Below are 72,089 nucleotides of genomic sequence, written 5' to 3' on the forward strand. Positions count from 1 at the left end.
ATATTTAATGCAATTATATGTTAATTATATAACAATGAATTATAATTTATAATGTCCTCTAAATAAATATTGCATAATATATACATATAAACTGTTATATAACAGAAATATAACTTTTATATTACAGGTAATATATTATGTATAGTAAAATATTAAATATATTTAAATATCTATACTAGTTTTTATTTATAACCATGTAATTTATATTACATATAAATAGAAATTTAAAAATATGATACAGATGAAATAAACATTTTAAGTGCTTTGCTAATCATGATGATTTAACATAATCATTAATAAACATCTACAAGGACATAATAGTCACAATGAGTTTCTCTGTTTACAACAAGTGGATGTAAAGCTATCATTTCAACCACTCTTGTTACTTTCTGAGTTTTTGGTTTTTGTCAACTTTTGGTCACTTGTAATTAGACTGACAATGTTTCTTCCTCTTCATGTCTCTGACAGAGAGCCTACATGTGTGTATGCCTGTGTGTGGGGCTGTGTACGTATGTGTGGAAGGTATTGTCAGCTATGCTGTTTTCTTATTTGCTTAAGCTGTTCTTATTAGAATTCTCTTCATTCTGCTTCTATGCAGAAAAACTTTGAAGTTACTTGTCCAATCACAAAATTTATATTAGATAAAACGAGTTAATATAAACCATAAATCTGCTCATCTGAGCGTATCTGAACCCAAAAGGTGGCAAATCACAGAAAGCGACTGGCCTTCCCTCCTTTCTACCTAGCCATCTTTATACAGAGCGGGGCAACATAGCCGCATCTCACCCAAGGACCAGAAGAGGGCGCCAGAAGCTGCCCTATAGTCTACACCGTCCTAGTAGGCTTTAGTAGGCTTAATAGGCCAATTTGTATGTAAAATAACTACCTCTGTGAGTCAGCCTGCAAGGTCATTTCTGGATTCAATCCTTACCTGTTTCTAAATCCATGCTCCTTCCCACTCAGCCTTCTCTGATCACCGAAGCTGAGATTCTCCCTTTACAGACATGTGGTGGCGGTTAGACTCTCTTGAGGGACGTTCCTACTCAGGGCTTCATATATCTGCATGGGGATTTTCAGGTTTCGTAACCCTGTCACATACATTACACCTCATTTGCTTTTTACAGTAATCCTCTCAGACTGCCAGATGTGAATTATGTCCATTTGATATACACGGACACTGAAACTCAGGGAACTTATTGACTTGCTGACCCCAGGCACATAACCACTCAGTAACAGAGGCTGAAAAAACCCCCAGAACCCTGGCCTCCCAATTAAGGAGATTTCACAAAACCCTACCACCCAACTTCCATATGCATGCACCTTGAAGACACAGCTCTCTCATCATGTCCAAAGTGCTTTGATCAGCATTCCGTCAGCACTTTCTGTGCCTACATTCCTTTAGCAAGTAAATTACCAGATAGTTTAGCTGTTTCACATTTTGAAGTTATTATGATAACCTTAGTAAATATATATTTGTATATATTTTGCAATTAACATTCCAGTACGAAGAGGACCAGATACTCATAAGGTCCACAAACATTTCTAAGCACTGACAACAGATTGCTTAGTTTACTTGGCATGCCTCTCTTCTGAAAATAAAACTTTTAGGTTTTATCACGTTTCTTCACTTGACAGGTTACTTTACGATGTCTAAGGAAATAAAATACTAATAACAACTCTTTAAAAAAGATTATTCCATCTATTCACTTGACAGAGCTCGATCCCAGGACCCTGGGATCAGGACCCGAGCCGAAGGCAAGTCGAAGGCAGCCGCTTAACTGACTGAGCCACCGAGGCACCCCAACAACCGCTTTTTAAAAAAGATTTTACTTATTTACTTGCCAGGGAGAGGAAGAGAGAGAGAGAGACTGAGCAAGCGGGGGGAGTGGCAGGAAGAAGGAGAAGCAGGCTCCCTGCTAAACAAGGAGTTTGATGTTGAAATCATGACCTGAGCCAAGGGCAGAGGCTTAACGGACTGAGCCACCCAGGCGTCCCTAATAACAACTTTTGTGGAAACTTGGTTTTACCTTGTTCCTTCCTCTCTTAGAAGAGAAGGCACAATCAGTAATGAATGTGTAATGTCTAGTGACAGTGGAGAACAAAATCTGTCGCCAAGAAGAGGCTGGACAAAAGCAATCAAGACTCTCATTTCAACTAAGATGTTGTCAGGGAGTCCAAGCAAACTAAGACGACTTCTCAGAAGACCAAAAATAAGAGAAGGATTCTAAATGAAGGTGTTTACCTATTCAAAGGGAAGGAAGGACAGGAAGATGCCTCCACAAACTTTCCAAATAGTTATAACAGGTTTATTTTTTACTAACCGCATGACTAAAATACCACACTGTGTAAACCTCTCACATTTCCCTTCTGTCTGCAGCTTGTGACAGCTAGGGCCCTGGAGCTTCCCAGGAGCTCGCCTTTCTAACCCCAAGTGCTGCCATGGGATTTGTGCAAACGAAGGCTCTCTGTGAGTGTCTGTGGTGGGTTGGGGGCGCGGGCGGGTGAATGCAGTCTGATGCAGGGCAGTGTAAGGTGAGAACTTCACCCCCAGGACTGCTTGTCCAAACACCCTGGTGAACGAAGGGCAGAAGTAACGGCTGGGGGATAGAATATGAATAAGTAGCAGGCTCTGTGCTAGACCCCGACACGCTTTATGCCGTTCAAGTAACACTACCATGAGGTGGAGATCAGTGTTTGCCACCGCACAGAAGAGGAAATCCTTTCGGACAGGTGTAGTAACTTTCCTCACACTTAAGAACTTGCTAAAATTAGAACCCAGGTTAGTCACATTTCCCACCACCCTTTCCTTCGCTGAGGTCAGCCTCCACTCTGCTCCCGCGGGGCTTCGTTAACACACCAAAGCAGGTAATTACCCGCGGCAGGTCGTTAACACACCAAAGCAGGTAATTACCCGCGGCACCTGCCCAGCACCTGCGCGCTACCGGCTGGCACCACACCAGCGCCCCCAGCAGGAGGCAACTCCTCGTTCACCCGGAGGCCACCAGGGTCCCCGCACAAACGGGGACCCCAGAGCCCACCCGCCTTTGCGCGCCACCCCGAGGACCAGAAAGCCCAGCCCCGCGTCTCACCCCAGGCGTCCCGCAGCGCGAGCAGCACCAGAACCGCCAGGAGGGCTCCTCGCGAGCCGGAGAGAGGGGGCTCCGGCGGCCCGAGAGGCTGCAGGCTGCTCCGAGAAGACGCTGCCATCCTCCGCAGGACCTCGAGTAAGTAGGTGCGACCTCGAAGGCAAGCGCAGGGAGCGAGGCGAAGAGGTGAGACAACGCACTCTGCTCCCAGAGTCTAGGGAGCGCAGCGGGGAGGCCGGACGGAAGCCTTTGACCGCAGCTTCCCCTTAATGGGCGAGGTCTTGTTTACTCCTCATTTGCATTGTTTCCAGCGAATCTGGCTCTCACCGACCACCTTAGGGACGCATCTACAGGAGAAAACTTGGCGATGCTTCAGCTCCTTGATGCAGTCCGCGCCGAGGATGGGCGGCCCCCGCTAAATGCGGTGATTCTCCCAGCCCGGCTTTCACACGCCCCTGCGTGGCTTTTCCCCTTTGCAAGAATCCGCGTGGTTAGGTCAGCGAACGAAATGCCAGCTCTCTGTGTTAGAGCCACAATTTTGGACAAATATGTTCAGTGTATGGGAAAGATGAAGAACCATTTCCTTTATGTTGAATTGAGATATACCAAGCCATTGAAAAACAATTTTTAAGCAATGACTTAATCAGATTTGTATTTTTAAAATACAGTTGTCTATACTGCGGAGAGACTGGATTGGAATAAGGCAACAGGGAATGGGGCTGACCAGCAAGGAGGTTTTGCTATCATCCAAGTGAAATATGACCGTGGCCTTGACCAGAGATTAAGTGGGCAATTAAGACATCAGAGACAGAATCCACAAAACTTATTCATGCGTTGGATTTTGGTTACTCCCTTTCTTAACGTGAGTGCTGAGGAAAAGAAAGGAAGCAGCAGTGAGCCTCAGCATTCAAAATGAATGATGGTGCGATTTATTGATATAAAATGTGGGGGACAAATTTGGAGCAGGGAGTTAAGCATTCAAAGACCAGAGAAATGAGAGTGTGTGGTAGGCTGAATAATGGCCCCCGAACTCGTCCAGCTCCTAATTCCCAGCCCAGTGACTACATCATCTTCCGTTGCAAGAGTAGTTTTGCAGTTGTGATTGAATTAGGATTTTTAAAAGAGATTTTATTTATTTATTTGACAGAGATCACAGGTAGGCAGAGAAGCAGGCAGAGAGAGAGGAGGAAGCAGGCTCCCGTCTGAGCATAGAGCCTGATGTGGGGCTCCATCCCATGCGGGGCTCGATCCCAGGACCCTAGGATCATGACCGGAACCAAACGAAGGCAGAGGCTTTAAGCCACTGAGCCACCCAGGCGCCCCTAGAATTTTGAGATGGGAGATGATCCTGGATTATCCCAGTAGGCAGTGTAATCACAGGGGGCCTTATGGAGGAGACAATAGATAGAGCAGGAGAAGGTCGTAACTGAAGGAGAATTTAGGAACTCGCTGCCATAAGCCAAGGAATTATATCCACCTTTACAAGCTAGAAGAGGCAAGGGACAGATTCTCCCCTAGAGCTTTCAGAATGAACCAGACCTGCCAAAACCTGTTTTAGCCTTGTAAGATTCATTTTGGACTTGTGACCTCCAGGCTTGTAACAGAATAAATCTGAATAATATTCCATTGTGTAAATGTACCACATGAATGGATATTCTTTATCCATTCATCTGTTGAAGGGCTAACTGACAATAATAATAATAATAATAATAATAATAATAAAAAGAATAAACCTGCATCGTTTTTGGCTACAAGGTAACTTGCTACAGTAGGAAACATATGAAAGAGAGAAGGTAACCTGACCAAGGGAGAGTGTCAAAGGCTCTTTTTTTCTTTTTTAACTGAGAAAGACTTGGGCTTGAGACAGATGGAGTTTTAGTGGAGCTAGGGAGGCATAGGAACATTCTAGGAAAAGATTGGGAATATAGTTTGTGGATTATGGAACTGGACTTCCAGAAAAGCCAAAAAATAAGGCCCTTTGGAAATGGGTGGAAGAGAGTCAAAATCTCAGGAACTGACGGTACTATTAAGTGACAACATGTAGAATAAATGATTAAAAAATCAGGACAGAAGCATTTGCATGTGGTTCATGGTTTTTAATATTTTTGTGTATGGTGGACCCCTCTGCTTCTTTGGTCAAGCCTATGGACCCCTTCTCAGAATTAATTTTTCAATGTGTAAAATAGAGTACCTAGGATTACAAAGGAAACTGGTTATACTGAAGTTTAGTTCTAGCCATGAGCCTTTGGAGGTCTGCAGCCTCTAAGATAAGGACCCCAGTTTTAAAAGTTAGATAAAACAAGAGTCAGTTGTTTGTAAAGTAAGAGTTGGAATGAGTTGTGTGGAGAGTGGAGTAATTGCAAATGTCACGTGCTGTATTGAGCGGAGGAAGGGAAGGAGTGGGAAAGTATAATAGCAGATATTTTGGTAAACATGTTAGCCCTTTAGCTAACATGCATAGCTATGATTCATGGCATAGCTATGATTCATGGTGGGGAAAAGATGCTCAAGGTAGAGAACTACTCTCCCTCTTCTCAGTGCGGCTTCCCTAGTGGAGACCCACATACACATAGTCCAGCAAATGTATACCACTGAGTGTGAATAGCCCAGCTCACACATTCTAGAATACGGTTTTACTTCATTTATCCCTTGTACTCAAGTCTCAGCTCCTATCCTCACCAGTTGAATAAGGGGAATGCCCTAAAAGCTAGGTATGTTTCTCATTTTCCAGCAGTTTCCATGGGGCTCTCTCCCAACACTCTATTGCAAGAAATATTTATTTTGATCCTTGTCACATCTCCTCTTTAATTTATCCAATACCAAGCTCTCAAGAATCTGATACCATCCTTTTAAATGAGTCTCCACAGAGCAATGGAAGGAGATGCCAGAGCATAGTAGGCTGAGCAAAAGGGAATAGAAGATCCAACTCCCAGCCTCACATCACAGGCTATCAGAACACACACTCATTATCACTTTTTGCACGGATGCTTTCTCCCCTCATTCCTTGAAGTTCTAGTTTCCACCTCACAACAACCTTCTCTGCTCTTACCCCTGTCACAGTCCCTAGACTCACAGAAGTTAAGGAAATTATACAGGCTGGAGGTGGGTATTTGGGTGAGTGACAGTGGGGGGGAGAGTGGAGGTTGAGTTAAGTTACCCGATGATGTTTTCATCATCTGCTAAGAGAAGGAAGGAGAACAGAGATGAATGTAAGATGGAGTAGATGGCTTGAGGTGAACAAACAGATTAATTTAGAGGAATGAAAACAGTACTGATTATGAATGAATAAAAGATACTGAACAGCATCCCAGTTCTGGGTATGTATCCAAAAGGATTGAAAGCAATGTCATGAAGAGCTATTTGCACAACACTGTTCATAGCAGCATTCTGCACAAAAGCTGGAAAGTGCAAACAGTCCACATATCCATTGATAGATGAGTGAACTGAATGTGGTCTATACATGCAGTGGAGTATTATCCAGCCTGAAAAAAAAAAAAAATTCTTCCACAGGCTTCAGTATGGAGAAACCTTGAGGACATTAGGCTAAGTGGTATAAACCAGTCACAGAAGGACACTGTATGATTCCACATATATGAGCTATTTAAAGTAGTCAAGTTCATAGAGACAGGAAGTAGAATGGCGGCTGCTGGTTGACGGCTGGAGGGAGTGGGGAATGTAGAGTTAGTGTTTAATGGATATAGCATTTCAACTTTTTAAGATGAAAAAGTTCTGGAAATCTGTTGGACAACAATGTGAATATACCTAACGCTTCTGAACTGTACACTTAAAAAATGGTTAAGATGGTAAATTTTATGTTCTGTATATATTTTAAAAACTCAAAGATGCCAAACAGAATAGTCTAGGAGAAGATGGTGAGAGAAATTTATAGTAGCCAGTGAGCAAGATTTTATTTTCTCAATAGTATAAATGGTAGACCAAGGAAAATTGGCATTCGGATTTTGACAGTGGTGGAGAAGGGCTGGGGAAAGGTGTTGGGTGGACAGATAGAAAAGAAAAACTTGATGATGAGGGAACTGAGTTTGTGGGTTGAGAACTGGCTGAAACAATGAAGTGGTGAGATCCAGAATGCATAAATGTTAAATGAGGAACTCTAAAAACCCTCACTAAATGGAACTGAAATAAAAACATAGAAGTTAAAACCCTAAGAATTCATGCACTGTAGCAGAAAAAAATCACATAAGGCAAGTGTTTTGTTAAGAGATAAAATTTATTTGAGTCACTGCTATACAGATTTTTAAAGGAACCAAAGCTCTGATAGAACTGCCAAAGAAGTCTCCAAAGCCTGCATCTGTACACCAAAACTGTACAATTAAAACTTGACTCTCATAATGGAAAAAATTGTGCAAATTATAATTACTGATTAGAGAAAAGGCAATGTATATATTGTGGGGGGAAAAAACCTGTCAAACCAAGTGGAAATGAAAGAGAAATATTCAGCCATATGAGAGCAAGATGCTATGATTAAAATAAAATTAGACTTCTCAACAAAAGTATTTCATAACAACATGAAATATTCTCTACTTGGCTTAAATGATGAAAACCACACTACAACCCGAAGAGTGTGATAACAGTAAGTATACTGATTGCATAAGAAGAGTGGAGACAGAGGACAGCTTTCTAGCGCCTTCCTTAAAATGGTGTTATTTTGGAGTTACGGGTTTATAGCTATAGCCTGATGTCAGGCATATTGTGGGTGAGGCTTCAGAAAGTCCTTGAAGAGCATGTGGTGGTGAAACTGGGCTCCCATCTTTACTATCAAGTGAACTTTCTTCATTCTGCTTGAGAATAACTGCATTTGGGAAATTATAGTTATGAAGTCATTTCACTGATGCTGAGGCCATACGCCTAGACTTGCTGAGATGAAAATGGTTTCTTCCCAACCAATGTTCCAAACAAGAAGGCACACTGAAAGAGGGAGTTTCTGTTCAGGAGGCAGCACGAAGGGCAGGGGTGTAACTCAAAGTTTAAATAATGACAGCGTTCACCTTTTCTATGTACCAACTCTAAGCGCCATAACCAATAGAGCATTGAGCCTCTTAGAAGATATATTTTTTTAAAGAGGCCCCTTTCTTCAGGTAACATGATCTGAAGCAAATAATAAAGTTTATATTGATAAATACAAAGAATAATAAATGAGGGAGAAATCGAAGCAAGAGTTGCATTCTAACTCATGCATTCATTCAACAAGTATTTAAGTACTAGCATTATTTTGGACGCCCCCGTGGTTTGGGTTTATACATCACTCTGGCCTGGTCTCCCCTGTTCTCTTTTGTTTTTCTATAACTCCCCAGCACCAGGCGATCTTTTCTTCCTCAGCAACCACAGCAGTTTTTCTGTATCTTGTTTGTGGTAATTATTCTTACACTATGACATGTAGTTTTTTTTTTTTTTTTTCTGTATCAAAATAAGTTCCAGGAGGACAGAGGTGGTATCTTTATACTCTATAGACTATGTAAGAGAAAGCAGTTTGAAGACAGATTTGAGCTTGAATTCAAACCTTTGACTATTACTGATTCTGAGACTGTGGCCAATAGGTTAGCTTTGGTTCTCATCTTGGATGTTATATGCTCACCTTGGGCTAATACCTTTCACTGCGGTAATGAGGGCCGACGCAAGGCAGGAGGGAGGCTCAGCACAATGCCTGGGCATGGCAGACCTCCAAACGCTCACCCCCACTCCTCCTGGGGACATCAGGGGACCCTTCATGTTGTCAGTCCTATTTTCTATACTCCTCATCATTCAGTCTTCAACCCCCATGGTGACTCTTTAGTGCCCTCTCCTTTCTCCTTAAATCCCTACCATCTCCTTTCCCAATCTTCCTTTCAGGTGACTGTTTTGCTTTCTAGACACTGAGCAAACAGGGTGGTCAGAAGAGAACCTTCCTCACATGCATTTGCCATCACGGCTTCCCCCTGCCTTTGTCTATGCCCGCATCTTCTGCCTTCTCTCCTGTTAGGGAGGCCACACTCTGATCTAAGCTCTGCCTCTCCAGCTGGAGCATTTGATCCCCTCCCTTCTTGCCTACCCAGATGTTGCTCCAGCAATTCTTCCTTTTCCTTCCTGTCATCATTCCTCACTTCCTAGTAGATCATTCTCATCAGCATATGGAAATAGTGGCCTGACTGCCGATTCTCCATTTTTAATGGATAGTTCTTTTGATCTTACTTGTTAGTCTTGCCATCTGTTCCCTTTTCCATGCCTCTTTGTAGAAAGCCTCCTTGAAAGAGGAGTCTATAGTTGAGATCACTAATTTATCTCCTTTCATTCTCTCTTAAGCTGACTTCAATCAGGAGTTTGCCTCCTTACCCTTCACCGGAATCATTCTTGTCAAGTTCACCAACAAATCCTGAGCTGTTAAACACAGTGGTCAGTGTTCACTACTGCTCTTGGTCCATCAGCAGCATTTGACAGAGTTGATCACTCCCACCTCCTTAAACGTCATCCTTCACATGACTTCTACCACACCATGCTCTTGGATGCTTCCCCTATATCAGAGGCTGCTTCTTCACCCCTTGGTTGGTTCCTTCTCAGACTTCATGTCTTCTGATGTAGAAGGACCCAAGGCCTGGCACATGGACCTTTTCCCTAACCCTTCTCATCCCCTTGTTCATCTTATTTGATCTCATTATTACATGCATCCATATGCTGACAAAGCCCATATCTATGTCCTAAGATCCATTCTCTGAAATAGACTTGTATACCCAACTACCTCTTGATACTTCTCCTTGGATAGCTATTAGATATCTCATTTCTAACATCTCCAAAGTGAAACTGCTTTTTTTCTCCCTAATCTTGCCTTTTCACATTGTCAGTCATCATAATTAATCATGATTCCATCCTTCCGGTTAGCAGACCAAAAAACCCTGCCATCATTACTGCTTCCTGCCTTACGACTGTCAGCAAACCTCCTGTCACTACCTTAAAGACACATGCAGAAACTGACCTCTTCTCATCAGCCTACTTGTGGCTACTCACAACTTCTTACCTAGATTATTGTGATCAAGTCTTCATTGGCTCCTGAGGTTCCACCTTGGGTTTCCTACACTCAGTTCTTTACACAGCAGTTAAGGTGATCATCCTCCTCTCTGCCTAAAACCATCCTTTGGTTTCCATCTCAGAATACACACCAAGCTCATTATAATGACCTAGCATACTCTATATGATGAACCTTGTTCTCCTCCTCCCTTTACCTCTCTGCCTTTATCCCTGCCCCTCTCTCCCTTGGTCAGTCCATACTAGGCCATACTGGTCTCCTTGCTGTGCCTCCAACACAACAGGTGCACACCACCTTATGGTCTCTGCACCTGCTGTTCTTTCTTTCTGGGCTGTTCTTCCACTACCAGTAAGGCTAACTCCTTCCTTCATCCTAGTCTTTGCTCAAATGCCATTTTATTAGTGAAGGCTTCTCTCCCAACTTCTCTAGCTCCTTCTCCTGCTTTATTTCTCTTCAAAACACGTATCATCTTTTTAATTTTATTCTTAATTATTATGATAGGTATTTAGTATTTGCTGAATGGATGAATGAATTAAAAAAACAGGGGCATTAATTGGCACTATGAAGTAGGTAAGTTAATAATCTCTGTGCATGATTACCAAAGATGTGTGGAACAGAACCATATATATTTAACACTATGAAAATTAGTAAATATAAATTGGAGACATTTTGACATAAAAATGAATAAAAATACTTCAACTTCATTAGATACCAATTTGTCTTCTGATTAGCTTGCTGGGTTGTATGGATCAATAGAGTATACTTCCCGTGTTTCTAAATGAAGATCTCCTTCTTTAGGGATTCGATTTGTATAATAATTGCTGGATGGAAAAAGGAAAAAAGTAAACTCTTTACTTATTGGCCATGATCACTACAAATAGGTCACAGTTGTTTGTTTTCCATAATTCCTATCACATGATAACTAAATACTTCTCATGAATAATTCATTTTGTTATCATGTAAGATAATTACTATAACCCCTATTATTTGGAAAGGCCCATAAAAATAATTTACTAGGATGCCAAGTGTCCAAGTCAGAAGCTGATACTAGGTAGCTTTACCTCAGATCCAAGACCTTCAGGGATTTAGAACCATGAGCCTCAGCTTGAAAAATAAATCAAAAAGAAGCTTTTATTTTAGGATATGACTACAAACTTACCTTTTGGGGGACATAGTCTTCCAATCTGATTTAAAGGGAAGTTTTTATATTTGATGTTAAATTCAGAATCCTTACTTAGACTGATAGCACTAAAAGCTTGAAATAGTTTTTAAGAGGACAATTTTACTTTCACTCCTTGAAAGCCCACAAGCTTTACTGTGCTTCTAAAACCACTTAGCCAAAATGAGCAAGAGAAAATAAAATGCAATTACACTATCATGTAGAACTCTGAAATAAGGTATTACAAAATTACTGAAGAAGAAAGATTTCTGCTAAGGGTACTTAGAGTATGTTGCTCATATATATTTAAAAGGTCAGCTTATAGGTAGGTTATAAGCAGTGTGCATTAAGAGTGGTGTCTCCCCAATGTTTGGGTGGCTTTTAAACATATCTTGTTACTTAGACAAATTTCTCAGTGACTCTCATCTCATTTATAGAGAGTATTTAAGGCGGCTCAAGTATCTATATCAACTATCAGAAAACCAATTGAAATCAGTTACGAACTGGAAATAAAATGAGTAAGTAAAGCTTAGGAATGTACCTTAACATACATGTTTAGTTTGTATCAATGGAGGCAATTAAATATAGTACTTGATATAATCCTATTTGTAAACTTAATAATCTGCCAAGAACATCAAATTATTTGAGCTCATAGGCATTCCTAAAGTTTGCCAGTTTCCTACATGTGTATGCCTTTGACAACAAACTTAGTAGCATAAAGGAAAGAGATAGAGACCGCATTTTCTATTTATTTAAATTTTTAGTAACTTAGCTAAAATTATCTTCTGACTTCCTGTGAGGAAACCCATGTAAATGGCATCCCTTTTTTCTTAAGACCCTCTTCTTCCTTGAATTCTATGAAAATCCTCCTTCCGCATTCTCCTCCTACCTCTGACTATTCCTTCCCTCGCCTCTCTTTTAAGCATTACTGTCCTTCTGACAACTGTTCTCATCCCTATTTTCACCTTTTTTGTGTTTCTTGGTCCCAAGGCTTCAAATGTGAGTTAAATATTGCCTACCTGAGCCCAGGCTCCCCTCCTGAGTCCTACATCGTGGGTGCCCCAAAGTAAGAGGGCAGAACTGAACTCATCTTTCTCTACAAAACTGTCCCTCTCCTCTTTTTGGTGTACCACCGGCTCCACTCCACACAAGTCATTCCACTCTTCTTAATAGGGACGATACCTCTTGATCCCCATCACTGCTGCTTTGTTGAAAGCGCAGTCCTGCCCCTCCTCTTGAAAATACCTATCTAGACATATTATTACTTTGCTTAAGATCCTACAGGACAAACACCAACTCCTTGTCATGGCATACAAGGTTTTGATGATCTAGCTCCTACCCATCTTTCTAGATTCCCCAGTGACTGTTAAATGAAACATTATTTCCATGGGATGTGAATGCATAGGAGAAAAAGAGTTCTGTAGTCCAATTAGCTTGGGGAACTCTGGTTTAAAAATAAAACCAAACATCTTTCTTTATTGTAGGACTTTAAATACAGTCTTGGTCACTGTGAATCTTCATGAGAAAAATACTGCATGTAGTACTTCCCAATCTTATTTGCTCACAAAACACCCTTTTTTCCTGAAGTCTTTCACAAAATGAGGGTTATATGTTACATCACAAAACGAGGGTTATATGGTACATCTTTTTGTCAACACTACAGTCTAAAGCATATCATGAGTGTAGACCCTTCTAAGACCATTGTATTACAAGAACTACATAAGCAATCTGATGTAACTGTGATGGCCCCTGTGAATTGAGGGGCCCAGGTCTGGCGGGCTTAGAACAAACCCCTCAGGTTCACAGGTGTCATCATTACATAGTTTCAATGTAACCCCTTCCTGTATAATGTCTACACCAGGTGTTTTACAACCGTGAACAATGTGCCAGATGGCACTGATAGCACAAGCCAGGTGACCTGGCATGTTAAAGTAATTTTGCTGGCATTTATGGGTGACCTGTTTGGGGTGAGATGACTTGGTCACCTCCCACTGGAAGTTACCTGAGACTTGGTAAAACTTCATCTAATCATCTCCCTAACACTAGCTTGTATAGAGAGATTCAAGAACCTGCGCATACAGAAAATTCCCAGGTTGATTCCTGATGGTCTCATTTGCTAAAATGGCATCCTTTGCACTTATCAGAATGTTCTGACACAGGATTTATGGGTCAGAAGGGTCTTTTATGCCATCCCTACACCCAAATCTCTACCACCCTCTCCTACAGTCACCATCACATACAATTACATCAAATTGCTTACATAGTTCCTATAATACCTGATGGAAAGACAAGCCTTTGGGTCTTCACTAAAACTGCTCCTTCCACTTGGAATACTTTTTTCTCCTTGTCCACAGTATCTTGAAGCTTGCTTGAGATATTTCCTTCACTACAGAATTATTTTTCTGATCAAAATTCCCCATTACTTGAGCACTTGCTTTGTGTACCCACCAAATACCACATGACCTACTATGGCAATATTACTTTGTAGATTAAAATGTTTAAAAAATTAATGTTTGGGGCACCTGGGTGGCTCAGTCTTTAAGTGTCTGCCTTTGGCTTGGGTCATGATCCCGAGGTCCTGGGATCGAGCCCCATGTCAGGGTTCCTGCTCAGTGAGGAGCCTGTGTCTCTCTCTTCCTCTGCCCCTCCCCTCCTTGTGGGGTGTGTGTGTGTGTGTGTAAAATAAGTAAATAAAATAAAATAAAATAAAATAAATAACTTTAAAAATGAATGTTAAAAAATGGGAAATATATATCTTATTTCTGCATAATAAAACACAATATAACAAAGCATAGAAACCTAGTAATATACTTAAGTAGTCACGAAAACAACAACCAAGTGAGAGAAAAGATTATTTCAAAAATAGAAAGGCCTCAGATGTTTCTGAATGGAACACATTACAGAAAAGATGTCAGTTTTTGCACAGACTAATCATAGACTTAAATGCAATCACAACATATGTTTTTTGGAAATGCCAAATGATTTTAAAAGATCACCTGGTTAGAACAAACAGAAGAGAATAGAAAGGAAAATCCTAAACAATTACAGCAAAGGAATTCTTGACCTACTATATAGTATGACTGTAGAAAGCTATATTAATTGAACATAAAGTAATTTGTGATGAAAGGAGAAATCAGTACAGCAGGAAGAGAAGTCCAGAAACACAACATATCAAAATATATTGATTATTTGACATATGGTCAAATTAGGACAAACTTCTTAGAAAGTCATTTGGCAATATTGATTAGGCATCTTAAATGCTCATACTCTTACCCTTAGTAATTCTAGAAATGGTACAGAAATAAGTAGATATAGAAAAAAAGTTTATTCAATGGTGTTTCTTGTACCTTTATTATCAAAATAAATGTGGAAGCAACCCATAATTTTTATGATACAGAAATACATAGAACAATATACTATTATATAACTAAAAAGAAAACATAAAGATATAAGAGATGAAGCCAAATTTTAAAAAATTAAAGCAGGGACTGTCATTTCAAAAATTCCAGTCAAAAAGAGAAAAAAGATAAAGAATATTTAAGATCAGATAAGAATATGCCAAAACACTTGCAGTTGTTACCACTGGGATTTTTAAGTTTTCAATTTTCTAGATTTTTAAAATATATGTCATCCAAATAAACATCATTCAAATAAAATAAGTGCTTAATACTCTACACTATAACGTTCATGTTATATGACTTGTACTTCTGAGTTTAGTTTCAGGCAAGTAACCAAACCTTTTGTGCCCTTTGGTCAAGCATGCATTGAACTTACCGTTCTCTGTGTTTTAATATTGTGCATAAGGTGACACCAATCAAGAATACAAGAAGTACTGAACCTGCAGAAAGACCTAGAAATCAAAACAGCAAGAATCAAATGCCAGAAAATTGGGCCCTATATTCCTTTGAAGTGATTGTGGGGCTATTCCCAATGGTGGGGAAATTGTTATGGGACTTTATCCTTATCCTTTGTTAGCCATATAAATGTTACATTCCTAAATAATCATACTTGGGCTTAAGTTTTTTCTGATTCAGTCCAGTCCACATTTAATCTAAAGCACCAAGCATTTGATCACAGGGGCTGCAGTCAAATTTCTCTTGAGCTTTTCTTTCCCTTTCAGTTTTATTAATAATATTCTCATTACTGGGGTGATATTAGGAGCTCAGGACACAAGGATCCCACGACTTGGCATAACAACATTTAACTGTCAGTTGGAAAATATATTTTGTTGCAGAATAAGATAGCTTATTTGATAGTACCAAATCATGCAAAAGACCAAAAGTTAACATAAACTCAACTTTCAATTGAAAAACTAGAAGTAAAAAAGAAAAAAAAAAACCTGGAAGTAGCTGGCTTTTTTAATAAATTATTCAACTCTATCCAAAAGTGTCTGTCTGTAATATGAAGAGAGCCTTAGATATAAATATTAAAAGAGCCTTCATATTAAAAGAGCCTTGAGATAACAAAATGATAATTTCCTAGGAGTTAAGTGAAAAGGAAAATATGAGACAGGATATAAGGCCTCAAATTTGATATATATATTTTTTATAAAACATCATTAGAAAATTAATTCAAATATTTAAGAAAACTTACCACTAAGAAGAGGAGCAAGTGAGGCTAAGGAGAACACAAAATCACAAAAATATTAGTCTAGTTGCATATTTCAGTGCAGCCCAAAATCCCACGGTAATATCCCTAAAGACAACACTCAGCTTCTTTCTCTCAGAATCTCCTTAAAAAGATGTATTGAGGCCCTGGATTGCATGCACTCTTCCTTCATTTTATTGTGTAACAATTCACTGGACATTTAAAAAAATAACACTGTTAAGTTGGGGTAGTTCAGGAATGAAAAAAGCCAATACACTCAACTTTACAATCAGAGATTTCTCAGGTTAGAATGCAAGTAGTAACTGTTACAGCAGGTTGTTCACCATATTTTTTGGAGGTCCCTGTCAAATTGGTAAGTACTTATAAATAATCAAGTTTCAGCAATGGAAATCTCAGCAATGACCCCCTTCCAAATGTAAGATTAATAGCGCGGCACCTTGTGAGTTAGTACTCCTCTCTATTTTTTTTTTTTTATTTCCCCAATCTTCAGAAAGTTTTGCTTTTTCTAGAATAAACCACTAACTTCAAATGAGTCCATTACTGTAGCACTGGTCACAGACCCACATCAGTTTAAAACCTAACACTGACAGATACTCCTAGCTCTCTTCTCTCCGGGGAGACAAGTATGAGCAGGGAAGACTTTCGCAGTTACCTGGTGATCTGCAGACAGCCAGGGGTGGGTTCCATCCCTGATCGTCCTGACACTGGCTCTGGGGACTGCCTTCAGGGTATACCCCTCTTCACACTCCAGAGTGACGACATGCACCATACTGATACATTTTCCCAGGCTCCAGACCCTTCTGGATTCCATTCATATACTCTGGGGAGCTACAGTTTACCTCTGAAATGAAAGGAAGCAAATTGAAGCGGGCCATATTTTAGCCTTTTCTCAAGGAAGTAGATACTTCCCTGAATGGAAAGGTTTAGGAAACCAATTTGGTTTATTCTCAGTAAGGAAAGCCTCACTGATAACACAAAAGGACATTCTAGGCAGATTCCTTCTGTGACAACCGTCCGTCTCAATTAGCTCTAGGTAATTTAAGCCAGACTTTCCTTCTCTGTGCTTTAGTTTCTAAACTAACAGTGTTGGATAATTTTAACAGCCTCTTAGAGAGTGGGTTATATTAAGAATTCTGAATGACTGTCTCATCTGCTCTACTATAACTATCCATAGATGAACGTACTTCCTCATTTATCTCTTTCGTCTCGAAGCACAGGAGGCAATAGTGGGAGGTTTTTAGATTTGAATCATGACTCTAGGACGTCCCCCACTGTGTGACTTTGGGTAGGTTACGGATCTCTCCGTGCTACAGAGACCTCATCTGTCATATAGGAATAATAATGGCACCAACTTCATCTGGTTCTCAAGAAGATTAATGAGACAATGCATGTAAAATATGTACCATTTTTGGCTTTTGGTAAAAAGTGCTTGATGAATATTGGATATTAACTCGCTACCCCTATTTCATAGGCACTATGTTAAAGAAAATGAAATTCTGAAGCCTTTATTTAAAAAATATCCATAATTCTACCACCACTTAGAGAAAATACACTGACAAGATCATTGTGCTTTTTATCAGTATTTTGTCAAATGCACACTTAATGTAACTACAGCCACAGGTAAATTTAACCTGCATTTTAGTTGTTTAATTTGTATAAGTACTTCATTTTTCTATATTTAAAGGGCTATATAAGTGATCACTCCTCAGATAAGTTACACCCTAAGTCATTTTTTCTTATTTTGTGGTAGACTAATTAATGTATTCATCTAATTGAATCAATCCAATTAAATGCATTTAATTAAAGGATCCAAATAGTACATTTATTTGGCTCTTTTAAGTTGAAAGTACCTAACTCACTATCTATTTGGGAGAAATTCGATTTAAAAACAGGAGAATAATAGACACCACACCTTTACAATAAGGGGCAGATTGGCTCCAGGTTCCCTCATGTGTGCAAAGAAGGAGTGCCTCTCCCACAAGCAGGTAGCCTTGGTCACAGCTGTACAGGACTGACATTCCAGGAGAGAATCGAGCTATATCTCCACCAGTATGATTTCCATTGGGTATCTTAAGTGGAGGCTGACATCCTAAGAAAGCTTAGACATCAATAAAAAAGGATCTTTAATTTAGCACAGAGGAACATATAACCAACACTGTCTGTGGGTGATAGCAATACTGAAAGAAGGTAGGAAACAAGCTAACTAATTGGTATCCAGAAATATTCATTCCACACAAATTTGCATTGCCTCCATATTTCGTATGGGAGCTGAAGAACAATGTCAAAAGTAACATAATGAAACGTCAATGGTCGTGGCCCACGATTGTAATCTATCAGCTAATAGTATTTTTTTCTTTTCTCTTAAGATAGCAAAGAGTCTGTAGTTTAAGGGTCTCACACTCCAATGCCTTCAAGAACCAGAAAGTGAAGCCACCAAATATGACAAACCAGAGACCATCCATCCTAAAAATGGCTGTCATTGCCTGATTCAAGATATAGGTGTCTTGCAGGAAAACAAAGGGGGTCCCTTGCTGTATTACATATTCACTGTTTATCTTGAGCTGTGCAGATTCACTTCAGATGGGTTTCACTTAGGGTGAGATGGGTTTGACTTAGGATGAGACTACTGTGCCAGCCAAAGAAAGCCATTCTGGTAAGCTGAATTCAGTTCTTGGGGCATCAGTTGGCAACCTCTGTTATAGATAGTTACCAACAAGAATAAAACTGCCAAATGATAAGTAAAATGACAAGAAAGACAAATCGATGGGTTTGAAGGCCAACATTACCCTCCGAAAACCCAAAGTTCTCTTTTTGACTGGTTTCACAGCCTTAAATATCCAATTATCAAGCAATATTATTGCCAAACACTTGCCCTCCCAAAAGTATGTGTGTGTTTTTTTTTACTTCTAAATTAGTGAAAAGAATAAATATTAGTGACTCCATAAATTTGGAAGTTAACCACTATCTTCTCAAGTACTTTTGCTCAACACTCCTAGAAAGGGAAAGAAAAAAAAATCAGATGAGTGGACAGGGAAGGTATCTTATAAAACAATGTGATTGCCTTTTACATGTTTTCTGTAGTTTGAATGGTCAATGCAGATTCAAAGCCCTTTTTCTTCATTCTGGGCAACACCCCATATTATATTCCTTAGAGTATCTTACCTTTTTTGTTTTTTTTTAAGATTTATTTATTTATTTATTTGACAGAGAGAGGGAGAGAGCACAAGCAGGGGGAGTGGCAGGCAGAGGGAGAAGGAGAAGCAGGCTCCCCGCAGAACAGGAGAAACCCAATGTGGGACTTGAACCCAGGACCCTGGGATCATGACCTGAGCCGAAGGCAGTTGCTTAACCAACTGAGCCACCCAGATGCCTTATCTTACCCTTTTTGATACAAGTCGGTACACCTGGCACCCATTTGTTATTGGTATGACATTTAATCACGTGACTGCCGTTCATGATGAAGCCAGGATTGCAGGCGACATATATTGTATCATTGTGGGAATATGAAGAACGAGTTTTGTTGAGCTGGTACCCATGTTTGACTTCTGGGCTAGGGCAGTGAATTATAGGAGGAGATTTTAAGCACTTTGGGAGAGGTTCAGTCCAAGATCCATGTCCATCAGAATCACTTAGGCATCGTATATTTTTCTCTCCCAAAAGAGAGAATCCTTGGTCACATTCATAAGAGACTTCATTTCCATATAGAAAGGGTTCTGCCATCATGCCGCTGGGCCTTCCATTGTCAATCGTGGGTGGAGGCTGACAGTGAATTACTGCAGAAGAGATTTAGGAAATTCTGCTTCAGCTAGCACACCAAGGTGGACAGTCTTCAGTCAGGCAAAAAAGAAACTAGGCAACTGCACGTATAACACGTAACCATACAATAATTTAGATTTTTTGAACCCAGATGATGCTTCATTTAAAACAGTGTTATTAAATTCTCTATGTGAGTAATACATATTCATTTCAAACAAATTCAGAAAACAAAGTATTAAGAAAGGAATAAATGTAGCTATGTTCCCATAAACTAGAAATATAGGCCATATATATAATTTTTTTTTCTTAAATCTTGAGCAGATGTATGGCAAATACTCCGTTCCTATTGGCGACTTTTTTCCCCCAATGCCAGTGCTGACCAAACACAGAAAAATTTTTCTTATCTTTTGTACAATGAAATAGAACACATACATTATTGAGGTAGTTATAAGGCTAGTTCTTCAGTGATCTTCCCTCTCTAACTCCCTACTGTCCCACCAATAATTTTTTTCTAACTTACCTTTACAAAGTGGAATCTTTTGGAACCAAACCCTATTCTCAGCATCTTGACACTTCTGATAAGTATGTCCAGTCAACTGGTACCTAGAGAGAGATTATAATGCATTTCTTCTTCCCAGCATCACATCTCTATAACCTAGCTTCCTCAAACCACAGATACAGGGGCTCTTCTAAATAAGAGCTTTGGCAGACAAGAGCTAAAACTCTTGATCCTCCAAGTAAGAAGACTACTTTAGGCACAGAGTTTTCCACAGCAAAGCCATTTCCACATCAAGAAAGGACAGAAGAGAAAGATGTTAGTTAGACCTTTGGAATCCCACATTCTCTGTGAGTGTGATAATGAGGGATGTCTAGAGGGAGTCACCAAGACAAGTTGAGGACAGAATTAATGCGCGAAATGAGGTGGAGATCCCTTTTCAGAATGGACCATCTCATACTAACCCATCTTGACAGGATGTATTAACTGGTATCACATGTGAATGAATGGGAGGCTCTTGAAAATCTTCTCTCACAGGTTGACATGGTGCTTCTAGAACAGCGAAGTTTGAATTATTTATGCATGCCTGATATCACATAGAAAAACAACTCTGCAACTGAAAGTACCTTCACACCGAGGGGGAGAAGGACTCCAATTTCCTGAAGGCATACAGTGAATGGATTTGTTTCCCACAAGCAAGTAGCCAGGGTCACAGGTGTAGTCTACAGCCATCCCAGAGACAAAGAGGACCCTATTTCCACCTGTATGCCGACCATGATGGAGCCCAACAGGTGGCTGGCAGCCTGAAGAGAAAACTCCCCACGTAAATACCAACAACAGCAACAAAAAGAATTTATACTCAAGAACATTAAGTATACAACATCTGACAGCAGACAATCTGCAGCTTTTAAACCAAAGACTATGAAGTTACCAAATGTTTTCTGCTCTTTTGCAGGAACCAGGCACCTTTAAAAAGGTCCTCTCGAAAACCAAGAAACAGACTCTTAACTATAGAGAACAAACTGATGGTTGCCAGAGGAGAGGTGGGTGGGAGAATGGGTGAAATACATGATGGGGATTAAGGGCACTTGTGATGAGCACTGGGTGTCGTATGGAAATTTTGAGTCACTAATATTACACTATATGTTAACTAACTGGAATTTAAATAAAAACTTGAAATAATAATAATAATTTAAAAAAAGGTCCTCTCATTATCTACCCTGAATAGATCCCTGATCAAGGGGGCATTTACATGAAGAACATATAAAAACCACATAGGACATTGATCACAGAATGGAAGAAATGGTATAGTAATCTGTGTACCTTTGCCTTTTTCTATGACTCTAGTTTTGGGATGGAGCTAATAAATAAGAATAAAGGAGTAAATACCTCATTTTCCCCTTTGGGTCTTTACCTTTTTCACAAACTGGTATTTTAGGATCCCAGGTGCCATCAGCTTTGCAACGAATCTGACTGCTGCCCTTCAAAGTAAATCCATGATGACACTTGAATGTCACACTGTCATTATAGAAGTATGGGGCTTCCTTCCCAGAAGTCTTGTATCCATTTTCCACCTGGGCAGGTACACACTGAACAGCAGGGAGGGAAAGTTTGCAGACAGGAGCAGAGCCACTCCAGATGCCCCTCTCTTGGTCATTGCTTGTACAATGGATGGTACTCTCCCCAATGAGGTTGAATTCCACTCCGCTCTCTGGCCCAGGGTTGCATGTGTAGGTGACCGTGGTTCCGTATGGAACATATTCTGAGGAACTCCCTGTGTGTGTCCCATCAGAGATAGCAGGAGGCGGTGGGCAGGTGATTTCTGGAGAGATGAAAATTTACTGTAGAATTCTGCTCCAGTATTACACACCAACGAGAAGAGACAGAGACACCAAAGAAGAGAAATGGAGACACCAAAGAAGAGAAATAGAGACACCAAAGAAGAAAAATGAAGCTGGTTATGAACCTGTAGTTATCAGGTTTCCTGGAGGATATGGATGAGTTCTGATGATAGGAGTTACATCAAAGCTCATTATGTATATAAAACTTGAATTAAACAGATATCATAGCAAAGATTTTTATAATGGAAATCTTGTTACAAGTGAACACATGCCCAGCGATGGGTATGAAGGGGGGCATGGACTGCATGGCGCACTGCATGTTATATGCAAACAATGAATCATGGAACATTACATCAAAAACTAATGACGTACTGTATGGTGACTAATGTAACACAATAAGAAATAAATAAATAAATAATAAAGTGAAAAACCAAGTAGATAATAATTTCAAAAAAATAAAAGTTAACATGTTCATCAGTATCATATTGTGAGGCAGTGAAGTCCAGTAGTAAATTGGTAATTAAAATCATTGTTTTTAAAAGAACCAATAAGTGAATAAAAGGCATGGGGGGTGGTAGAATTAAGCTTTTCTGAGTACCGTCTTTGTGCTGAAGTGACATGATAGGTTAGCCAAGAATCGCTGTCAATTGAGCATCTACGTTTGACAGGTAATTTTCTCATCTATGAAGGGGAGATAATACCATTTAATTTTAATAACATTGAAGTCTTGAGTCTCAGATTAACTTTCCAGATAAGAGGCTGGAATTTCCAAGAAGTTACATAAATTGCCCCAGCTCAAATTAAGCAAATCTGAGTTCAGATCCAACACTAATCCTCTTTCTCTCCACTAAACTACAGCATTCCCCCAATTAAGGATGGTGGCTCATATACTCATTATCCTCCTTATTCTTAAACTCCCAAATCACAAGAGAGAATTGGAAATACATTTAAATTGATTGGCATGCTATGAAGTAGAAAGTGGTGACAGCAGAAAAACAACAAAACCGTGCGACTAGAACTGTTGACAAAGTTAATCGAACTGAATCTAATCTTCGTATTCCCATAACACGGCCTCAAACAGAAATCTCCCAGGAAACGTGTACATCTCACACTGCGTCAGGTTCTCTGTTACTTTTGCTACTCACCTTCACATAGACGATTCTCCATAAACCAAGGAATCGCACCTTGGCACTTCTGATAAACACTCCCACCTAACCGGTACCTAGAGACAAAGAGTCATGTCATTTTGCCATTTGGAGACTACTTAAAGCAGACTCACCACTTTTAGGACAAGAAAAAATAAGGACAAATATGTAGCCAGCATCAGCACCACCCATCCATCGTGTTTCCATACACACAACCATAGCGCAATCAACCCTTCTGCGAATAAGTGACAAGGATATCTTTGAGATAAATGCAGACAACAGAGCTTGTAGTGCACACTAATAACCCAGACCTGGTTCAGGCTGAGACAGCACTCACTCACCCTTTATCGCAAGAAGGGTTAACATCTGGTCTAATAAATTGATCCTGCGGTTTGTTAAAGACTGGCTCTTCTACAGGTTCACACTCTGCCACTAAGAAAAGAGACCTGGATGAGAAATCAGCTCAAGGCAAACTCAAAACCATAAAATGTCTATATTCAAAGCCTGGCACCTTTGCACTGGGGGGCAGTGGGTGTCCACACCCCCTCAGGGGTGCAGTGGATGGATTCTTTCCCCACGAGCACATAGCCAGGATCACAGCTGTACTTTATAGATGTTCCTGGGTCAAAGCGGACCATGTGTCCATCTTCCTTCTGCCCGTTGAGGATTTTAGGAGGGGCTTGGCACTCTGAAGGAAAAGAAAATTTTTCTTATATAAACAACAGAAAGAAACACGCAATTATCATTAATGTGTAGCTCAGTTTTGGATAATTTTAGATCAGCGGTTCATCTCTTTTTCATTTCTGCACTTAGGGTGCTGAAGACTTTGTTCAGTTCTAATTCTTCTCCTGTCTCCTCCTCTTCTTTCTCCTCCTCCTTCTTCTTCTTCTCCTTCTCCTTCTCTTCTTCTTCCTTCCTTCCTTCCTTCCTTCCTTCTTCTTCTTCTTCCTTCCTCCTCCTCCTCCTCCTCTTCCTCCTCCTTCTTCTTCTTTTCATCATCTTCTTCTTCTTTCTTCCTCTTCCTCTTCCTCCTCTTCCTCTTCTTCTTCTTTTTTTTAAAGGAATCATCTCCTGTGTGTTTAATGGGATACATCCCTGGGGTGGGGACTTTGCTTTCTTCCCTTAAAAAAAATTACTATTGAGGGGCACCTGAGTGGCTCAGTGGGTTAAGCTGCTGCCTTCGGCTCAGGTCATGATCTCAGGGTCCTGGGATCGAGTCCTGCATTGGGCTCTCTGCTCAGCAGGGAGCCTGCTTCCTCCTCTCTCTCTGCCTGCCTCTCTGCCTACTTGTGATCTCTCTCTCTGTCAAATAAATAAATAAATAAAATCTTTTTAAAAAAATGACTATTGAAACAAACAGTATTTTTTTCCCCTAAAGAAAGAGGCAACTCTGTGATCCCTAAAGCTTTTCTTCCAAGGATACTCTCACACCACAAAATGAAGTAATAGTGATGGGGTGATGTTAAGAAAAGCTATATAACTTATATTCACTATACGTAGTAGAATTGAGGGGACTAGAAACTGGGTAAGTCCTGCTTAAATCCATAACCCTATCCTCTAACACTTAAAAAAAAATCTGTAGCACCTTCTCTGAGTATTGGAATACACACCCTTTTCACAGACTGGTGCCAATGGCTCCCATGTGCCTCGGGCAGTACATCGGATTGCCTTGCTGCCTTTCAGGGTGAAGCCATATGAGCAAGAAAATACCACAGTGTCATTATAGGAATATTGTTCTTTCTGCCCAGATGATATTTGGCCTCTTAGGATCTGGGGAGGTGGACACCGAACTGCAGAACTAGAAAGTTCACAGCTTGGGGCAGGGTCACTCCAGATCCCAGTCTTCTGACTGTTGGTGATACAATGGATAGTCTTCTTCCCAATAAGGTTGTAGCTCACTCCTTTCTCTGGGTCTGGGTCACAGGTATAAGTGACTGTGCTTCCGTATGGAATATTCCCTGAAGAGCTTCCTGTAGGTCTTCCATTGAGAATAGAAGGAGGTGGCGGGCACAGAATTTCTAGAGAAATTAGAGAGAAATGACAAGACTGCAGTTATACTGCAAATGAAGAATGCCTCGAATATTGCTGTACCATGGTGCCCTCCTAGGCTCAGGGACAGTGATACTTGAATCTGTAATATACAGATCAAGACAGCTATAGCAATATAATGTTAAAATTATGATTTAGAACTTTTTTCTTGAGTATATCTACCAGGGTGATCCTCTGATTTCTTCTACTGAATATACAATCCCCTTTTTGTGCCCTGCCTGGCTGGCAAGTCTACAGAGCTTTCAGAGAAAGAAGAGCCTAAGAGCCCTTTTTCCCTTGAGTAACCAGGGAATAAGGAGGTGGCCGAAGGTTGCTTTAGTGAAAGACCATACTCTTCCAGATGTCTATGTGAGATCTCTGCTCTATCAAATTCTGTATAGTAATGACTGAAAAAAAGCTTTTAGTTAAGCCAAGAGTGAAGTGTTCTGTTCAAGGACCAGAGTAGTCATTGCAAACCACAGTTTTCTAACCTACCTTTGCATTCTGGCATCCTGGTCCAAGAAGCCTGCTGTCCAACAATTACACATTGACTGGAAGGTTGGCCTTGTAACCGATACCTGGAGACAGACGGGACTATTAAGCAGTAGCTGTTGCAGAGCAACGACCTCCACTTAAAATCCAAGGCAAATTCACATAACTGATGTGTATCAACCCCCTTCATAAGCATTCTCTCTACCAGCCTCACCGTAGGCTATCCCTGGATTCTCACAGAGGAGCCCTCGGCAGTTGTCACAGCTCACACTATGCACGCATAAACCAGATGAACTAAATCTCCAAGGCCCTCCTGAAACTCACCCTTCATTACAGTCAAAGTTCACAGTTGCACCGACCCGAAGACTTGGAGGGCTCTTTATCCGTCCATTGAGAAATGGTCCTGGGGGTTCACACTCTGCCTCTAAGGAAATAAGTCAAAGATGAGCAAAGTGTGGCAAATAACAGAATAGCCCAAATTCTGTTTTTAAAATTTATTTATTTATTTGAGAGAGAGCATGCATATGAGTTGGGGGGGAAGAGCCAAGAGGGAGAGAGAGAGAATCTTGAGCAGGCTCCACAATCAGCATGGAAACAAACTTGGGGCTCAATCTCACAACACTGAGATCATGACTGGAGCTGAAATCAAGAGTCTGGAGCTTACCTGGCTGAGTCTGGGGCTTACCTCTTCAGGTGCCCCAGAAAAGTCCAAATTCTTTTATTTATTTATTTATTTGACACACAGATAAAGAGTGAGATCACAAGTAGGCAGAGAGGCAGGCACAGAGCAGAGAGCCAAGCAGAGAGCCTGATGTGGGGCTCGATCCTAAGACCCTGAGATCATGACCTGAGCTGAAGGCAGAGGCTTAACCCACTAGCCACCCAAGTGCCCCAAGAGTCCAAATTCTTAAAATTGGTTATAAGTGTAGGTACCTTTACATGTGGGAATAACAGCATTCCACTTTCCTGAAGACAAACATCTAATGGTCTTTTCTCCAACAAGCAAGTAACCAGGTTCACAGCTATAAGTCACAGATAATCCTGGGGCAAAGGGGCCAAACCCCTCCCCTGTGTGAGATCCATTGGAGATGGCAGGAAGCGGTGGGCACTCCTGGGGGAAATCTTCATGCACACACATTAGGAAAAAGGCCATCAGATGATACATCCTTTTCAATCTAGTTTTTGACTTACACAGATCCAAATATATGACATATGATCTATGATAACCAGTCATCATTAATTTTCAACTCAGCTTTTTAAAGATCAGACAGGTGTGGCTTAAGTGTATATGTCTTATACCACAAATTGTACATTTTCATTTTTAGCTACATGAATTACATTTGCCTTTTAAAAAAATTTCAATTACCAAAAAAAGCTCATCTTCACCCATACTCTCCTCCTACTCATAGCCTATTCTCTGCACCAAAAGTAGCATATTACTATTTAGGGGGTCATTCTGCCAGACATTAGTAATATACCTTTTGGGGATCCTATATGTGATACATATATACACATATAGCATGTGTATGTACATGTACTTAATACATATTACTCTATGCCTTTTCTTTGCTTAATAATCGGTTTATATTTTTCCGTGTCAGTACATATAGATCTATCTAAATCTTTCTAAAGGTTTGTTTTCCATGGTCACCCCATTTTGTGACTCTCTTAAGACCTTCCCTACCTCTAATATTATAAACATGTTTATAGATAGATCCACATTTTTCTAATGATTTGACAGCCATTTCAAGTCAATTGATTTAGAACTGATCGATACTGTTTTTTATTACGAAAACAGCTAATTTTGTCAAGTATATATATTGCCTGGCATATATATACACATATATATACAAACATACACACATATATATATGTGTGTATATATATGCATGCCAGTCCCTGTAATTGAATAATTGAAATTCAGTTTTAGGTTTCAACAACAACATAAACCAAACCAAATGATAAGAAAATGGTTTTCTTTTGGGAAAATGAAAATGAGTGGCTCCTATTTTCAATGTTAATTGACCTGAAATGCTAGGACTTCCTAGGTGACTTGGACAATAGCGGACCACCTTACAAAATATTCATAGAGGCTGCAGATAACAGGGCATTGTTTCTGCCAGGATAGCCCAACAACTATTCAAACATGAGCTTTAAATCCATTGGGTGTATTTTGCTATTAGATCCCACATTTCTTCTCAATTTAGCAGTAACCCAGATATATAATTTAAAACCATCTGATTGCCACATCCCAAACAACTCCAACCCCCAACCCTGTGAGACTTATTCCATTCAATTATCAGGTATGTTCCATCACATTTTCCCATTATTTTTTATTCTACTGATGTTTGTTCAATGAACATTTACATCCTTCTAGGACTAAGTAAAAACAAGAAACCATAATTTTCACCTTTTCCCTCCTTTCCACTCCCACCATTCACATATCTACATTGTTCTTCCTTCAAAACAAAAACTTGATCTGCAAAGAAATGCAAGGTTCCAGCCTCCCCACTTAGCTTTATGTTTTGTTTTTACTTACCACTCTCACAGGTGGGTAGTGGTGTTGGCCCCCAGGTTTTATTTGCTTGGCACCAAACAGATTTGTTTCCTTTCATGGTGAAGTTGGTATTACAGGTAAATGTCACAGAATCACCATGTCTGTATGGTGGTCTAGATTTTTTATCTCTGTATCCTCCCGGTACTATGGGCTCAGAGCAGAAAGAATTTCTATTATACAATTCACATACAGGAGCAGCTTTATCCCAGATTCCTTTCACTTGGTCTTTACTTATACAAAAAAGGCTTCTTTCTCCAATGAGGCGGAAGGCACCTACACAAGAGTACCTTACCACAGTGTTAAGATATATGGGACCAGAAGAATAACTATTCCGACCATTTTTGATAGGAGGAGGAGGGCCACAAGAAATCCCTGAAAAGTAAACAAGGCAATATGTGGTCATACTAATTCTGACAATGAAAAGATTTAAATTTAGATGAAAGGTCCAAAAATAGGTCATGTCACTTTTTCAGAAACAGACTTAGAAATTTGTATGATTTATTTCTTACTCATAGTCTGTCCTTATCCCCAGCCTCTCAGGATCTCACCTCTCTCTCCCATCTGCAGCAAACAAATCAACTGGTCTCTAAACACCATGCTGACCAACAGTAACAATGAAACAGAATTTATCCAATAGTTTAGAGTCTCATCAATTTTTATAGTGAAACAAAAGGCAAAGAGCGCATAAGAAGAATCTTAATAGTATGTTAATCACATGTGGGGAAACACCATACACTAATGAAATTTGGTTTTAATAGACTTAGTTTTAAATCCCCACTGTCATTTAATAGCTGTGTGACTAGGCAAGTCTTACCCTCTCTAAGCCTCAATTTCTTTGTCCATAGTATAATCCAAGCTAGTTCATAAGGTTACAAGGAAAATCCAGTGAGATAAAAGTACTTGAAAATTACAAGAATGATAACTGGAACATGCTAACCATCCGATGCCTGTTTCAAACATACAACTGGGGCTACAAGTGGTGAGAATGCATTTTGTCTTACTACTGAAGATTCTGCAGCCTCTCTACCGATCTTTTGTTACCCTTTGATGTTGGACCCCTTTGAAAAAGCCCACAAGAAGTGATCAGAGGTTTTGGATAATGACATCATAGCCTTTATTTACTTGTCCTAATACACAGGAAGGATATTGCTACAGCTGTGTTGATGTATGCACATCTTTCCTGAATGAGTCTCAGAATAAAGGGAAAACTTCCAACATCCAGAACATCTGGTTGATTTCCAGTGAGCTCCACGAGTTGCTCATCAGTGGAGGAACTGGCATAAGAAGACACAGCCAAACCATTTCAGCACCTCAGTGCTACTCAGTTTCAGTAGGGAGAATGTTGAGAGCATTTATCTTTATATATATAGAATACTTGATATAATATGTAGTCAATTCAATGAATTGAGTTTTGGTCTGCATCCTAGATCATAGAGAAGACTGGCATACATCTATTCAAAGTACACATATGTATAAGATGTTATGCATGGGAATACACCAAAAATCAGAGGACAAGATCTGTACTTTATTATTTTTGTTTTCTACTCACGTTCACAGACAGGAAATGTATTATTCCAGAATACTCTCATTCCTTCTGAGACACACTGACTAGAAGATTGGCCACTTAATCGGTACCTTAAATAATAAGGGGTAGCAAATCATCACCAGAACAAATAAATTTTCAGCTGCATGGAATTAATCACTTCTCTCAAGTTTGCAGTATTAATGGCCTCTATTGATTTTTTGAATCATCTCTGGCTTAAGGAAAAAGTCAAAAGATTGTGAATCAGCTCAGCTATGTCATGACTTCAGACCAAGTTAAAAGAAACAAACAAACAAAAAATCCTAATGATAATATTATCTTTTTGAATTCTCCCTTTTCTCTTTGGTATCTAAATGTTAAAATACTCTTGACCATTTAGAAAGAAAAAAACCTCAGTTCCTACTGACAAAAACATCAAAGACCTTGTTACCTAAGATACACCACAAAGTACCCCCTCTTACTGAACCCTCATTTTTCTTCATAATAGGAGCCTTAATTTTTGACCCCCAATTTTGCTTTTTCATAGGACAAAAGGACAATTCCCAGCTCTCTCTGGCCATAAACAATACATACCGTTGGACAAAAATCAATAACATTTGCTTAATATTAGAATTATTAGTCATACAAGGTAAAGAAAATAAGAGGAAAAGTCATAAAGAGAAAAAAAATTAGCTATCTTTAAAGATCATTGTTTGCAGTGCTTAGCTATGAGTCGTAGGTCTCAGTTCAGGCCCTCTCCCCTCACACTCACCCCTTATCACAAACAAATGAAACCACTGCCCCAAGCTGGAGATTAGGAGGAGTCACCACATGGCCATTGAGAAGTTGGTTTGGAATGGCATCGCATGATTTTGCTAGGAAAAAAGAGACAAGGCTGGCACATGAGGAGTCAGGAAACAGTTGAGTTTCCTTAAGACGGAATAAAGTTTTAGGCACCTTCACATTCAGGGGCTGCATAGCTCCAGGCTCCCAAGGATGTACACTGGATAGGGTTAGTTCCAATGAGGGTATAGCCAGGGTCACAGCTGTAGGATACTTCCTGTCCAATTGGAAAGAATTCCTTATCCAAGATGTTATAACTACCATGGTTGATATGTGGAGGTGGTAGACACCCTGAGAAGAGAACAGGACCAGAGGTCTTTTATTTCTGAAATAAGAACTTTCTCTTCTACAACATAAGCCAAGTTGAGGTAGGCAGAGGTGGGATGAAAGTGGTTATGTCAACACTTCTAAGTGTAGGGCAGAGACTCCTTTGGCTGGGGTGGAGGTAAAATGGGACTAACATGTTACTTTTTTAGATATGATGAACCATGAAACTCTCTGCTTTCCCTATCTTGATCTATGCTGGGAAACATGACACCCACTCATCAATTTCCATTCCATTTAACTAAAAAAGGTCTTGGATATTCTCTCATTCATATTGTAGCCAAGGGAACCTAAATATTGTAATACATTTCACCATCAAAATGTACCTCTTTCTTCCTGCTGCCCCCAAACTAGATTGATAACATTTCTCGAGTCTTGTGGGAGGGCCTCCCAATGATGCCAGGTTTTTAGTAAGTCAGACATTTCTTAATAAGAGTAGGATAGAGAGGGAGAATGGGGAAATGACCCAGTCTTAATTCTAGCCTTATTCCATAAAGGCCACATTTTTCAATATGAGAATGTATAAGGTCTACAATATTTTTAATCAAATTCTGACATCAGCCAATTTCCAATAGGATTGAGAGTTATTTTATTCTTGTTTAAATAAAACTGAATCAAATATACATTTTGGGGGGGAAAAAACTCTCTTCATTGGTTCACTCTTTCTTTCTTTCTTTCAAACGTCTTCTAATTTGCCCTACATTAATGCAGATCTGGTACTGTCCCAGAATATAGTAAATCTCCTACTTCTTCAAAATTTAGTTATTACTTTCACAGTTTAGTTTAAAATTCTTTAATCAGCAGACCCAACTACCTATACTGTCTTTCTCCTTATCTTCTATTAAGTGCCATGCATCTATTTCTCTAAAAGTTTCCTTTTGTTTCTAGATCCTCAAATTTCAACACAACTCACCCTTAAAGCACTTTGGCAGTGGAGGATTCCATTTGCTGTTTGATTGGCACCATACTATGTGGCTGCCTTTCATGGTAAAGCCAGGCTTACACCTAAACATCACAGCATCATTTAAAGAAAATGAACGTCCAACTCCAGATTCCATAATTCCATTTTCAACTTCTGGAATTGGGCATTTGACTGGAAGAATACACTGAGGGGCAGGGCCACTCCAGATGCCAACTCGATTGTCTTTGCTGGTACAATATATTGACTTCTGACCCACAAGGTCAAACAGCTTTTTTCCATTTGGTCCAGTGTGGCACTTATAAGTCACCACCATTCCATAGAAAAAGTCCTCTCTACTGCTGCTGTAAAAGTCCCCATTGGAGATGGCTGGGGGTGGCCCACAAGGAATAGCTTTTGAGGGGTAGGTGGGAAAAAAGAGAAGGCATTTAAAGGTTATACCTTCTGGGAATTTTGTCTTCACTGTTGCAAACCAAACTTCAACTCAGCCAACAATTAACCCAGATTATTGAAATTCTGTATCCTCATCTTAAAGATGATTCTGAATAGGAAGTATCAAGGTAGAAAGATTCACGGACTGGCCTGATGAAAAGTCAAGAAACTATGATCTGATCACCATTCCTCCCACCCCTCACCCCAAAGTACAGAAAAACGGTTGTGGGAAACACCTAGGATGGCCAAACATTTTGGATAGAATAAAGATGCCAGTGTGTAATCTCATAACATATTTTAGATTTAAGCACTTATTCACTATGAAATAACTTATCATCAAAGAACAGTAGTCAAAGGAAAGTGTGGTGGGATTAAGAGATGCAGTAGAAGCGAAACCACAGCTCTGTGCCCAGAACGATCCAAACCAAGTATAACTCTCCTGGGTGCTCATTTTGATGTGTAGATGCCCAGTTTCCTTCTAGAAGGGGACAAGAGGAGGTACATAGGGTGCAATGAAGGAATCATCTTACTCACATTCACAAAAAGGCATGTCGTTATCCCAGGTTACAGTATTGTCTGAGATAATACATGTAGCAGATGAAACACCAAAAAGTCGATATCTAAAGACAAAGAGATGAGTGATAACCTCCCAGCGAGATGGATATTTTAGGAAAGCTTAGTTCTTTTTCTACTGAAATGGCAAAGGATAGAATATCATATATGGCAAGTAAAAAATAGAATATCATGTATGACAAGTAAGGACTCATACAAAAAGTTCAATAATCTAAAGCCAAATGAAATTTGGCTCCTGGTCAGGAAGGTTGGAGACTTAAAATCAGAAGAATAGCCCAAATTTCTTTCTCATTTATAGAAGTGGATAATCTTAAAGAGTTATCTCTAGATCAGATCAGGATGGTGATTCTGTTTTTGCTTATCTATTTTTGAGGGTGGGTGGCAATTACTTGGATTTCTTTTGAAGAACTGACAGTTTCTTGTTGAAACCACTGTTCTAATACTCATGTATTCTGGAGATGTCTCCTGCCAACTCACCCTTGATCACAAGAAAATGTAATTGTTGACCCAAGCATGACACCCGTGGGTATGAGGACAGAGCCATGGGGGAGTTCTCCAGGACTTGTACATGATTTACCTATAATGGAGAACAAAACAAAACAGAATTTGGGACTGGAATTTGGGGGATGTTCTGTGTTTTATATTAAAACCAACCTGATTGGACTTGCCAACTAGCCTACTTACACTTAATCAAAACCAATTTTGACATTTACAAAACTTCTATCTTCCAAAGGATCAATCAACTTCAGAACACTATTTGTTTAAAGCATACACTCTATTTCTGAGCATGGATGCAAACATTATTAGGGTCAATCATAGTTTACAATCTCTATTTCCCCTTTTTATAGTCTGTCAGTTGATGGCATCATTTACCAAGTCTGTGGCTTAAAAAAACCTCATTGTCATTACTTCCTTTCTATAACTAATCCTCTCCCCACCGCTCTTCATTCAAGTGGTAACCAAATTTTAGTGACTAGATTCCAGAAATCTCTCTCCAAATCAACTATTTAGTCATTGCTGAAATCTCTAATTGGATCATTGACTAACCAAATTTACCTTTCTAACTTTGGTCTCAGTTGGTCTAATACATCTTCTATACCACTGCACATAATATATTTCAGAAGCACAAACGTGACCACGCCTCTTCCTGCATTTAAAAATTTGCAGTGACTTAACCATTATTTATCAGAAGAAAAAATGCATGGCTCATTACAAATAAGCATCAGTCCACTTAATTAACTGCTATTCCCCACCACGCAACTTATACTCCAACCACACTGAATTACTATTTTTTCCAAAGATTCCCTGTTCTTTTGTACTTCTATGCTTTTGAATATGCTGTCTCCTCCACCCATAATGCCTAGATTTCCCTAATTCTCCAAGATGGCCTTTGTTATTTACTTCTCTATGGTCTCATAGAACTTTCTCTCTACAAATAAAAGAAATAACATCAGATACAGCATTTATTTAAAAGCCAGTCTTCACAGCGGGTCTAGGAGTTCCTCAAAGGCAGAGACTAACTAATTTTTGTGTATCCCCATCCCTATCACCTAGCCTAATGCTTAACACATAGCAGTTACTGAAAAATATTTCTTGAATTGCATGGATAAGAATGAAATGACACCAGTGTTCTTTGTATACTAACTTTTAATCTTACTCTCATACAGTATAGAGACCATAGAACGAATTTATGGATCTTAAAGTATTAACCAAAGTTCTTATGAATAAAAGAAACATGGAGAACCCAGGAGCCCCCTTAATTTAAGATGATTTACTAATTTGATGGTCTTTTATCTTGAACATGATAAATTAACTCATAGAGATATGCTGATAAACCCAAAGATGCCTTTTTTACAGATTACTCACGTTTACAGAAATCCTGAGCATCTGACCACTTGGAGGTCTTTAGGCAGGTGATAAAGAATGACCTCTTGATATACCCAGGAAGACATTCATATTCCCAAGACGTCCCAACAGCAAACTCAGACTGATCACTCTTAACTTTAGGCTTAGCAAAATGATACCTTGGCAGGGGCTTACACTGACCTAGAGACAAAGACCACAGGAATATCAAAACTAGGAGAGACTGAAACTTCTACTCTGCTGCTGTTTTGTCATTACCCTGACAACTTTGATCTTTAAAAAGTAAACCTAAAATGCAGCAGTATTTTCTGGGGCAAACAATGGATCTTGCAGTATGGGTGCATATACAGAGGTAGAAGTTCAGAAGTTCCAAGACTTTTTAGGACAGACTTAGAGGAAGAACTAGAGAAAATAATTTTTTATAAAATTCCATAAAGATTCTGGAGTTTTTCCATCTTCTTACAGGTTCATTACAAAAATCTAAAACCTTATAAATAAAAACCTTCCTGGGATAGCACAGGGAACTAGTACCTTAGAGACCCCTAAGCACAGCACATGTATGACCCTCTAAAGTTATTTTAATGAATTCACATTACTCTGTTAATCATTAAATCTTTTGGTCCTAGCAAGATGAAAATATTTTCATTATTCTTCATTATTTTATTCCATTAATCTAGTAGAATCATATGCTCCCTTAAGAGAGCATAGTAAATATTTCTGATGGGTACTAGATAAAAGGAACTAGTCGATTTGAGACAGTTCCCTATGATTAATAATATTATTATTACTATTAATGAATCATATTATACTAGGAGATGAGTAAGAAACTGTAACACCCATATATTTGAGGATGTACCTGGAAAAGTCATTTTTCTGGGCAAAGGGACCTTTGAATAGCAAATTTATAAATCTCTTTTTCAAACAAGTTTGAGACAGGTACAGGTGAGAGTCAAAGAATAAACATGAACTAAATGAACAACTGCAACACAGAGCTCCCAAGGTTGCAGCCAGACTCAGTCTTCCTGTGGCCTGACACTTCTGTTGGAGAAGTCATGGACAGGACCTAAGAATAGCCATCACTGTTGGGACCCAGGTATCACTGGTCTTCTTCTATTTCTCGCCTCAAGTCCTTTGGTTTTCTTCATTAACCACCGCAAACGTCTCCAAGTACATACCTGTACAGAACAGCAAGACTAAAGGGAAAGTAAAGGTTTGATCTCAAAGAAGACCAGTTTCATGACCCTGGCATTACTTGTGCCAATTCATCTTAGTTAAATTATTTAATCTATAATTACATAATGTGAATAAGGACAATACCAAGTACTTCTCCACAAGTAGGAAGACCAATTTAAATCTGTAATGGTGAGTAACAATGATGGGGACCAAGATGAAATGGAGAACCAAAAGCAGCAAGAGCAGAAGGGTACTTCATAATGTTATCTTCTGAGGTGACACAAGATGAGAATTATACTTTCTGGATGATAAATAATGGGAAAATCTTATCCCCAATAAGACTTGACACTCTCTCTTTGGGGGGACAATAGTTTTTATTTGTAATGAATTGTCAAAAATCCAGGTCACAAGAATTTCCAACAGTCGTGTTCTCTTCCATATCAGAGAAAAGGAGTTTAGTCCATGAGCCATTAAGAAATAAAGTTTTTCTTAAGGGTCACTGCACCCTCTTCACATCATTCTACAATCAAAAGAAAAAATTAGTGTAGATCCTGACTGTGTCTAAAATAGAACACAGTGGTAAGACATTAACATGTGCATTTTTCAAACCATGTTAAAAATTGATTAAGTAAAGCAGTTTCTGGAGAACCAGGATGTATTTAACTCTATTTGGGGTTCAAGAGGCTTTACTTGGAATGGCTCAGAAATCCATTTGAAATGAATAAAGAATATATAAGGTAATAAAAATAAAACAGAAAGGTCAAAAAGCAGATAGGAGAAAAATTATGATTGAGAATGAGAATTATAATCAAATGCCTTACCACTGGGTTTCCTGGCTATTTGATCATTTTTTCAAAGACAGTTACACATTTTAACCAAGGTACTGTCCCAAACATAGGAGTATGCTCTGACCATTAGAAACAATGTTTCTACCCTCACGGAATTTATATTCCTATAGTGGGAGACAGGGACAGATAAATACCAATAAATATTATGTAAAGGAGATAACCAGAGTGATGTGTCAAAATGTAATGCACCAAGGGTAGGGGGCAGGGAGACATAGGACTTCAGCTATTATGGTTGAGGAAAGCCTATGAAGAGGAGACATTTGAGTTGTGACTGAAGGACAGCCAATCAGGTACAGCACTGAATAAAACATTTTAGGCAGAAGCCTAACAGCAGGGATGGGTTTGCTATGCTTTAGGGATAGACAGAAAGCAAGTATGACTGGAATGTAGTGATCATACCAATGGAGTGGTGGGAGATCCCTCTTAGCAGGAGGGATCATATTAGATTTCTTAGGCCTCACTAAGAAGTCTAAGTGGAAAGGTCACATGGCCTGATTTACCTTTTAAAAAGAATAGTCTGGCAAGTGAGTGAAGAATGCTCTGGATTTTTTTTTTAGAAGTAGAAAGTGCACATCTGGAGACCATTATAACAGTTCAGACAAAAATGAGGCTTGGACCAAATGCAGACAGTGAGAAGTGGATGAGTTTGGAATACATTTTAGAAGCAGAAACTTGGGATGCCTGGATGGCTCAAGGGGTTAAAGCCTCTGCCTTCAGCTCAGGTTATGATCCTAGCATCCAGGGATCAAGCTCTGCATCTGGGATAGATCTCTGCATTGGGTTCTCTGCTCAGCAGGGAGCCTGCTTCCCCTTCTCTCTCTGCCTGCCTTCCTCTCTGCCTACTTGTGATCTCTGTCTGTCAAATACATAACTAAAAAAATCTTTAGAAGTAGAAACTTTTTGTTGTATTGGGGAGAGGGATAAGAAAATGGCAGGATTTAGTAACATCTTCTAAGTTACTTATGGTGACTTGAGCTACATTGCTGATGGTAATACCATGTCCTAAAGATGGGAAAGCACCATTTTGTGTGTGTGTGTGTGTGTTAAGGTGTGTGCAGAACTGGTTCCATGTTAGAGTTGGTATATTTAACACACTTATTGGGCCCCCACATGGACATGCATGAGGGCAGTTGGATGTACAAACTTTCCACTCAGTAGGGAGTTCAAGACTACAGATAATAAATGAGTCATCAACATATAAACAATATTTAAAACCATGAGATTGGATGAGATCTCTTAGGAAGAAGGTATGGAGAAAAGCAGAACAGGCCCAGGGCTGAGCGCCAACACCTTACAACATTTCAGATAGGGCAAAAGAGACCAAGAGTAATCAGAGAAATACAGAAAAAAAAAAAAAAAAAACCAGAGGGGAGTAGAAGTCAAATAACAGGAAGCCCTGTTTTGGATGATGAGAATGAAAATGGTGTTAAGAGAAAGGAAGTAATAAGCTTTTGTCAAAAGACTGAGAAGATAAGGAGAGAAAAAATGACCATTGGATATGCCAGCATGAAGGTCAGTAGTAACCTTGCTGATAGTAGCTTTAGGAGAATGTGGGGGAGAGAAGCCTGTCTGAGGTGGGTAAAGGAGATAAAGAAATGTGAGCAAGCAGTGGATGAGAAGTTTTGAGAAGAGGGATGACAAGGAAGAGAAGGGGTCATGAGAAGTCCCTGACCTGGTCCCATGAAGGATACACTGGAGCATATTTAACTGCTGGTAGGGATGATCCAAGAGAGAGGTACAAATGGGTGACAGAAAATGGGATGTTTGCAGAAGTCAAGTCCTTGCACAGGCAAGACAGGATGGAATGCAACCATAATTCAGAAGGAGGAGTTGACTGTTGTTGGGAGGAAATATATTGTTACAGAACCCCTCATTATGTGCTAGTGTTGAGGGATTCATCAGGCAAGAAGTCAGATAAAGACCTTGCTCTCATGAACTTGTATTCCAATGAGAGAACAAACAACAAAGTAAAAAAATGAACAAGAAGGTCTCATATGAGGACAGGTTCTCTGTGGAAAGTAGAACACGGTTGTGTGATAGAGTGTGGCCAAGGTTCAGACTACTTCCGATGAATCAGAGAAGGGTGGGCAGGGGAGGTGAGACCTGAAAGTTAAGGAGACAGGCAAGAGACGGTATGTAGGAAGTGCACTTCAATAAACGGAAACCGTAGTCTAAACAAATATGAACAGCAAGAAGACCAGTGTGGCTGGGGCAGAGGGAGTAAGGGGAGAGAACAGAAAATTTCAGAGAGAGACAGAGACCTGTAGTCAAGGTTAAAAAGCTAATCACATCTAATGTGATGGAAAGCCGTTGGCAGGTTTTAAGCAGGGGAGAGAGGATCTGATCTCAGATGAAGGTAGATAACTAGTAAATAAGGGAATTCCTATTTAATGATTTTGTTTACTTAGGGTAGGATGACATCAGTCTAGGCAAGAGTGAAATTTAAGAATGCAGGAAATTGGAATTGGTTTATGCAAATAAACAAAAGGAGAAAAGTGGGAAAACTCTCTAAGAAGAAAATTTGCTTCCTATATGACTTTGTTCATAGCTGTGTACCCTATAGACAGTTGCTTCAGAATCTTCCAGATTACTTGTTAAACTCAGTTTCCCGGGCCACACCCCAAAGGAGGGAATCTCTGAAGCATGAGACAGAACCCAGGAACTTGGTGCTTTTTAAAAAGCATCTCAATTTCTCAAAAAATTAAAAATAGAACCACCACATAATCCAGCAATTCCACCTCTGGGAATATATTGAAAGGAAATGAAAACATTAACTCAAAAAGAGATCTGTACCCACATGTTCTTTGCAGCATCATTTACAGGACATGGAAACCACTTTAGTGTTCATCAGTGGAGGAAAGGATAAAGAAGTTGTGGTATGTATGTATATATATAATAGAATATTATTCAGCCATTAAAAATGACAACATAGATACACCTTGAATTCACTATGATAAGTGAAATATGTCACACAGAAAGACAAATATTGTACAATCTCACCCATATGTGGTATCTAAAAACAAACAACAACCAAACAAACCGAACACCCAGAACCACACCAAATTCATAAAGAAAGAGATCAGTTTGTGACTGCTGGAGGTGTGATGGTGGGAAGGCAAATTGTAGGAAGGTGATCAAAAGGTACAAATTTCTAGTTATAAGATAAATGAGCACAAGGAGATGATGTTCACCATGAAGACTAGAGCAAATACTGCTGCATGATATGGAGGGAAATTAAGAGAATAGATTCGAAGGATTCTCACTACAAGGAGAATTTTTTCTTTTCCTTTTATTGCATCTAAATGAGATGACGCACCCCACTCCTGGGGTGACCATTTCACCATATATGTAAATGAAACCATCACGGGTATATACCTTAAACTTACACAGCAATATGTCGATTATTCCTCAATAAAACTAGAAAAATAAATACATTTTGTAAAAGGTACTTCAAGAGCTAGTTAAGCATCCTTCAAGTCGGGAACTGGCCCAGAGTCCAGGGATAGTCTAGGGAGGGTATATAATAGAAGCAATAGTCAGGAGGGGTGTGTGGGCAAAGCATGAGCAAAGGACCATGGGGGATAGTCAGGCAAGAAGATGAACAGTGTATTCATGATTAGAAACAGTGGAGAGTTGAGGGGGGGCATATTTAGATGGGATCCAACCACAAAAAGCTTGAAAGGCTGAAGACTTAGTTTTTTCTTTTTTTTAAATCCCACAGGCAATAGGAAGTAAAGGAGTAGTATAATGAAAAAGTATATATTAAACTTTGGTCTTCACCATTGGCAAGTTGAAGGCTGGTATCAAGAGTGACACAGGTAAAACAATCTGAGGGGTTTGAAGTGGTGGGGGGGTGGGAGGTTGGGGTACCAGGTGGTGGGTATTATAGAGGGCACGGATTGCATGGAGCACTGGGTGTGGTGAAAAAATAATGAATACTGTTTTTCTGAAAATAAATAAATTGAAAAAATTTTTAAAAAAGAGTAAAAGAGTGACACAGGTAATCATAATACTTACAATTAGAATATTGGTATAAGAATGCTAAGACAAATGACAGAAGCTATGTGACAGCTAATGTGCTGGAACAGTTGACAGGTAGACCTGATCGTTAAGTGTCTGGAGTTCAGTGACCAGAGGACAGCTCACACTGGTACTGAGAGGGAGTGAAGAACTGGGCAAGGCTGGTGAAGAACCTGATTTTTAATTGATAATATCCAGTAGGAACGTAATACTGATGAGAAGCCAGGTCTGGAACTGTGCCATGCAGATGGGTTAGGGAAAGTTGTGAACATAACGCTTTTTCAAAGGAAGTTAACACATAGGAGAGAGAAAGAAAGTTGCTAGTCTGGGGAAATGTTCAACTAATAGGACCAAGAGAAATTTGGATGCAGGGAGCAGACAATTTGCTTCTATTGCTTCTATTAAATGCCAGCTGCAGAAAAATGGGTCTCTACCAGTCTTAGGACTGATACTTAGTGGTCACAAGTAACACCCAACTTTCATTTGCCTAATTTCATGTCATATTCAAGGCAGCTCAGGAAGGTGGTAGTGCAGTTTACCACTAGCTTCATTTTACAGAAGAAGAAACTGAGGGTCAGGGAGCTATAAGACTTGCCAAAAGTCACCCAGTTATTGAGGTCTGCAGAGACCTTAACTAGGAATTCGCTGTATTCTGGAGATAATGAGAAAGTCAGATCCACATGTAGCCAAGAGACTCTAATCTTAACAAACTACTATATTTCTGTAAAATTAAGTCACTTGGGGGGTAGGGTGGGGTGTTAATAAAGCTAGCTTTGTGCGCACACCTGCAGGTTGAATGAGACCTTCTGGAGCCCTTACCATTAAAGGAATAAGTAATACGAAGATGACTGTAGTTTTGATTCACATTACCAACTTTTCTCAATAGCTGCAGGTGTTTCTCATTTAGAATGTCTTTACCAGCAACACATCAAAGTTCAGAAACCATGAAAACCCCGCGTCGGAATCAGACATTATTCTTACTGGGGAAGTCAGCGGGAGGTCTTTCACACATCACGGGTAGGTTCTGGTTACTTGGCCAGCGTTAGCGCTTACAGACCTCAGGCAGAGAGCGATGAGCATCTGCTGGGTCCCGGGAGACGAGAGCCCATGCAGAGCAGAGAGAGTGGCCCCAACCCCAGAAGGCGCACCAGGAGATCCTGGGGGTCCCCCAAAGCGAGCGGAAGGCTGTCAAGCATCCAGCACTGATCGGACATTCTCGCTTATTCACTCTGCTTTGCACCGCCGCAGAGAGGCCGTCCCTGCCCCAGACGTGTCCCTACCCGCCCCTCCCAGCTCACCGAGAACCCCTGGTGCGATGACAGCCAGGAAAACGCAGAGCAGGCCCGCAGCGCCCATGCCCCGGCGGGAGCCCCAGCGGCAGGATGCGTTGCGAGACACTCGAGCCTCGGACAGCTCCGGGAGAGGAGGGCTGAAGCAGGAGACCGCTGAAAGCTAGGGCACGGGGGCCCTTAAATAGAGTTTGTCACCACGTGCTAGCTTTGCGCGCACACCTGCAGGTTGCCTGGAGCAGGACGCCAGCGCGTGTTAGATCCGCCCGGCCCCGGGCTCTGGGGTGCCGGCGGGAGGGGGCGAAGGGGCCAGGGGCAGGGGGGCGGAGCGACTGTGACCCGGTCTTTGGCTCTGGCTCTAGCCCTCAGCGCTGTGGCTTTCCAACGTTTTCTTTTCTTTTCTTTTCTTTTCTTTTTTTTCAACGGAACAATATCCTGCATCCACTTTTGTCTCTCTGGAGAAATGAAACAAGTTTCGCAAAATAGTACTCACTCTTGCTAATCTATAATGCCCTCTCCTATTGTTCTATTCTATTCTGTGCTATGCCATGCCATGCCATGCCATGCCATGCCATTCCAAAATTCTGGTTTGAATTCAATAAATTCATTTCAAAAGCTATTAAAGCTTCAAGTCCTCCGTTTAAAGAAACAGTTTACTTAGAAAGGAAATTTATAAATAGCAGCCACGTCTCCTCTTATGCCCTTTTTATTTTGAGGCAATTTCTACAGAATATTTCGAGAATGGTGCAAAGAATTCCCATATATCCATCATCCAGATTACCCAATGTTAACATTTCACTGTATTTCTTTTATCATTCTCTCTCTCTTTACATAGACAGAGATAGATAGCTATAGGTATAATTACCTATATAGAGAGAGATCTAGATATATACACATATACATATATATGATTATATAATTATAATTACATAATTATTACTTTGAGACTGAGATAAGTAAAATAGAGGCATAATACTCCTCTAAATTCTTGGTACATTTCTTAAAAACAAGGACATTCTCTTGCATAACTACAGTACAATGAACAAAAACAGGAAACATTGAAATATTATCTAAGTGACAGGTTATATTCACATATTTCAAATTATCTCAATAATTTTTATTATTGCAATCTCTCTCTCACCCTTTCATTTTTCTGGTCCAGGATCATTCAAGGATCACACACTACATTTGATTATTATGTCTTTTCTTCCTCATTTACCTGGAAAAGATCCTGGTCTTTTTTATGTTTTTCATGACCTTGACATTTTTGAAGAGTACGCAGCAAGTATTTTTATAGAATGACTTTTAAATTAGTTATCTCTTGCATAGTAACAAATTACCCTAAACTTATTGATTTAAAGCAAGAATAAGTATTTATTATCTCACACAGTTTCTGTGTGTCAGGAACTCAAGAGCAGCTTAGCTAGGGGGTTCTGGCTTGGGCTTTCTTGAGGTTGCATTTCAAACATCAGCCAGAAGTGCAGTTATCTGAAGGCTAGATTGGAACTGGAGGATCTCCACCCAAGAGGGCTCAGTCATGGCTATTGGCTGCAGCCCTCATAGCCCCAAAATGTAGACCTCATCATAAGACTATTTGAGTCTCCTGGTGACATGGCAGCTGGCATTTCCCAGAAAAAGAGAGAAAGGCAGAAGCCACAATGTCTTTAATAATCGATTCCCCGAAGTCACACTATGTTATTTTTACAATATCCTATTGGATACTGTGATGGTTAATTTTAATGTGTCAACTTGACTGGGCTGTAGGATGCTCAGATATATAGTCAAACACTATTCTGAATCTTTCTATAAGGATGTTTTTGATGAAATTAACATTTTTTAGAGTAGTAACTGATATATTTATTTTTATTCTTCCCATTTTATTTTTTCCCCAGTTTTACTGAGATATAATTGACAGTTAAGGTATATAACATAATGATTTGCTAATGATTACCCTGGTTAACTACCATCCCCTATATAGTTAGGATTTTTTTCTTATGATAAGAACTTCTAAGATCTATTCTTTTAGACACTTTTTAATACGCAATACAGTATTGTTAACTATAATCACTATGCTGTACATTACATCCCCAGAATTTATCTTCTAACAGGAAGTTTGTGCCTTTTGATCATCTTCACCCATTTTCCGCACTTCCTGCCTTTGCCACCTCCGGCAATCACTAGTCTGTTCTCTGTTTCTACAGGTCAATTTTCTTAGATTTCACATATAAGTGAGATCACATAGGATTTGTCTTTCTCTGCATGACTTATTTCACTTAACATAATGCCCTCAAGGTCTATCTATGTTGTTACGAGTGGCAAGATTGTATTCTTTTATATGGCTGAGTAATATAATATATATACTGGAATATTCCAATATATTGGAATAATATTCATAAAGATGTAATATTCATATATATTTGCATATATGCATATTTGTCTATATAATTATATACTCTTTAAAAAATATTTTATTTATTTATTTGACAGACAGAGAGAGAGAGAAAGCACAAGCAGTGCAGTAGCAGGCATAGGGAGAGGAAGAAGCAAGCTCTCTGCAGAGCAGGGGAAGCCCAAATGTGGGACTCGATCCCAGGACCCCAGGATCATAACCTGAGCCGAAGCTGGTTGCCTAACCAACGGAGCATCCCAGGCACCCTCTCCCTCCCCTTTTGCCTCACCCCCAACTCGTGCTCTCTCTCTAAATAAATAAAGAAAGAACATTTATATATATTTATAATATTTCTGGGAATTTTCAGTTTGTTCTCTATAGTTAAGAGTCTCTTTCTTGGTTCGCGTCTCTCTTTCTCTTATTCCCTTTTGCTCATTTGTTTTGTTTCTCAAATTCCACACATGAGTAAAGTCATATGATATTTGTCTTTTTCCAAATGACTTATTTTGCTTAGCGTAATACTTTTTAGCCCATCCTTTTTTATTTTTTAATTTTTGCAAAAAAAAATTGCAAAACTTTAAAATTTTGCCTTACCATAGCTCCAAATGTCAGAATTATATAAAATGGTATGATAGAGAAATATCACTTCTATTACTTCTACTCTCACCCCTTTCCTTTCAAATCCATTTCCATAGTTTCTAGCTTATGTGTCTTCTTCAACTTTGCCCAAATAAGACACATGTATATCTTCTTATTTATCTTCCTTATTACATAAAAAGAAAGCATGCTCTGGGTCCTTATTTACACCTTGCTTTTTTTTTTTAACTTAATAGATACACTGGAATTCACCCCGTATAAGCTCAGAGATATTCCTCCTTTATTTACAGCTTATAGTGGATCTACAATAATATATTTAACCATTTTCCTATATATGGACATATAAGTTGTACTTAATATTTTGCAATTCTATGCAGTGATGTAAGGAATAACTCTGTGCATAATTATTTTTAAATGTTGAAAGTATATCTTCGGTGCAAATTCTTAAAAGTGTGATTCTTCATTTAAAAGGAAAATACATATTTACTTTTGTTATATATTACCAAGTTCCCTCACTAAGAGTTATATCAACTTCCACTCCTACCTGGAATATATGAGAGCATCTCTTTTCACAGACTCTTGTTAATCAAATGTGTTATCATTATAGTTTTTAATTTTAGCCAATCTAATAGGTGAGATATTGTATCTCGGTGTACTTTTGATGTGCATCTCTCTTATTCTGAGTGAGCTTGAACATATAAATAGGCTTAATTGCCATTTTTAAATTCTTTTGTGAATTCTCAGTTCATCTTTTAAAAATTTTCTACCGTTTTTGCAAATATTTTCTTCTAGCTAGTCAGTTATTTTTTGATATATTTTTATTTATTTATTTCTCCAAATTTTTATTCAAATTCTAGTTAGTTAACATATAGTGCAATATTGGTTTCAGGAGTAGAATTTGGTCATTCGTCACTTACAGACAACACCCAATGCTCATCAAAACAAGTGTTCTCCTTCTTACCCACCGTCCACCTAGCCCATCCCCACCCACATATCCCTCCATCAACCCTCAGTTTTTCTCTATCATTAGACGTCTCTTATGGCTAGTTTCCCTCCTCTCTCTTTCTCTTTTTGCCTCCTTTCCATCAGTTTCTGTTTTGTTTCTTAAATTCCACATCTGAGTGAAATCATATAGTATTTGTGTTTGTCTCTGTCTTACTTATTTCACTTAGCATAGAACACTCTAGCACCATCCACATGGTTGCAAATGGCAAGGTTTCATTCTTTTTGATGGCCGAGAAATATTCATATATATATATGTGAATACATATGAATATACATATGAATATTCTGTAATATTCATATATTCATATTCAAATGTTATAATATATATGTTATGTATGAATATATATACATACATACATATATATCATATTATACATCACAACACATATACCCTACTTATACATACATATATATCATATCTTCTTTATCCATTTATCAGTCAATGGACATTTGGACTCTTTCCACTGTTTGGCTATTACTGATAATGCTGCTATAAATAGTGGGTGCATATACCCCTTTGAATCTGTATTTTTGTATCCTTTGGGTAAGTATCTAATAGTGTAACTGCTGGATTGTAGAACAGTTCTAGTTTTAGGTGTTTGAGGAACCTCCATACCATTTTCCAGAGTGACTGCACCAGTTTGCATCCCTGCCAACAGTGCAAGAGATTTCCCCTTTCTCTGCACCCTTGCCAGCACCTGCTGTTTCCTGTGTTGTTAATTTTAGCCATTCTGACAGGTGCACGGTGATATCTCATTGTCGTCCTGATTTGTATTTCCCTGATGATGAGTGAAGAGGAGTCTTTTCATGTGTCTGTCGGTCATGTCTTCTTCGGAAAAATGTTTATTCGTATCTTCTGTCCATTTTTTAACTGGATTATTCATTTTTGGGGTGTTGAGATTTATTAAATCTTCATAGACTTTGGATACTCACCCTTTATCAGATATGTCATTTGGAAATCTCTTCTCCCATTCTATAGGTTGCCTTTTTGTTTTGTTAATTGTTTCCTTCCTGCTGTGCAGAAGCTTTTTATTTTGATGAAGTTCCAGTAGCTCATTTTTGCTTTTGTGTTCCTTGCCTCAGGAGGTCTAACCTAGAGTGCCTTCAACTCCTTGCTATTACAATGCTATCATGAACATCCTGGTCTATCTACTCTATGGCATTATAAAATAATTTCTTTGAGAAATGTACCTAGGAGCAGAATTCCTGAGTTATACTGGGTATGTATGTTATTCAATGGAATAATACCAGTTCGGATCCTCTGCATCATTCTGTCTTCCCAGCCACAGTGAATTAGTGTCCTTTTCTCTCCATATCCTTGCCAACCCTAGATGTTATCCAGCTTTCTCTTTTTTCTCATCTCATAAGTCTGCAAATGATGTGTTTGTGGGGTTTTTTTACCTTGTAAATATTAAAAAATTTTATGTTCTCAAATTGATCAATATTTTTAAAATTATATTCAGATTATGAACCATAGTAAGAAAGACTTTACATACCACATAGATTATAAAGTGATTCATCCATATTTTCTTGCACTTGTATCATTTTCTTTATTTTACAGGTAAATCCACAAAACATTTGGTGTTTATTCTTGTTGCTTGTTCTTGGCTTTTCTAACTCTATTCATTTGCAGATAAACACCTTTCACCAGTACCAAAACCCAAGTTCTTAGCAGTTAAGAGTGTTGGGTGACTAGTATCCTGCAGTGATCCTATGTAAGTTTTTGTTAGAAAAAAAATCACTTCTTTCTGCCCCAAACTGTCCAGTAATTTCCTATGAAAACTAATGAAAACTAATGTCTTAACTTCGACCTACATGGTCCTATAGGACCTGGCTGTCTTAACCTCTCTGAATTGATTTGCTGCTGCCTTCCCCTACCGTCCCCTGCTCCTATGGCAACGGCCTCCGTTGTTCTAAGATATAGCCATCATGCTCTGACAAAGGTCCTTATACCTCAGAAGGTCTTGTTTCCTCTGCCAGAGGCTCTACTCCTGAATACTTTTTCTTCTATGATTTTTATTTATTTTTGAGAGAGGGAGAGAGAGAGTGCATGAGCACAAGCAGGGGGAGGAGCAGAGGGAGAAGCAGACTCCCCTCTGAGCAGGGAGCCCTGGTCCTTGATCCCAGGACCCCAAGATCATGACCTGAGTTAAAGGCAGATGCTTAACTGACTGAGCCACCCAGATGCCCCGAATACTTGTAAAGAAGAAACTCAGCTTTTCCCCTACCTATAGGGGGAAAAAAACAAAACAAAACAAAACAAAAAAAAAACACCAACAACAACAAAAAACAGTACTTCCTCACTGTTTCTTCCTTGTGTGTTCCCTTCCTTTAGTTTTACATAAAACACTTTACTTCTGTTCACCAAATGCTTGTGGGGTTTCCCGTGCAACAAGAAGCAAGTCTCAACACCAGCAAGCTGTCCTACAAGTTAATTCAATTCTGACACTGTCTATCTGAAGATAGCACTGGAACTCACAGGTTAAGGGCTGAGTCCCATAAGACTACCGCTCCCCACCCCCACTTCAGACACCTGTGCTTCTGACTGACCAACTGTAGATCAGAGGTTCCAATGACACCCTCCTCAGATTATAGTAATTTGCTAGAGTGACTCAGAGAACTCAGGGAAACGTTTTTATTTACCAGTTTATTAAAGGACAAGATAAAGTTTACACATGAACAACTAGGTGAGGAAATATAATGGTGTCTGGGAGGGTCCTGAGCACAAGAGATTTTGTCCCTGTGTAGTTGGGGTGCATCACCCCCCTTCCAGTGTGGATGTGTTCACCATCCTGGAAGTTCTCCAAATCCTGAACTCTTGAGATTTTATGGAGGCTTTCTCATATAGGTATGATCACAAGATATGTTGCATTTGAGGGCAAATGTCAAGTTTTACTACAATCAGGAAAAAAAGCATTGTGGGGAATTGCATAAGGTAGGCAATTTGATCTAAAATTTTTAAATTAAGCTGGGTAACCCAGAGGGGTATTGTGGTCCATGTTGTACACCTGAAATTGATATACTGTTTTTGTCAACCATTCTTCATTAAAAATAAAAATTTTAATTTCAACACCTCAATAATCCAGTTAAGAAATGGGCAGAAGACATCAATAAACATTTTTCCAAAGAAGACATCTAGATGGCTAACAGACACAGGGAAAGACGCTCAACATCATTCATAATCAGGGAAACACAAATCAAAACTATGATGAGATAGCACCTCACACTTGTCAGAATGGCTAAAATTAACAACGCAAGAAACAACGTGTGTTGGTGAGGGTGCAGAGGAAGAGGAAATCTCTTGCACTGTTGGTGGGGATGCATACTGGTGCAGCCACTCTGGAAAACAGTATGGAGGTTCCTCAGAAAGTTAAAACTAGAACAGCTCTGCAATCCAGCAATTGCACTATTAGATATTTACACAATGGATACAAAAATACAGATTTGAAGGGATACATGCACCCACTGTTGATAGCAGCATTATCAGTAATAGCCAAACTGTGGAAAGAGCCCAAATGTCCATCATCTGATGAGCAGAAAAAGAAGAAGTGGTATGGGGTGCCTGGGTGGCTCATAGGGTTAAGTCTCTGCCTTCAGCTTGGGTCATGGTCTCAGGGTCCTGGAATCAAGCCCTGCATCAGGCTCTCTGCTCCGCAGGGAGCCTGCTTTCCTTCCTCTCTCTCTGCCTGCCTCTTTGCCTATTTGTGATCTCTCTCTGTCAAATAAATAAAAATTTTTAAAAATCTGAAAAGAAAAGAACCACAGGCTTATTTCTATTTAAAAAAAAAAAAGAAGTGGCATATATATGTATAATGGAATATTACTCACCTATAAAAAAGAGTGAAATCTTGCACTTGCAATGATGTGGGTGGAACTAGAGAGTAGTATCCTAAGCAAAATAAGTCAATCTAAGAAAGACGAATACCATATGATTTCACTCACATGTGGAGTTTAAGAAACAAAACAGACAAACATATAGGAAGTGGGCCAAAAGAGAGAGAGAAAGGAGAGAAACAAGCCATAAAAGACACCTAAGGATAGAGAACAAACTGAGGGTTGATGGAAGGATGTGGGTGGGTATGTTCTAGGTGGATGATGGGTAGGAAAGAGGACAATTGTTATGATGAGCATTGGGTGTTGTATGTAAGTGATGAAACCAATATTGCACTGTATGTTAACTAACTAGAATTTAAATAAAAATTTAAAAAGAAAAAATTAGGGGCGACCGGGTGGCTCAGTTGGTTGAGCAGCTGCCTTCGGCTCGGGTCATGATTCCGGGGTCCTGGGATCGAGCCCCGCGTCAGGCTCTCAGCAGAGAGCCTGCTTCTCTCTCTCCCTGTCTCCCTGCCACTCTGCTTACTTGTGCACTCTTTCTAGCTGTCAAATAAACAAATAAAAATATTTTAAAAAAGAAAAAATTTAAAATTTAAAATTTAAAAACAACTTCAAAGATTGAAATCATGAAGTGTACTTTTTTATCTAAATGTCATTAAGTCTAAACTCAGTAAAGCACAAATAATTTTAAAGATCTATATACTTGAAAATTAAGATAGACATGTTTAAGTAATACATGCAGCAGAGAAAAATCACAATAAAATTAACATATATTTACATGCATTTCAAAGTGAACCATAAAGGAGATATCACATTAAAATTTGTGGAATTCAGCTAATGCAGTTTCTAGAATGAAGGTCTAAATCTAACATGGATATTGAAAAGAAGAAAGTCTAAAAAACATCTGTTTTAAGATGTTAGAAAACGAAACCAAAGAAAGTAGAAGTTGATACTAAAATAAGTAAAAATCAATCAAATAAAAAATAAATAAAAAACAAGTCCTTTTCTCCCCCAAGATATTATCTATTTATTTGACAGAATGAGAGATAGCACAAGCAGCGGGAGTAGCAGGCAGAGGGAGAGGAAGAAGAAGGCTCCTTGCTGAGCAAGGAGATTCATGGAGGTTTGATCCCAGGACCCTGGGATCAGGACCTTAAGCTGAAGGCAGCCGCTTAACCAACTGAGCCACCCAGGCACCTCGAGATAAGTCCTGTTCTTGAAACAGTCTAATTAGTAAACAAATAATTCGTGAGAGTATTCAAAAAGAGAGAAAGGATAAAAATAAAAGTAATGGTGCATATTGGTAATGTACAAAGGGTCCTTACTGAAGATGGGTCAAGAGCACCAGCTAAGTTTGTTGAACGGACTAACCCAGAAGCCCCTAGCAAATTACTTCCCAGTCCGTGATTTACCAAAAGATAAAATCTACGTCCCTGTGATCAGTTTTAGAACTTCCAAGCTTCTGGCGAATTATAAGAGACTGATATCAAATCACCCTAAATATTTTCTGTCTGGTCCCCCTTTCTTACAAAAAAATTACATTCATGCTTCGGTTAGCATATCTTAGCTCCAGCACAGAGCAAGGGCCCATGTACACATGGGGCTAACATATCTGCAAGCTGTGGTTTTCAGTGATGACAGTGCCTGGGACATGAACCTCTTGGGGGAACTGCCAAGAACACGTGTACAGTGGCTGTATAGTTCACCTATCAAGCCACAAGAGAAGAAAGTCATTTTTCATGACCTAATTTTTCCCAACTCAGATTTTTTTTTTTTAAAGTCATGACACTAATCCTGTTATGGCTTAATATGGAATTTTAAAACAGAGGCAATGTTTCTACTACCTAATTAAATTAACATTACTTGGAATGTGGGTCTCTTGGATACAATAAAAAGTCATATGTCAAAGAAAGAAAGAAAAGAAAGAGAGAGAAGAAAGAAAGAAAGAAAGAAAGAAAGAGAGAAAGGCAAGGCCAATTCCTAGAGATTTCCTGGAGAAAAAAAATTGGTCAGTTAATTTAAAAAGCAGAAGAGGAACTACTCCCTTTGGGGGGTTTCCACACTGGCTTAGGGTGGTGTGTAATGCTGGACTCTCAATAGTGAAAGAAGTTCATTCAGAAGTCACATAAAGAAGAATATTCTTTCTCTTTTGGAAAGCAGGGTTCATGTAGTATCAGACTGAGTAGAATCAGTGTCTAGATCCTTGCTAGGACAATTCCTCCCCTGCCCCCGGCCCAAACCAGTTGATTATTTCTCTGAGTCGTCAGTTTAGAACCAGTGCCCTCAATAGTGAGTTGTCTCAGAATACTTCTATTACATAATTCCAATCAAGGAATGACTTGTTCACAAAAATGGTCAAACTTGCATTTTAGAACCTTAAGACCAGTTGGTATAGTGTTCCTGGTGATAAGGATGTGGGCTGGTCAGGAGGCTAGAGGACAAGGACATTGTAGGGGCTTTCCAGGCTACCTAAATCCTTCCAGACATTTCCTCACCATTCCTGTTCTCATTCCTTCCAAGTCAAGGTGGAAGAGATTTTGCTACCATTTGGACATACCTTCCTGTAAAAATTGTGGATTTACATATCATAGCTACCTGTATCTAACATATTTCAGATCTTGTCTTTGTGGGCTACTGAAGCAAAGACTTGACACAGCTTTTAGAGGTACAGAATACTCACCACATGCCTCCCACACACGCCTCTGTGACAGAGACAGATTGCAGTCATCTGTGGCCTCTCTGTGGCTCCTGGGATGGCCACATTCAGAAAAGCCCTGAGGGCTTACTGAGTAGTGCAGGAGTGTACCCTTTCACACTCCTTCCAGAATTCTCCACTTTTTCTTCATAGCCCCTCTGTTTCTGTTACTTGGAGGTTATTCAAATTTTCATGTAAACAAAGATCTTTTGTTTCAAGTAGACACTGGATTAGTCATGGCTCATTGTCTTTATTTCTACTTGTTCCTGACATGGGAAGAAGTCCTATAGCTGATCTTACTTTGGAGTTGGCTTTTAAAAAGAACTTGGGCAAAATAATCTACTGATGACACTAAATGAAGATTCAAACACTTAAGACAGAAGGTCATTCAAAAGAAATCATGTGCCCTAATTTTCTCAGCAATCAACTATTTTTTAAAAATTTTTTATTGAAGATTTGAAAATCAAGGAAAGGCAATACCAAGTGATACAGATTCCTAGTAGTTGATTAAAATATATAAAGAAGCTCACAGAAAAACAAAATGGGCTTTTATGAAAACCCAGGAGCATTTGGTATTCTAATAGGAAGCAAATTTTCCTAAATTGGAGTTCAGTTTGTGTATTAAGAAAAATTAGGGAGAATTGTTCTCAACACTGGAAATAAGGCAAAGAGTAAGAAAGTAAGTGGTTTTGAAATTTATCACAATCTAAAAGCTCTAAATTTGGTAGTGAATATAACAAATAGTATAATTGACTCAGTAAAGACATTAATTTGTTCATGACAAAAATAGTGATATGCACAGAAAGTTGATAAACTTCCTAAGGCAATTTCCTAAAGCAATTTTAACACACCTACAGAAGTTTCAAATTAGTATGCTCCCTTGCATTTGTAGGGTTTGAGAATTAAAATGAAAACAATTAAACTCAGAATCAATAACAAATCATGAAAACAATCAACATAACAAAAACTTCATTTTATAAACTTTGCCAAAGATCCCTTTTTAAATGTCCCAGATTCTCTAAAACAATTTGAGAGTTTGCTATTGTTAGGCACATTTGGTAGCAGTAGATTGATGATAGCAAATACTTACAAATATAGCAAGTGGATGAAAGTTCATAAAGTGTTTACAACTTGAATCCCAAGACAACTGACAGTCAATATCTTCAGGCACGCAGACCTACACAGTTTCCCTTTTCATTCCAATTGTTGTGGAGCAAAGATGCATATTAATAGTGACAGCATATAAAAAATTTAGACTATCATCCCCAAACTAAATCTTCCAGAAAGCCTATAAGTTCTTGCTAGCTGACATATAATTTCAAGTGGTAATTAACAATAATTTTAGTTCTACTGTAATATATGGCAAATAAAAAAAATAGAACCTTTCTTCCTTCAGAAAGAAAGAAAACATTTCATGCACTGAGGTTAAATAATGCATGAAAATATTGATGAGCCACTACGATGAAACATATTATCTATTCCTATTAGGAACCATTTCCAGCCATCCTAAGTTACAGATGGGAATTCTCCAGTATATTATAAATCACACACCTATAACTTCGCTTCTCCAAAACGCTTTGTGTAAGAAGTAGACTAGGTAATAAAATGTATACTTGCTCAAATTGATTAGACTTGGACTTTTCCTCTAGGGATTCTTTTGTTTCATAGGCCATTGCTGCTGCATTGGCTGGTGATTTTGCAAGTCTACCAGTAGTCATGAAGATTGGTTCATAGACTTTGTACCACCTTAAATAACGTCTAGAACAGAGCCCCCTCCAAGCAGAAAGAACCCCGCGCTGGGAACCTAGCTTGGACACTAGTCCCTGCTTTTGCTTTGAGTAGAGCATACCTCCTCTGTATGCAGAGGTTCTGTTTTTAGGCCTCAGTAAAAGGTTTTGTTGTTTGTTTATTCCTCCCTTTTACTGCATTAATTTTGAATTACTCCCACATTGCATCACACTCTCCCTCTACCTTTAATAACATTGGTTTCTTCAATTGTTAAAATTTCCACTGTCACGATTCTCCCATTCTCTTCACTTAAGTCTACCTGGAAAATTAAAGAAGCTTCTGCTGAGCCACAAGTCAGTCTCCCAGTGCATTTAAATTCATATCTTTAATTGTACAAAAAAATCTGAAGGAGGTTTACCAAATGGTAAGCTTTGACGAAGTTCGGTATTGGGTTCACAGTTATCATTCTCTTTTTCCTGTGAGTTTGAAATATTTTTAAATGAGGAAGGAAGTATATGTCATTGGAACAGGTGGTTTGCATTGGCAGCTAGAAAACCTGGAGTCAGAAATAAGAAAGTTGGTGGTGTGTATCCCGTCATGTCCAGCAAGGTTAATGTTGAGTTTGTGGGAACGTGAGCATCGGCTCAGCCAAGAAACTTGTCTCAGGAGGTCATGCCAAGGGCCCATATCAGTGGCTTAATGTTGGAATATTGTGAGAGGTTTACAAAAGTAAGTTGGGGCTCACTCCCAGCGATTCTGATTTAATTGGCTGAAGAGGGACATTAGTACTTTTGAAAAGTTCCCCGAGTGATTCTAGTGTACAATCTCGGTTGAGAGCCACAGGGTAGAATTGGGTTGATTTCAGAAATATCCTTCAGTTTACCTTCCTTGTCTGTTTTCTCAAATTCCAACTTAAAAAGTGACCTTCTGAGGTCTAGACTCCTACACAGAGAAGGGAGGGAAGGATCTGTGCAGGGGATATGAATATCCTAGGCCCTGGAAAATTCATACAATTTATAGATACAGTTCCTTGGAAGTTCTGTTAGTGTGAGTCTAACAGAGACCAATCTGTGATGCTGGTAAAAGCAAATTTCCAAAACTTTGAAGTAAAAAAATCAGGCCTTGGAATGTAGGTCCACCTTGTAGGAACCTTGTCTAGGTGGCCATCTGGTCTGATTTTCTCACCATCTCACTCTTTTTTTTTCCTGATCAATAACCCCTTGATCGATCATTATCCTCAAGTAAACTCAAATATCTTAACATGATCTGTAAGGCTTTATGATCTGGATCCCGCAGCTCCAGGTCTTGTCTTCACCTTCACACTACCAAATTGTTTGCTTTACCACCTGAACGTGCCAAGTCTCTGAGACTTCAACCTTGAACCAATTATTCCCTTGCCTGGCATTTCTTTTCCAACTCTTTTACCATGACTGCTACCCACCATCTCTCTTTGGGACAAATCCCACTCCTGTCTCAGCTTCCAAATATAAAGTTCACACCACCTGGGGCTCCTCCTCCTCATATTTTTAAAAGTTTGCAGCTGAGCCACCCAGGCGCCCCTCTGGTGGATGTTTTAAATAACATTTTAATATTAGTCTTAATAGAAATGGTTCTGTATAAATTAGAATTTGACATTCCACTTTTATTACTATAAAGAAAAGGTATAGGTCGAGTAAAACTGTTGGAATGGACTGTTTTGTCCATGAGACAGCAGTTATCTTACTCATTAAAAATGCTCCCTGGGGCACCTGGGTGGCTCAGTAGGTTAAGCCTCTGCCTTCGGCTCAGGTTGTGATCTCAGGGTCCTGGGATTGAGCCCTGCATCGGGCTCTCTGCTCAGTAGGGAGCCTGCTTCCTCCTCTCTCTCTGCCTGCCTCTCTGCCTACATGTAATCTCTGTCTGTCAAATAAATAAACAAAGTCTTTTTAAAAATATGCTCCCTATATTTGATTCTGTATAAATTAGGATTTGACATTCCATTTTTACTGCTATAAAGAAAAGGTATAGGTCAGAATAAAATTGTTGGAATGGACTGTTTTGTCCATGAGACAGCAGTCATCTTACTCATTAAAAATGCTCCTTATGTTTTATAACCAAAAAGAAAAAAAAAAGTTTGCAGTCACATTTCTATTGGCATGAATGCTCTCTTTTAGCATAATATTATTTATACCATATGAATATTCATTCTTTTCCTGTCCATACAATGTTGTTACCATTTGCCCAAATGCAAAGTGATTTCTCTTAAAACATTGAGCCTCCTATACATTTTTATCTCAATCCAAAATGTTTTTTCCTCATTCGTGCATTTAGCAAGCATTAATTGGGAATTTACTGTGCTCTAGGCCCTGTTCTGGGTCTTAGGAAAACAATCTTGACAAGGATCATTAGCATCTACTCACTCTTTGGGTCTCAATTTAGATCTTACTACTTCCAAGGAGCATTCCTGACTCTTCATCCAGGCTTATGTCTCTTTATCACCCCTAGTTTCTGGATTGCCCAATAACCCAAGGCTTTTCATACTCTAGAATCACCTGTTTGTTTGCCTATACCCCTATATTCATCTCAGGGTTTGAAATCTGTGAAGGCAAATCTAGTTTATTTACTGACCTATCCCTACTACCTAGGCAATGCCTGGCACCATAGTTAAGGCTTAACAAATATTTGTGAGATATAAAGATTTTCTAGGACCATAGGAAAGGATTTGAAGTTTTGATGGTGATGAGATTTCTCTCTGAGTGGGTTTATGCTATTGACAGCCAGACAAAGGGAACCAGGTTTGGGGGGGAAATATAGACTAAAAATGTGCCAAGAGGGTAAAAGCGTGAAGTAACAAAATCTCCGAGGGCACACAAGGAGAGAAGAACTGAAGCACAGAGATCAGTCCTGAGGGATAACCTGTGTTCTTCATGAAGGGCCTCCGGCAGAAGAAGATGCTATGGCTCCAGATGCCCCTTGTCAATTCACCTCCAAATGGGAGGCTGTTGACTGAAAACCCTGTGATCCTCTGCCTGAGGGCTTCTTCCCCTCCAGGGAAGAATGCTGGGCCCACAGAGGGCCAGTCAGAGCTGTTGGACATCATGTTCTCAGCAGCAATTCTCAAACACCAATGATAAATGGGGAGTTGGTGGGAAAGCAATGGCCTAATCTATGGAAACTCTGACTCTGTCCCAGCTTTTTCAGTTCGGCTATCCTTGCTCTCTGGAAGCAAATCACTGTCTGAGGTCCTGGTTCCTCCTACCCTGTGACTAAGGACATGCAGTGTGACCAGAATCCAGGCTTAGATAGGAGATATCGCAGAGATTGTTCCTGAGTTTTACTGGCTTGTGTTCATGCTGACTAAGGACATTAGGACATCTGTGCTTTGTGAAACTTTTAATTGCATTTTTTTTCTACTACTTTTTTTTTTTTTGTCTTAAATAAGTAGCAATCAGAACTTACAGTTGGCTATTGGGACAAAAGATCCTTTGCTCCCTTTTGGAAAATCCCTATATCAGACTAAGAAAGACCGGTGCTTTCTGTGTGATGGCAAAGGAGTATTATATTTGACCCCAGAACTTCCATAGCATCTAGCAAACACCAATATTTCTAGATAATCAAGTGGAATAATTAAACAATAAACAAACAAGTGTTTGCTTTTGTTTTTTAATTCTTCCAAATTCTCTTTCAGATCGCATTTCTAGAATATTCATGCAAGTTAACTGGTGACAGATTAATAAATATAAATTAAATCTTAGCCTTATTGAATGTTTTATCAGACAATTTATCCAAAAACATCATCTTTTGTAAGTATTTAGAATTACAGCATTTAGAGGATGAATATATTTTTAGAAATAATATGATACTGTGGCTTTTGAACATGGCTGATCATCCCAATCACCCAAAAACATGTTAAAAAATGAAGATTCCTGGGCTACAACACAAATTAGTTAGAAAAACTTAGAAGCCCCAGGTGAAGGATCTATAACTTCTGTTTTTAATAATCTCCCAGTTAACTCTTCCAAAGTTTGGCACCAATTTTGAATAATTTTTGAAGGCTACTGAGTATTTCATTCCTTTGCCTTATGCGAGAGTCTCTGTGTTAGTATTATTCCCAAAGAGCTTTACTAGTTTCCTCTTAGGCTTGAAGTTAGCTAAGGCAATATCTCCTTCTTGTTTTGGCATGGAGACAAAATTTGTCTACCTGCTCTTTTAACTCATTGGCCTTACTGAGTCCTGCCATTTGGAACCACACAGAATGAATCTAATGCTACTTCGTGTTTTGGACACCAGCTGTGTTTTTCTCTTCTATAGGCGAAGTATTTTATTTCTTTAATTAATTATATTATAGCTTTAAGTTCCTGTCTTCATCCACAATTGGATACAACCCAGTTTCCTTCTAGAGTATGGCAGACTCAGCATCATGCAGTGTTATCAGCAAAAAGAAGAAAGAGATCATTTCCCTTTTCCTGAACACTATACTTGCACGGATGCATTCCAAGATAACAGAAGTGATTTATATTGTTCTATCACATTATTGGCAATATTAAGTTAATTATAACCTGAAGTTGTTTTCACAATGTGCTACTCTTAATCCGTGTTAGTTCCCATGCTGAACTTACCCTTTGAACATCTGAAGATTTTTTAAAAATGAAGTACCCATATTTAAAATAAGATACATTTGTAACATTTCTTCATGTTAGATCAGACCTAAAGTTTTCCTAAGTCAATGTTATTTTGCATCCTCATTTTCTCAACCAGCTCTGGCTATTCATTCCTACTTCATATCAATCACAAGTTTTATACACAAGCCATCGATAATTCTTCCAAATGGCTGAGAGGGCCAAAGTTGGGCTTCTGATTAAGGGTACAATTATCACTTGCAAGGAATCATTATTTGTAAGGATTAAAGTAACATAAGGATGGAGGTAAAGAATTTTGTAAGGATTAAAGTAAAAGTAAATAACTTTAATTTAAGCACAAACTCATAGATCATGCAAGTGCCTCCTGACCAGGAGCATTCAGTGATGTTTTATAGACAGTGACTATATTTCTAAACATGTGGGCTTTAAAAGGGTCTAATCTTCTCTACCTGGAGTTGGTTAGTCTTATTACTATTTTACTCTTGGTATTCTCTAGTTTATCTGACTTACATAACTAAGTTCACTTCCTCCCTTCCCCCATGGGTTTTATCTTAAATTCTCATAAGAGCTTCCGTAGGAAATAGGAAACAAGGTACATTGCATCTGCTTTTCGATTCTTCTTTTTCTGGTCCTGAGATTAAAGACTGTGACAACATCCACTTTGAAAGTTGGTTTTTAAATCTCTGTGTTTTTGTTAAAGGATAAGCTAATGTTAGGGATAATCATGTGATTTGAAATAAGACTAAATATACAATCTTTAAACCAAAATAAAAAGTTTTTTACTTATTGGCACCTAAAGCTCATACAAAGCTAGATTCAGAGCTCCTGTCAAAATCTGAAGACACCTTTCCCAATCCCGCATTGTCTCCATCTTACCTTAAAATCACTTTCAACTTTTTCTTTTTCTTTGGATTCCTTTTGCAATTTTTATAGTTTCCACCATCATCATCTCTAATGCAATCTTCTACAATAGCTTCCCAACTTAGCTCTCTTTTTCCAGTCACCAAAAATCAGACATGGAGGAGAATATAAAATGATAAAGAAACCCTGAAATCAATATCATAAATAATTACACCATTTTATGGTAAAGTCTATCATATAATTTTTATACAGTAATGTTTCAATACAGTTACAAGCATCTGAATGTTATTCATAGAGAAATTGTGAAATAGCCCTTCTTCCTTTTTTAAGATGAAAAAGTGAAGTAAGGGAATGTCTTAATATCATTAAGTTACTCAAAATCCACAAATTAGCTCCCTGAAATGTAAATTTCTGCTCCATTTACTTCTAGTTTGTATTCCCTTCTTCCAACATTCCAGCTGGGTCCTTTGAGATGTCTAGCTCTAGAAGTTTGTATTGAGGAGTTGAGAAGTCAAAGTCAGACTTCTTTCCCCTCTCTCAGAGCATTGGCTGCCATCTGTGGTGAATTATTAAAATTACTTGGGAAAGTTTTTGTTAACATACACGTTCCCACGCCTGACCTGAGAATGGCTGAATCTAGTTAACTGTGGGCAGGCTGAGAACTTATGAATTTAAAAAGCTCCCTAGGTGATTCTGATGATCAGCCAAGGTTGTGAGATCACAGCCGTAGGAAATTAGTAAATGCGTTAGAGAAATCTGAATACCATTGAGAGGAAATATGGACCCTAAATATAAAATTTCACAGTTGCTACAGGTTGATGACATGTAAATGAACTCTATGAGAATTGATCCAGAGACTGAACATGCAAACCTATCCCTTGTGGATTTGTTTTGTTTTGTTTTTTAAATCATATAAACCCCACTGTTAGGGTTAAAAATGATAATTGTCATTATACTGACTTTAAGAGTGAGGCTAATATTTAGCATGGTTTCAGAGTAGATAATTTCAACAAACTACTTCCTTGGTAACATCCTAGACCTAATTTATGTCATAATATCACACCACTTCCAAAGTCCCTAAGTCAAACTTCCTATTCTCTGTCCATAACCTCTGCGTTGAACTTACTTACTCAATGACTCACTCTTGAACTTTGACCACATTATGGCCTCTGTCAGCCCTGTCTCCCAAATCCACCTGCCCACTCTTTCCTCAGTTCCTTAATCAGTGAAGAGACCATAAGCCACAAATTTAAAAGCACTTCTGCCAATAACAGAAGCACATTGCTTTTCTGTTTTCCTACTGCAAGTGTTTAGAAAGCCCTATTTTCCACTTTTTCTGCACCTCCAACTGCAGGTGGCAATCATGGATAAATTCAGGGTAAACAACTTCAAATGGGTTTTCTACATTGCATGGCAACCTTAAAATTGTTTTCTTCCTCATTCGTTTTTAAAAATATTTTATTTAATTTGAGAAAGAGAGAGAGAGTGAGAGAGAGAACCAGCAGTGGGGAGGGGCAGAGGGAGAAGGAGAAGCAGACTCCTTGCTGAACAAGGAACTGCCTATGGGGCTCAATCCCAGGACACTAAGACCATGACCTGAGCTGAAGGGAGACGCTTAACCAACTGAGCCACCCAGGTGCCCCAATAATAATACTTTTAGAAGACCGTTGCCACCCCCCTCTTTTTTGCCAATCCATTAAGCTATAATATCTTTAAAGACTTGCCATTGATTTTTGTTTGTTTGTTTTAGAGGTGGAATTTAGTGATTCATCAGTTACAAATAACACCCAGTACTCATTACCTCAAGTTTTCTTCTTAATGCCCATCATCCATTTTTTTTAAGCTAAAACCCCAAGTCCTTAAAATCCTTGAAATCTTTGGTTTGGAATCGTCTGTCTCTTGCTGGTCTTTCTAGCCTCACCTTCTATCAATATCTTCCTAACTTTCTCTCTCTTCCTAAGTCATCCCACAGAGCTGTTAATATTCTTTGGAAGGGAGAAATGATCAAGGTTCCTACAGACTAAATTAAGACAGAGGGATAGGGTTGATGTAACAATAAGTAGGACAGAAAAGGTGTATTGACAGCCCTGCCAAAAGGAAGCAAACTTCTTTGGGTGGTTTTTACTAACAGGTAGAGAGAAAAATGTTTTCTGGATAGATAGCTGCATAGCAGATAGAAGGGATTGTGCTGACTGACACCATCAACTGGAGTAATCATCTCTTAATTTAATGCTAAGCCAATAATGTCATTTCATGACTTCTCTCTTTCATAGGCCAAGCAGGTGAGATAAATGAAGATGTAGAAATCGTGCGTTCTGAATCCTTCAGGTCTTTGATGGTTGAATTTATCTCTGCAAGTTCTTCAGGAAGTGAGATTGCTGTTGGTTTACTCTTTTGATAAGTAGTGGCAGTTCTAGGGGTTTCCACTAGCCAGTTTATCTGACATTCTTATCAGGATAGTTCTCAATACACCACTCACATGAATAGCATTTCCAGGGCTCTTCATTCCTTTGTATAGGTCAGTCCATTTTTCCTGAAGAATTTCACTTAACATTTCTTAGAATATAAATCTTCTCTTGATGAATCCTTTCAGTATGTCTGAAAAAATATTTGTTTGGCCTTTAGTTTTCAAAGCTATGTTTCACTGGAAAAATTCTAGTTTCACAGCTTTACTTTTAGCACTTTAAAGTTTCTGTTTCTCTGTCTTCTTGCTTGGATTCCCTTGACAATAAACTGCTGTCACCCAATCCATGATTTCTCTGTCCTCCTGAAGATGTTTGTTTCTGACTGCTCTCAAGATTTCATTTTTATAATCAGGTTTGAGCAACTTGATTATGGTGTGTAGAACTTTCTGTATTTTTTTTCCTTTGTATTTCTTGTGGTTGGGATTCACTGAGCTTCTCTGATCTGTCCATTATGGTTTTCATGAAATAAGTAAAATTTCTGGCCATTATTTCTTTGAATATTTTTGTCCTCTTAACCTACTCTTTCTGAGAATTCAAATGACACATATTAAGGCACTTGAAGTTATCCCACAGCTCAAAGATTCTCTGCTCTTTTTTTCTTCTTTGTTTCATTTAGGTAGTGTACAATGTTATGTCTTCATGTTTACTGATCCTGTTTTCTGCAATGACAAATCTACTATTAATCTTATGTCTTATCTACTGTAGTTTTTGATTCAAATATTGTAGTTTTCAAGCCCAGAATTCAACTTGGGGGTCTGTCTCTCTCATTCATATATATATATATGATTCATATATATATATATATATCATTCATATATATATATATACACATATATATACATACATATATATCATATATATATATCTCATTCATATATTTATATGAATGAGAGAGACAGACCCCCAAGTTGAATTCTGGGCATGAAATATATATATATATATATATATATATATATATATATATATATTTATTTATTTATTTATTTGAAGTGGGGAGGGGCAGAAGCAAAGGGAGAAGGAATCTCCAGCAGACTTGCTGCTGAGTTTGGAGCCCAAGGTGGGGTTGGATCCCATGACCCTGAGATCATGACCTGAGCAGAAATCAAGAGTCAGCCATGTAACTGACTGAGCCACTCACATGCCCCAACTTGGATCTTTTAAAAAATACTTTCCATGCCTTTACTTTTACTTTTGCACATACAAATGTGCCTATAATAATTGTTTTACTGTTCTCATTTGCTCTTTCTAACATCTGTGTCAGTTCTGGTAGGTTCTAATTGATTTATTTCTTCATTATGGACTGTATTTTCTTGTTTTTGCATAGTTAATAATTTTTTATTGAATGCCAGACATTATGAGTTTATGCTATACATTGGTTACTAGATATTTTTGTACTTCTACAAATATTCTTGAGTTTTATTCTTGGATGGAATTAACCTACTTGAAAGCTGATCCTTTTGCATCTTAAAATTGTTGTTGTTGTTTTAGATGAGATGAGAGCAGTGGTCAATCAAAGGCTAATCATTCTCACTACGGAATCAGAATCTTCTGTTATTCTACATACTGCCTCATGAATATTGATGCTTTCCCATCAAGTCTTTGAGAAAGGGAATTGTACCTACTTTTTTGGGAGCAGTAGACACTATTACAGCTAATCTTTTTGGGTGGCTCTTTCCCTGGTCACCGGTATTGTTTTCACATGTATATATTGATTGGTAATTAGCTGAATACTCAAGGGATCCTCTATAGATATCCAGAGTCCTCTTTTTGTGCAATTCTCTCTTCTTTGTGTCTCTGTCCTGTGAATTCTAGCTTCCTTGGTCCTATAGTCTCTCCTGACTCAATAAGTTCTCCTCAACTCATGGAGTTTACTGCACTCCATATCACAGGGTCACTGTCCTCTGTTCTCTGATGTTCAATGTCTTCTACATCCTTATTTTATATATTTCATCCTTTTTTTTTTTTTAATTGTTACACATGAGAGGGCAAGTCCAATCCTGTTTCCCCATCTTTCCTGGAAGCTGAAATTTCTTTAGTGTTTAAATACCTTCTTCTGCAGTAGACCAAGGAAGTGTGTGCATCTTAATTTTATTCAACATGGGTCACCTTTGAGTTTAGGACTAAGTCAACCAATGGTGTGAACTGTTAGAGCTACTCCTAGTTGCCTATGTGACTATATCAAATTCAGAATCTCTTGTTAGTGCACCCTCGATAAATCAGACAAAATATCACACTGTATTTCTTCTACCCTAATCTAACATTGTTAGGATCCACTTCCATTCATATTTCCCAGATCTCTGTGGATATAAATTGGAAAAAAACCTTGAAATTCTTTTCATGCATATCATTCCTCTTCTTGGGTCATATATCTACTCAACCCTGGAAACTGACAGAATTTGAAAATGTCATTGGTCTAGCAGAAATGACAGCTAGTTGAGGTGGGTCTTGGTAAGGATCAGCATTCATAATTTCTTTGGGGAGTTCATTAAGGCTTCTTCAAAATAAATGTTTCTCATTGCAGTGTAACTTGGCTACACTTTGAATTTGACTTGATTTGGTTTTTCAGAACTTGGGCTTTCTTGGCTATAAGAGATAGTTTTTTTTTTTTCATGGCATTAAACAATTTTTTCTTGTTCCCTATACTAACCTTGCATTGAGAATTTAAAGCCTTGAGCTTATCATTTTCTCTCTCCAAGTTCTCCAGTATACTTGGAATCCGTCAATAGACCATACAGTCCTTAGAGTCTTTTCATTTCCATTAAAATGAGCTCTATAGGCTGATGCAAAAATAAGAAGTACATTTATTTCCTCCTCGGATGCATGAGGCACATGTTGCTTGGTCACAACTCTCCTAAGCTTGAAGTTGTTTGGCTCTGTCCAGTGCATGCTAAGTGGCTGGAGTTTGCAGCAAAGCTATTCAGGTGTTTTCTTGTACAGTTACTATCTTGCTCCAGTGGCAAAGTCATTTAAGGGCATGCATTTGAAAATCGTCACAGTGACTTTTGCTGGGGGTTGACAAGCTAAATTCCACTAAATTTTGGAGCATAAAATTAATGCCTTGATTTATAGTGTTTCAGTTTAGTTTAATTTAGACAAGGTTAGTTTAGTCATGGTAAAGATTTTGCCTTCTGAGATTTCTGGAAAGAGAACCAAAAATTCCAGCTAAAATACTTGACTCAAGGACATTTTGGAAATCTTGTTACTGAAGGCAAATTTTAATTAGAAAATGTATTGCTGGGGAGGAGTCAAGATGGCAGAGGAGTAGTAGGCTGAGGTGATATCAGGTAGCAGGAGATCAACTAGATAGTTTATCAAACCATTCCAAACACCTACAAATCCAACAGGAGATCAAAGAGAAGAAGAGCAACAATTCTAGAAACAGAAAATTGAACACTTTCTAAAAGGTGGGACCTGCAAAGAAGTGAATCCAAAGCGACAGGAAAATAGACCACGGGGGAGAGGCCAGCTCTTGGCAAGTGGCAGAGCAACGGAGCACAAACTCAGAACATTTAAAAGTCTGCTCCACTGAGGTACATCCCCACAGGGACTAAGCTGAGGTAAAGCCCATGCAGGAACAGGGTGGTCTCAGGTCCTGTGAGGTCACAGAAGGATCAGGGGTGTCTGAGTGTCACAGAGCTCACAGGTATTAGAGCAGGGAAGCTGGCTACAGAGATGGAGGATGAGCTCTCAACTTGGGGTTACCTTCAACTGTGATCTGTGGCACACTGAGACCACTACTCTTTGAGCAGCTACCCCCAAGATCTGAGGAGACCCCCTTGGAAAAGCACAGAGATCTTCTGGGTTTGGAGACTCCAGGCAGGGCTGTGTGCCAGAGAGAGAGAGAGACGCTAGGTCACAGGGTGGGTGAGCTCAGAGCAAGGCTGGAGGCCAGGGAGATGGGAGTGATTGTGCGCAATGAGGAGTGGGGCCCCAAGCTCTCGGCTCCTCCAAGCCAGAGATTGGGAGGCTGCCATTTTCATTCCTGTCCTCTGGAACTCTACAGAAAGCATTCAGGGAACAAAAGCTCCCAAAAGTGAACCTGAGTGGATTACTTAGCCCGGTCCCTGGTAAGGGCGGTGCAATTCTGACTGGGGCAAAGACATTTGAGAATCACTAGAACAGGCCCCACCCCCAGAAGATCAATAAGAAATCCAGCCAAGACCAAGTTCACTTACCAAGGAGAACAGCGGAATTCCAGAGAGGAAGAAAGCAAAGAATAGAATTCATGGTTTTCTCCCCATGATTCTTTAGTCTTGCAAAGTTGACTAATTTTTTTTTTATTTTTTTCTTATGCTAAAATATTTTTTAACTTTTACTCTTTCCTCTTTTAACATTTTTTAATTAGTTTAACTTAACAATACTTTCATTAAAAAAATCTTTTCAAACATTCATTATTATACTCATATTTTATCCTTCAATATATCTAGCTTTATTTTTTGTATACACATAGGGTTTTTTCTTCTAAAAAAATCTGGGATACAACTTCTTCTAATAGATCAAAATATATCCTAAATCTAGCACAGGGCTTTGTTCTAGACTTCAGCCTGAGCAAATTCTCTCCACTTTCTTTTTCTTTATTCTCCCAACCAACCTATCAACTTCTTTTTTAGGATTTTTTTTTAAAATTTTCATCTTTATAGTCATATTCCATCCCTTCATCTTGTTTACCCTTATTTTGTGTGTGTGTGTGTGTATACATATATATATATATATATATATATATATATATATATATATATATATAATATATACACATATATATAAAAAATTATATGTGTGTGTGTGTGTGTGTGTGTGTGTGTGTGTGTGTTTCATACTCTAAAATTTGGGGAGATAGTTTCTTCTAAGAGACAAAAATTCTCCAAAAATTAAGTGGGTGACTCTGTTCTATTCATCAGTCTAAGATATATTTTTCTTTTTTATATTTTTTTTTAAATTTTTTTTTCTGAACTTCTTATTATCCTCGTCCTTCCCCCCATGATTTGAAGTCTCTTCTGACTTGGTTAAAGCACATTTTCCTGGGGTCTTTGCCACCCTTTTAGTATTTTATTCACTCCTTCGTATATTCTTATCTGGATAAAATGGCAAGGCAGAAAAACTCACCACAAAACAAAAATAGCAAGAGACAGTACTGAAGGCTAGGGACCTAATCAATATGGACATTGGTAATATGTCAGAATTAGAGTTCAGAATGACGATTCTCAAGGTGCTAGCTGGGCTCAAAAAAGGCATGGAAGATATTAGAGAAACCCTGTCTGAAGAAATAAAAGCCCTTTCTGGAGGAATAAAAGAACTAAAATCTAACCAAGCTGAAATTTAAAAAGCTATTAATGAGGTGCAATAAAAACTGGAGGCTCTTATTACTAGGATAAATGAGGCAGAAGAGAGAATTAGTGATACAGAAGACTAAATGACAGAGAATAAAGAAGCTGAGCAAAAAAGAGACAAACAAGTACTTGACCACTATGGGAGAATTTGAAAGATAAGTGATGCCATAAGACAAAACAACATTAGAATAATTGGGACTCCAGAAGAAGAAGAGAGGGGAGGGGGCAGAAGGTATATTGGAGAGAATTATTGTAGAGAATTTCCCTAATATGGCAAAGGAAGCAAGCACCAAAATCCAGGAGGCACAGAGAACCCCTTTCAAAATCAATAAGAATAGGTCCACACCCCACCATCTAATAGTAAAATTTACAAGTCTTAGAGACAAAGAGAAAATCTTGAAAGCAGCCCTGACAAGAAGTCTGTAACATATAATGGTAAAAATATTAGATTGGCACCAGACTTATCCACAGAGACCCAGCAGGTCAGAAAGAACTGGCATGATATATTCAGAGCACTAAATGCATGGTTTCATGCAGCCAAGAATACTATATCCAGCTAGGCTATCATTGATAATAGAAGTATAGGTAAAAAGCTTCCAGGACAAACAGAAACTTAAAGAATTTGTAAATACCAAACAAGCTCTACAGGAAGTATTGAAAGAGGTCCTCTAAGCAAAGAGAGAGCCTAAAAGTAGTAGACCAGAAAGGAGCAGAGACAATATACAGTAACTGTCACCTTACAGGCAATACAATGGCACTAAATTCGTATCTCTCAATAGTTACCCTGAATGTAAAGGGGCTAAATGCCCCAATCAAGAGACACAGGGTATCAGAATGGATAAAAAGCCAAAATCCATCAATATGATATTTACAAGAAACTCTTTTACACCCAAATACACCTCTAGATTTAAAGCGAAAAGGTGGAAAACAATTTACCATGCTAATGGACATCAAAAGAAAGCTGGGTTGGCAATCCTTATATCAGATAAATTAGATTTTAACCCAAAGACTATAATAAGAGATGAGGAAGGACACTATATCAGACTCAAAGGGTTTATCCAACAAGAAGATATAACAATTTTAAATGTCTATGCCCCTAACATGGGATCAGCCAACTATATAAACCAATTAATAACAAAATCAAAGAAGCACATCAACAATAATGCAATAATAGTAGGGGACTTTAACACTCCTCTCACTGAAATGGACAGATCATCCAAGCAAAAGATCAACAAGGAAATAAAGGCCTTAAATGACACACTGGACCAGATGGACATCACAGATACATCCAGAACATTCCATCCCAAAACAACAGAATACACATTCTTCTCTAGTGCACATGGAACATTCTCCAAAATAGATCACATCCTGGATCATAAATCAGGTCTCAACTGCTATCAAAAGATTGGGATCATTCCCTGCATATTTTCTAGCTCTGAAGCTAGAACTCAATCTCAAGAGGAAAGTTGGAAAGAACCCAAATACATGGGGACTAAAGAGAATCCTTCTAAAGAATGAATGGGTCAACCAGGAAATTAAAAAAGAATTTTAAAAAATTCATAGAAACAAATGATAATGAAAATACAACTGTTCAAAATCTGTGGGACAGCAAAGACAGTCCTGAGAGGAAAGTATATAGTGATACAAGCCTTTCTCAAGAGACAAGAAAGGTCTCAAGTACACGACCTAACCCTACACCTAAAGGAGCTGGAGAAAGAACAGCAAAGAATGTGTAAACCCAGCAGGAGAAGAGAAATAATAAAGATCAGAGCAGAAATCAATGAAATAGAAACCAAAAGAACAGAAGAACAGATCAATGAAACTAGGAGCTTGTTCTTTGAAAGAATTAATAACACTGATAAACCCCTGGCCAGACTTATCAAAAAGAAAAGAGAAATGACCCAAATAAATAAAATCATGAATGAAAGCAGAGTGATCACAATCAACACCAAACAAATACAAACAATTATAAGAACATATTATGAGCAACTATACACCAGCCAAATTGACAATCTGGAAGAAATGGATGCATTCCGATGACATTTAAACTACCACAAATGAACCAGAAAGATATAGAAAACCTGAACAGACCCATAACCAGTAAGGAGATTGAAGCAGTCATCAAAAAGCTCCCAACAAACAAGAGCCCAGGGCCAGACTGTTCCCAGGGGAATTCTAAAAAAACTTTTAAAGAATTAATTCCCATTCTCTTGAAACTATTCCAAAAAATAGAAATGGAAGGAAAACTTCCAAACTCTTTTAAGGAGGCCAGCATTACCTTGATACCAAAACCAGACAAAGATCCCATCAAAAAAGAGAATTACAGACCAATATCCTTGATGAACACAGATGCGAAAATTCTCACCAAAATACTAGCCAATAGGATCCAACAGTACATTAAAAGGATTATTCACTACGACCAAGTGGGATTTATTCCTGGGCAGCAAGGTTGGTTCAAATCCACAAATCAATCAGTGTGATACAATACATTAATAAAAGAAAGAAGAAGAACCATATGATATTCTCAATAGATGCTGAAAAAGCATTTGACAATGTACAACATCCTTTCCTGATCAAAACTCTTCAAAGTAAGAGGTACATACATCAATATCATCAAAGCCATCTATGAAAAACCCACCGTGAATATCATTCTCAATGGAGAAAAACTGAGAGCTTTTCTGCTAAGGTCAGAAACATGGCAGGGATGTCCATTATCACCACTGCTATTCAACATCATACTAGCCTCAGCAATCAGAGAACAAAAAGAAATTAAAGGCATCCAAATCGGCAAAGAAGAAGTGAAACTATCACTCTTTGCACAGGATATAGTACTATATGTGGAAAATCCAAAAAACTCCACTCCAAATCTGTTAGAACTTGTATAGGAATTCAGTAAAGTGTCAGGATATAAAATCAATGCACAGAAATCAGTTACATTTCTTTATACCAATGATAGGACAGAAGAAAGAGAAATTAAGGAGTCGATACCATTTACAATTGCACCCAAAACCACAAGATACCTAAGAATAAACCTAATCAAAGAGGCAAAGAATCTATACTCAGAAAACTAAATGTACTCATGAAAGAAATTGAGGAAGACCCAAAGAAATGGAAAAATGTTCCATGCTCATGGATTGGAAGAACAAATATTGTGAAAATATTGTCTATGCTACCTAAAGCAATCTATATGTTTAATGCAATCACTATCAAAATAAAACTTTTTTTTTTTTCAAAAAAATGGAACACTTTTTTCAATGACTTTTTTCAAAGAAATGGAACAAATAATCCTAAAATGTATATGAAACCAGAAAAGACCTCGAATAGTCAGAGGAATATTGAAAAAGAAAGCCAAAGTTGGTGGTATCACAATTCCAGACTTCAAGCTCTTTTACCAAAGCTGTCATCATCAAGACAGTATGGTACTGGCACAAAAACAGACACATAGATCAATGGAACAGAATAGAGAGCCCAGAAATGGACACTCAACTCTGTGGTCAACTAATCTTTGATAAAGCAGGAAAGAATGTCCAATGGAAAAAAGACCGCCTCTTCAACAAATGATGTTGGCAAAATTGTACAGACACATGCAGAAGAATGAAACTGGACCATTTCTTTACACCACACACAAAAATAGACTCAAAATGGATTAAAGACCTCAATGTGAGAGAGGAATCCATCAAAATCCTTGAGAAGAACACAGGCAGTAACCTCTTCAACCTCAGCCACAGCAACTTCTTCCTAGAAACATCGCCAAAGGCAAGGGAAGCAAGGGCAAAAATGAACTATTGGGATTTCATCAAGATCAAAAGTTTTTGTGAAGCAAAGGAAACAGTCAACAAAACCAAAAGACAACGGACAGAATGGGAGACAATATTTGCAAATAACATATCAGATAAAGGGCTAGTATCCAAAATCTATAAAGAACTTATCAAACTGAACACCCAAAGAACAAATAATCCAATCAAGGAATAGACAGAGAACATGAACAGACATTTCTGCAAAGAAGACATCCAGATGGCCAACAGACATATGAAAAAGTGCTCAACATCACTCGGCATCAGGGAAATGCAAATCAAAACCACAATGAGATACCACCTCATACCAGTCAAAATGGCTAAAATTAGCAAGTCAGGAAATGACAGATGCTGTTGAGGATGTGGAGAAAGGGGAAGCCTCCTACACTCTAGGTGGGAATGCAAGCTGCTGCAGCCACTCTGGAAAACAGCATGGAGCTTGCTCAAGAAGTTGAAAATAGAGCTACCCTATGACCCAGCAGTCACACTACTGGGTATTTACCCTAAAGATACAAATGTAGTGATCTGAAGGGGCACGTGCACCCAAATGTTTATAGCAGCAATGTCTACGATAGCCAAACTATGGAAAGAACCTAGATGTCATCAACAGATGAATGGATAAAGATGTGGTATATATACACAATGGAATACTATGCAGCCATCAAAAGAAATGAAATCTTGCCATTTGCAACAATGTAGATGGAACTAGAGGGTATTACGCTAAGGGAAATAAGTCAATCAGAGAAAGAGAATTCTCATATAATCTCCCTGATATGAGGAATTTGA

At 38.7% G+C, this 72,089-nt stretch overlaps 1 protein-coding gene across 1 annotated transcript; it reads right to left on the bottom strand.

The window, feature by feature from the left end:
• Positions 1-7,295: 7,295 nt before the first annotated feature.
• On the bottom strand, positions 7,296-42,211 carry CR2 (complement C3d receptor 2). Its single transcript, XM_032319251.1, is given in 29 exon segments — positions 7,296-8,012; positions 10,814-10,922; positions 15,035-15,110; positions 15,854-15,877; positions 16,521-16,595; positions 16,598-16,628; positions 16,630-16,709; positions 17,781-17,966; positions 19,249-19,641; positions 20,145-20,227; positions 20,585-20,672; positions 20,747-20,923; positions 21,535-21,942; positions 23,107-23,183; positions 23,448-23,538; positions 23,618-23,794; positions 24,717-25,124; positions 25,630-25,712; positions 25,951-26,050; positions 26,560-26,748; positions 28,166-28,555; positions 29,733-29,818; positions 30,478-30,580; positions 30,663-30,839; positions 31,786-32,184; positions 32,758-32,843; positions 33,274-33,373; positions 34,663-34,842; positions 41,999-42,211. Coding segments are annotated over 28 exon segments (4,419 nt in total). The 5' UTR covers positions 42,057-42,211; the 3' UTR covers positions 7,296-8,012; positions 10,814-10,828.
• Positions 42,212-72,089: the final 29,878 nt, after the last annotated feature.

The sequence above is a fragment of the Mustela erminea genome, chromosome 17 (genome assembly GCF_009829155.1).
Source record: "Mustela erminea isolate mMusErm1 chromosome 17, mMusErm1.Pri, whole genome shotgun sequence".
In the NCBI taxonomy this organism is placed as follows: domain Eukaryota; kingdom Metazoa; phylum Chordata; class Mammalia; order Carnivora; family Mustelidae; genus Mustela; species Mustela erminea.